We start from the raw sequence: 71,789 nt of genomic DNA, 5'->3' as shown, positions 1-71,789 counted from the left end.
GCAGGGCAAGGACACCAGTAAGGGGTACAAGGCAAAGCACTGCAGGGGGAGGACCCTATCGTCCGCCTCTGAGTCCCCCGTGAAGCAAACCTGATTTGCATGGAGGTTGGTGTCAGCAACAAAAATTGTTTCCCTAGAAACTGTGGCTCTGCCTCCCCTCCCCAAAAAGACACCGAGAGCCTTATAAGATGCGGGAAGGTTGGTTTTGCACCCACTCCGCGGGAGGAATCAGGTCAATACTTCCTTCCTCTGGTTACGCCCACCAAACCTGCTGTTAGGGTCTCTGCTCCTCACCCCCATTGCCTGCCTCAATTTTAAATTATAAAAAGGGAGGATATGCCAGGAGCCATTTCTCTGCTTTATAGATGATAAGCTTTGAGACAACGGAACCCCTCAAGACAAGTGTTAATTCCCCCCTGGGCAGGCCATTTCCCCTCAGGTAAACCATTTATTAGTAATCAAGTGAGTCAACACAAGTGAGTCAACACACAGTTTGGTTCCTTCCATTTGTTGCAAGGAAAATTCCGCTTTGTAGTTTGCTCCCCCTCCTGTTGGGTAGTATACCACCTCCCCCTGGCTTCTGCTTAACCATATGCCTATATAGGGATTTACTGAACCCATTCAAAGCTTTGGTCTATTTACATAAATCACTTTTACATTTACATAAAGCACTCCCTCCAGGGCATTGGTGGTTCAGTGATAGGATTCTTGCCGGCTCTGCCCCCTCCTTGTCACACTCTGATTTTCACCAGTCACTTTTCTCTCCACCCTCTCTATATCACATCCTGTTTCCACCCTACTTGGAGAGTATAAAAACAGCTGCTCTTCTGATTAAAGACACTTGGAAATTGCTTTCCGGCTCCGAGAGTTCCAGAGTGTATCTCCTGCCAAGTTGGTGCGGCACGAGTTCCTGATCCCTCTCCCACGCAGCAGCCTTGATCGGCTCCAGTTGAGTTCTCTCCAACCCAGAGAGCACTAGCTCGGGAAGAAGTACCCTCAGGCTATCCCAGCACCCTCCCCCCTCCTCCAGCATTCCCTTTCCTTCCCCAAAGCCTTATAATGCCTGTATTCACAATAAAATGCAGCTTGATCAGAAACTTGTCTTGCTGTCATTCTTCGTGTCTCATGTTCCATCATTTCAGGTCTCATTGGATTCCTAGCACCTGTTCACCGCCCTGCTGGTTGGGGCACCCATTTCTCCCTGTGTGTCTCTCTCTTTCCTCTTTTTGGGAGACAACTGACAGACTAGATGACAGCGCCTCTTACCTTAAATTGTCGGCAAAAACCCAATTTCTAAGTAAGGTCACTAGGATTAGGGTTTCCACATGCCAGTTAGCTGGATCTAGTTCCTCCGAGGGGTTAGCAGGATGTATCTAGCTATAGTATCACTCTCTAGCAAAAGTAACCCACCTCCATCCTCATTTATGGACTGCTAGGTCATGCCCCGGCACTTTTTATCCCATGTCATCCTCATTTTGAAGTCACTCTGATCATATTCCCAGAGGCTTTATTCACTAAATACAAAAATAAAAACAAAAACATAAGATGCAGACCAGTGCACTTGTATGTATGTGAGTGTCCTGGATCCAACAAGCTCACAAGTGCCCTGTGGAGGGTGATGGTAGGGTAGGCTATGGGTGTGGCGCCAGTGAGAAGACAGGTGTTTTCTGGCCCCACAGAATAAACAGTCTAGTGGGAGGCCATTTGCACTCAAGATGTGGCTTCCTAAATGATAACCTCTAGACAGGCCTGAGGACAGAGCCTGGTGATTAGCATGCCTGGCCTCTGGCGCCCTCTGGTGACTGTGGCTGTGTCTCCCATAGTGGGCTGTTCATCACCATTCATGACAAGGGCCACATTGCCACCATGCTCAACTTCTGCCTGAGGATGACATTAAGGTAGGGTTCTTCTCTTCTGTGCTGTTACTTGGTGGTGCACTGGGTCCTCTCAGCCTGGACCAGAAAGAAAGCCACCGCAGCACCAAGGGAAGAGTCATCCTGTCTTAGCTAAGACAGGCTCACACACCTGATAGGCCTGACAGAGTTAGAGTGGGCCAGAGAAAGGCTTCCAGGGATAGTGGGGGCTGAGGGTTTGAACCCATATCCTGGTGCATGGTAACCTTGGTTTTTCTGAAGGATGATGACAGATGGGTTCCCTCCACTGAGCCTGCAGAAACCACAAATCCTCAGAGGGGAGTCAAGGGGTCAGAGTCCTACGCTGGCTCAAGTAGGCTGGCATCCAGAGGAGGACCACTGCAGAAGCATTCCCCCTGTCTTGCAGGTGTCGTGGTGACAGATGGGGAACGCATCCTTGGCCTGGGGCACCTGGGCTGCTATGGCATGTGCATCCCTGTGGGAAAGCTGGCACTATACACAGCATGTGGGGGCATCAACTTACACCAGTGCCTGCCTGTGATGCTGGATGTGAGCACCAACAACCAGGTAATGCCCCCAACCTGAGTCACAAGGGCAGGGATGCTTCTGCCTCAGGGCACCTCCTCTGCACAGGCCACATCAGAGAAGGAGAGAGAGAGACAGAGCGAGAGAGAGATGCCAGGCCAGGCAACATATGTGTCCAGCAGAGAAGTAGTTACAGAAGCCAGAACTCCTTTGTTGCCCCAAAAAGAATTTTGGTTCTTACTCCCAGAGGGGGAAAATGTTAGGGGAAGATGACCTGAATTCCACTGGGACCTGAAATGTTTGTCACCAAGTATCTTTATTTCTATACCATCACTGAGAGGGAAGAGAATCTCAAAAACCAGAGGAAGTCAGGTACTTTTTTGCTTATCTTGGAGAAAAGGGGAAAAAGGGAGGACATTTGGAAGAAGTAATAGGTGTAGGTGTGACTTAGAAAGGAAGTGAATAAATAATTAAAATGAATAAAAATGGGCAAAAATATAACTACATACACACCTATATATAGACACACACACAGAGAGAGAGAGAGAGAGAGGTAAATATACTCAACCGACACCTATGACCTCAGAACTATAGCAATTTCTGCTGGAGAGGGATGGAAACACAGAACTCTGATGGTAGGGGTAGTATGGTATTAGACCCCTATTATCCTATGATTTTGCAGCACACTATTAAGTCACTAATAAAACATCAAATTAAAAGGAACCAGGAAAAGAAGCCAGACCAAGTAGGACAAGGGCCTGGCCCAGGTGTGAGCCCCCACACCACACAGGGATGCTTGGCACCAGGGGAAATTCAGGTGCTGTGATGACTTTACTCATTCTTCACCACCTCCTCCTTTTCCTTTCTCTCTCTCTCTCTCTCTCTTTCTGAAAAATGTGGTCCTGGGCAATGAAATTACCCATGCCTTAGTCCTGGTTCCAAAAAGCTAAAGTCATGGAGAACATGAAGAGAAGTGGTGAAAGTAGAATAGTGGTTCCCATTCTAGACTCTTTTCTTCAGTCTTTTTTCCACCAAAGCCATCCTTAAGGCCTAAGATGCCTTTTCCCAGCCACCAGAATTCAGCTGTTCTCAAGGTCATGTGTATTCTGAGTTCCCTCCCAAGTTACCTTTTGTCCTACTGTGTCATTGCTTTGTTTGTTTGCTTGTGTCTGTCTGTCTGTTTGTTTGTTTTGCCAGGGCACCAATCAGCTCTGGCTTATTGTTGGTGCTAAGGATTGAACCTGTGACCTTGGAGCCTCAAGCATGGGTTTTTTTTAGTATTACCATTAAGCTGTATCCTTTGCCTCCCTGCTGAAAGGTGTCATTTGATCAGATGCTGGGTGTATCCAGAGTTCCATAAAGAAATTCCCTCCCACAACTGGTTTCTCATCTCCTGGCAAATAGAAACCCAGTTCTAGCACTGAGTATCTACGGATCAGTGTTTGTGTTCCATCCTGATTATCTTCTTAGGATAAATTCTTAGAAACATAAGGCTGGGGGGATAGCACAGGGATTCTACACAAATACTTTCCTGCCTGAGGCTCTGAGGTCACAGGTTCAACCCCCAATCACACCATAAACAAGAGCTAAGCAATGTTGGAGGGGAGGGAGAAAGAGAGAAAGGAAGGAAGGAAGAAAGACAGAGAGAGAGAGAGAGAGAGAGAAAGAAATGAAGGAAGGAAGAAATAAAAGGAGAAAGGAAAAGATGGTCCTGCAGGTGTGGATGGGAGGGAAAAGTTAGGAGCTATGCTCCAGTGTCTCTCTTCTGTCTGTCTGTCTCTACCTCTGAACAAGTAACTAAAAGAAAAACAGTTGGGGAGAGAGGCAGGCAGTGGTGCACCTGGTTTAGCACACACTGCAGTGTGCAAGAATCTTGGTTCAAACCCCTGGTCCCCACCTGCACGGTAAAACTTCACAAGAACTGAAATAAAGCTGCATGTGTGTCTCTGTCTCTTTCCTTCTCTATCTCCCTCTCCTCTCTCAATTTCTGTATCTATCCAGCAATAAATAAATAAAATAAAGTTATAACTTACAAAAAGGAAGAAAAACAAGTGACTGCCAGAACCAGCGGTTTTGTTGTGCAGGCACCAAGCTCCAGGACCAACCCTGTGTCAAAATTTAAACAAAGAAACAATTAACTGAGCTGACCTCACCTCTGAATTCAGAGACAGTAAGGGCCATCAGTGGTGAGTGTGTGTGGGGTGTGGGCTTGGGTGGTTCCTGAGGCACATAGGGGAGGGAACCCAGCATCTAAAGTCCAAAGAGGGAAACCTCCAGGCCCGAGCTGTTCTGACTGGAGGCAGGCTTCAGGATGTTATGAGTGGAGGGGAAATGTGTCCTTCCCACAAAAGGTTCTAGCATTCAGGATGCCTCACCCCTACCTGGGGCCAGGTTGAGTGAGTGAGCAGGTCCTGTGGATACTGGCTGTGAGATTAATGAGGGGACATCTCCTCCCTGGAATGAGGGTGCCCTCACTCTGTGGAGAACTGCCCAGGGGAAGCCCAGCTAAGGCCAGTGAGTTTCTTGCTCTGTCTTGCCCCAAATCACATCGACCAGCTACACACACACACACACACACACACACACACACACACACACACACTTGGAGCCAAAAAGAAAGATCCAGAAAAAGGAGCTGAAAATGTATCTGAAGGGACGAGTATGCTGAGGAGGACACATGAGACTGAGGCTCAAAGGGGCAGGAATGTGGTAGATGTTTGGAGAAGAGCCAGAGGGATGTCATCCAGAAATGCCCAGAGAGGTTGTCCTCTGGCCTAAATAAGCCAGCACCTCCCACAGTGCTCTGGCTTCTCTTGGGGCAGAGCACCCTGACACAGGATGAGGAACTGAATGAACTGCGTGTCTCAGTGGCTCTTCAGGGACTCTTCAAGAAGCTGGGAGTAGCTGCAAGTGCTGGGTTCAAGCCCCAGCACCACGTGAGAGCATCACAACACCAGGGGCACTTTATGCCTGGTGGACCAGTGCTGTTTCTTTCTGTTTCATGCCCCCACCCCAAACAAAAAATAGGGAGCAACAAGGCACTAGGGGGCTTGTCTGGTAGAGTGCACATGTTACGTGGCCAGAGGACCCTGGTTTGAATCCCAGGCCACTGTGTGTGAGCACCTGCAGGGGAGACACTTCCTGTGCAGAGGAGCAGTGCTGTGGAGGTGTCTCCCCTTCACTAGCTCTCTATCCCTTTCAGTATCTCACCCTTTCAACTCATTGCTGGGGTTCAGTGCCTGCACAGCTCCACAGCTCACAGAAGCTTTTTATTTTCTTTCCTCTAGATAAAGGGTGAGTGACAGAGAGATAGAGAGGAGAGACACAGAGAGAAGAGAAACCACAGTGCTGGTCCACTACTTGTGAAGTCCCTCCCCATCCACATTTGCCCACATGTTGTGGCTGAGGTTCAAACCCAGGACCTCTTGCATAGTAGCATATACTCTCACTGACTTCTCCACTCAGATACGGAATCCACTGCCTCATCCAGTTTGAAGACTTGGCCAGTGCCAATGCTTTCCGTCTGCTAAACAAGACTGAGAAAAGTACTGCATGTTCAGTGATGACATCCAAGGTAGGTTCTGCCTTGGGACTGAGTATCTGGGACTGGCTCCCTCACACAGGACCACCTGCTGCCAGCGTGCCACTGTGGCTCCACTGCCTCATGACTCAGGCTTCCCTGTGACCTGGGAGAGAGTGCTGGGGCTTTGCTAAACCACTGCTCCTTGGAGACCATAGCTGCATCCAGGGAGATGAGTATTACATGACTGCATATCTGTGACTGTACAAGGACGCAGGGTCGAGCCTCTGGACACCATTATGGGAGCACCTACAAGAGGGAAGCTTCATGCAATGGAGCAGTGCCATGGTGTCTCTCCTCTTTCTATCTCTCTCACTCTTAATCTATCTCTGTCTCTTGACGTCTATCATACCATATATATATATAATTTAGGCATTGAGCCCTATGAAGAACACTGGTGACCAAAAAAAAGAATGAAACATGTAAAGGGCATTCTAAATAATGCAACCAGCTAGTACAAGCTGGTAGTGAGCTACAGTTTCAGCCTCTCTCCACAGAAGAAGCTAACAAAGACCTGGGGCAGATACAGTAAATGTTTAAAGCACTTAATATATAGGGGTCCTATGGTGGCATGGCTAGTAGATCATACAGGTTATCATGCTCAAGGACCCAAGTTCAAGCCCCCAGTCCTCACCTGCAGCAGGAAGCTTCATGAGTACTGAAGCAGTATGGCAGATGTCCCTCCTCTCTCTCTCTCTCAACCATATGTCTGTCATGTCTGCATTTACAGGGAATGACGAACTATGAGTAGTGTGTCCCCTTTCTGGTGGCCTTGAAGACCCCAGGGGTTGGGAGGGGCTTCTAGTAGACACTGATAAGCACGACCTGGATTGGAAGTGCCAAGGAGGATCCAGAGAGGGGTCCTCAACAGTGGGGACTAGAAAGATGTCCCTAGGGCCTGTGACTGCAGATAGAGGACACTCCACAGGGACAGGACTCTCTGGGGAGCATCCATGCTCACTGCCAGTCCAGTGTCTGGGCATGCTGCACCAGATGTTCCTGCCTTTCTCTCTGGTCCCGGCAGAGCTGCCAGCATGCTGAGTCAGAACAGGCCAAGTAAAGCAGTCCGGGGGTTGAGGTTGGGAAGTAGGGGTGGGGGCCTGTGTCCTTCATCCTTGGGTAGACTCACTGCAGAATTTGGGAGGAAATACGTAGCTCTGACTCTGGGGACTACTGCTGGTCTGTCTGGGACCAGGAATGTCCCAGAAGACACCAAAAAGGGGGTGGTGATAGGAGAGTCCTTGCTGGAGTCCAGTAACTCTGCACTAGGCTGGGGAGAGGGAAGCCCACCTGGTCTTCCCTGGTTTCTCCCTGGTCCCTGTATCTATAGGGGTAGATGGGGGAGGGCACATCAGGTCCCATCACCTTTATGCCTCCCAGTGGCCACTTGTGGCTTCCATTAAGTGACCCAACTCAGCCTCACTGTGACACGGGGCTGACAATGGGCCCACAGGGACAGCTGGCCAGTCACTATGGCTAGCTTCCAACAAGCCCACCTTCTACAATAAATGGTTCAACTGGAGGCCACATTGGCTCCCTATTCAGCCCTCATTCCCTAGTTGATCTGAAGGGTTTGTCAGGTGACCAAGAATCTGGGGATTAGCATCCTGAAAGGACATTGCAGTGGTTTTGCAAAAGGGTTTTCACTCCTGAGCCTCTGAAGTACAGGTACAATCCCAGCAGAACCATAAGTTTGAACTGAGCAGTGCTTTGTTTAAAAAATAAATGGATAAATAATGAAATCCCTCTTGAATATACATATTTGAAATACACACATACAGATATATGAAGTATTGGGGCCTGGGTGGTGGTGCACCTGGTTAAGGGCTTTATTATCATGCGCAAGGACCCAAGTTCAAGTCCTCAATCTGTCGCTACCTGCAAGGGGAAAGCTTCGTAGGTGGTGAAGCAGTGCTGGAGGTTCTCTCTACCTCCCCCCTCTCAGTTTCTCTCTGCTCTATCAGATAAAATAAATAATGTAAATAAATAAATAAATGTTAGCAAGAAAGATAAACTACATATATATGAAATACATATACATATTTGAAAGAAACATGGTTAAGGTGGGAGGCTTTGAAGGAGACAGGCACAACAGCTCATTCAGATAGTGCACTCCTTTCTCCTGTGCACAACTCAGGTTTGAGCCCAGCCCCCACACACTGGAGGTGCTATGGTCTCTCTCTCTCTCTCTCTCTCTCTCTCTCTTTGTCACCAGGGTTATCACTGGGGTTCAGTGTCTGCCTGACTCCACTACTCTCAATGACCATTTTTTTCCTTGAGATGGAGAATGAAAGACTTCAAGGGAAGGAGAGATACCACAGTACTGTTCCACCACTTGAGAAGCCCCCACCCCTCTGCAGAAGCTCCCTTAGGGTGGCTGGGGGACTTGAACCCAGGACCTTATATATGGTAATGTGTACACTCTACAGGGTGAGCCAACTTCTGATCCCCCCTTTCTAAGTCCTTAATATGTCACCCAAGAGCCACCCCCAACCCCCATGAAAGTCAATGTTGGAGAAAAAAACAAACCTTCTGTTGTAGAGCTCAAGACTTGTTGTTCAGCCTTTGAGGTTCTGGGCTGAACTGTGTGTTGTGGGGGGAGTAACTTTTTCCTCCAAAGGCACCCCAGGGAGAACACCCAAAGCCAGCTAGGCAGCCAAGGGGTTGGGGGGCTCAGGAAGCCACATACACTGCTGGATATAGAGAGTACCAATGGTCAAAGGTCAAGGTGCTGCTCAGAAGTCTAGGAAAATTATATTTGGTGACCTGGGGGAGCAAATTGCCTGTCAGTAGAGCAGAGAGCACCTTGGCAGTGGATACTGTCAGGGTTATTCAGATTCCAGCCACCAGAGAGAACATTCCACTCCCAGCACCAAGGCCCTGCCTTGGGGCTGTTCTGCTGATGGTCTTTGAGCCATCTGCTGGTCAGAGCACAATCCCTCCTCCAAGAGGCAGAAGGCTGTGCTGAAATAGGTTCCCAGGCTGAGGAAACCCTGGAATTCTTCTAGGGAAGATTTACAGGCGCTCAAAAATCATCAAGTTGGCAGAAACACATCTTTAGACTCCAAGAGATCAACATTAAAGAGGGCTCTGGGGAAATACCTATCCAAAAAAGGGGACCAGAGACTTCTTTGCTGGATTTCGAGGGCCTATTGTCATTCGGGGAAATATATCTATCTTTTGTGTCATAAGATCTGTGAGTTCAGATTTGTGACTCCCTGACTTGGCTTTGGAAGTTTCTTTGAGTTGAGTATGATTTCATCAGCCCAAGAGACCTACTCCTACTAGGTCCCCAGACAATCTAAATGCTCTGCAAACCAAGCTGTAAATTCATGTTCGAATCTTTTCTCCCCTGTCTGCAGTAGTGTAAGGCCCTGGTGATCCACTGGGATAAAAATGTAGGCCAAAGACTGTGCTTGAGTCCCCACACAGCAAATCAATATAAAGGGCTGGTGTGTGTGTTTGGGGGGCGGGGTTTATTGGGAGAAAGAAAATCAGCATCCCCTGACCCTGATTTCCTACCTCTCCCTAAAGAGCCCCTCTTCTCTTCTGGTTCCCATTCACTGGTTTTAATATCCACAAGATTATCATTATTTGATCTGGTCCATTACTATGTTTGCTTCTGAGTGGGAGGGCTACACAGCAGCTTCTGTCTTTACATAACAGACTGTTAATTAGGTCTTCTTCGGTCTCTCTAGGAGCCAGCTGGACACACGGGGCACCCCCCACCCCCACCAAGTAGCTGAGCCCACTCTGCTCTGTCACAGGCACAGCCTCCATGGCAGTGGCTGGGATACTTGCGGCTCTGTGGGTCACCAGAAGCCGGCTCTCTAGCCATGTGTTCGTCTTCCAAGGAAGCGGGGAGGAGTCGGGGTTGTAGGTGCTGCCAGGAAATGGAGAAGCCTAGAGGCAGCCTGGCACGATGCCTCATCTGGACACTGCGCTCCTTTGCCATGTGCACGGGCACTGCATTGGAGGAACATCCAGACCTATGGGCTTTTAGCACCCTCTCTCATTTGAGGATCCTTGCGTCTCCCAGGTGTGGAGGGAGGAGGGCTGGCTGCTGCCTCCCTGGGTCTGAGCCTGTCCTGTATGGCACCCCCAGGCTGCCCTGGGCATCACTCACCTCCTGGTCATGGCCCTGGAGCAGGAAGGCATCCCTGCGGCTGAGGCCACCAAGAAGATCTGGATGGTGGACTCCAGGGGACTCATTGTCAAGGTGGGTTGGCCTGGGGGCAAGACATGGGGTATCTTACAGTAGCTGGAGATGGGGTGCTCACCTGTGAGGAGGCAAGTCTGGCAGGCAGGAGAGAGAGGAGGAGGATGAGGGCAGGGCCTGCTCTTTATTTGGATTGATGGATTGATTGATTTTGCCACCAGGGTTACCACTGGGGCTCGGTGCCTACACTGCTTCATTAGTCCTGGCTGCCTTTTTTATGTAGAGAGGAAGAGATAGAAATAGAAAGGGGAAAAGGAGAGAGAAAGATAATTACCCTGCAGCACAGAGTGACCCCACTCAGATGTCACTTAGAGCCTGAACTCAAGTCCCAGATTCCACTAGCTTAGAAAACTGGGGAGAGGGACCCACGAGACTGTTCAAAGGTCAGAGATGAAAATGTAAAAACTGGGGCTAGGAGGTGGCACACCTGGTAGAGCACAAAGGTTCCCATTTGTGAGAACCTGAGTTCAAGGTTTCAAGTGCCTGGTCCTGACCTTCAAAGGAAAAGTTTCCCAAATTATAGAACAGGCTGAAGATGTCTCTCCTTACTCCCTTTCTGTCACTCTCTGTCTCCATGAAAGAAAGGGAGAAAAAAGAAAAGAAAAGGAGGAGGGAGGAGGAAGGTAAGAAAGGAACAAGGAAATAGTGACCACCAAGAGTAGTGGAGTTATGTAAGCACTGAGCCTGGGCAATAACACTACTGGCAATAATAATAATACTAAAGTATAAGTACCATGGACACCTGCATCTGAGAGCCATATATTTCAGTGGGCAGGGTGTATGCCTTGCCATGCACTTGAATCACATTCAAACCCTAGCACCACATGGGAGGGTGTCATTACTGGGAGAAGCTCTGATGCTGTGATGGCTACCCGTGTGTGTGTGTGTGTGTGTGTGTGTGTTTGTCTCTCTCTCTCTCTCTATCTCTCTATTTCTCTCTCTCAGAAAGAAGTACAGAGTGCTCTCTGTGGCTCAAATGCAGCAACTCTCCCCAGGTTCCTCACAGCTACACCCTTTCTTTCTGTCTTTGCAGGGGAGGAGCCATCTGAGCCCTGAAAAAGAGACTTTTGCCCAGGACCATGCTGAGATGGGCTCCTTGGAGGAGGTGGTGCAGCAAGTGAAGCCCACAACCATCATAGGTAGGAGGGTTGGCCAGGCTCGGAGGTATTGAGACTCCATGCTGGCAAAGCTCTTTGCTCAGGCCACGTTTTTTGTTGAGCAGCTACTGGGTAAAAGTCTTGGGACTATGGGGACAGCAGGGGCCCTCCTGGCAGAGTGCACACGTGACCAGACTTAAAGGCCTGAGTTCAAGTCCCATGTCACCAAAGGGAGCAGCAGCAGGAGGGGAGATTCCCAAAGTTGGAGTTATTCTGCAATGTCCCCCTTATCTCTGTGTTTCTCTTTGGAGGAAATAGGGGAAAGGGGCCACTGGTGGAGGTGTGCAGACACAGAGTCCCAACAAGAACCCTGATGGCAAAAAATAGAATAAAATAAAATAAAATATCGTAGTATTGTAGGATTGGACTGAGAAGAGAGAGTTTGTGTCAATCACCTGATTATGCTTAGTGAAATAAGTAAGATAAAAGATATCTATCAGATGCTTTCCCTCAGGGACATGGCCTCCTTCCATGAGCGCTCCATAATTTTCGCACTGAGCAACCCCACCAGCAGGGCCGAGTGCACAGCTGAGCAGTGCTACTGCAACATCCAGGTCAGAAGGCCCTTACCAGGCGGGCAGATGAGCCCTCCAGGGGAAGATGACCTGGGGCCTGGGAGCCTGGAGGAGGCATGGACATGACCCAAGAGCTGTGGGGCTGGCAGGCAAGTGGGTGGGTATCCAAGTGGACAGGTGAATGGTCAGGCAGGTGGGCAGCTGGAGGGCAGGTAGGTGGGCAGGCTGAAATAGGCAGGCTCTGGGACCTAGAGCCTGCATAATCACTTCCAGTTCCATCCATGTTGCCCCAAAGATCACAATGTCAAGTTTTTTTGGACGCAGAGTAGTATTCCATGGAATATATATCCTGGTACTTACTCAGCTTATCATTACATTTAGGCTGCTTCCACTCTTAGAAGACTCTGATGTGCTTCATGGATTCTTTCTGGACAACTCTGGGCATTCATAAGAACAGCTATATTTGACTAAATATTTATTTTGATGAGGGGAGAGAGAGAGAGGGAGAGAGAGACTGCTGAGCTCTGGCACATGCAAGGCGTACCCTCGGGCTTGGGGGACCTGTACTCAACTGCTGGTGTCTCCCTGTTGTAGTGAGTGAAGCTGAGTGTTTCTGAGAGTTTAGTCAGTGCCAACCTCCCCCCACCCCCCACCAAGCCAAGGCTCAGACTTTGGCTTTGTTCTGGAAATGGCCAAACTCAACTTCTTTCTCTCTTCCCATTCCCTACTCCCCTCCCCAAGAGAACCCCACCCCACCCCCCCAGCAAAATGTCCAGGAGGTGTCAGAGCAGCACCTGTCACAGGGGAGACAGTACCCGCCCCTCAGCTCCATCAGAGATGTGTCTCTGAGAATCGCCATCAAGATGAGGACATCTGCCCTGTGACACTGGCAGGGAGGCAAGTGGCCTTCTCTGTGGCTTGCGGAGAGGAGGGGAGAATGGTGCAGAGGAAGCTGGAACTGTGCTACCTGGGCTGTCCGCTCCTTGCTTCCTGTCAGCCATGCTCTCACCCAGTGCTCCCACATATGTTTGTGCACACACAGGTATGGAAAGACATAGCTGCACATGTGTGTACATGTGCATCTTATGCATGCACATATGTGTTAATGTACATGTGTATACACAGAAGACTGTATGGAACCAGAAATGGAACCTGAGAGCCCAGGCCATAAGCGTAAATCAGAGTGGCCAGGTGGTAGCTCACCTCGTAGAGAGCACAGGTTACCTAGGTTCAAGCCACGATCCCCATCTGCAAGGGCATCTTCATAAGCAGTGGAGCAGTGCTGCAGGTGGCTCCAATTCTGTCTCTCCCTCTAATTCTGTCTCTCACTTCTATCTATCACTATCTCTGTCTCATTAAAAAATAACAACCACAGGGAAGAGTGGATCCATGCAGGCACTGAACCCCAGAAATGCCCCTGGTGGAAAAAACAAATGTGGAGCAGTGAAGTTATCTTTGATGATTCCAGGAATGCTGAGGACATTATTATATTGTTATTTATATTAATATACATATACATATATACCTTACATCTTTTTTGTTGATTAAACCAAATTTTTACTGTTATGTTGGCTGGATAGTGGTTTACAGGACAGTTGTTGACACATGGGTGCAATCTCTCACCTGCAGAACACTCTCAATCTTAACTTAGGTCCTTCTGTTCCATCATGCAACAGAAATCCTCCCTTCAAGCTCCCCCACGGCCCTTTTCCCACAACCTTCCCCAGAGTCCTTTGCTGTTTTTGTGCAATACATGAAACTCAGTTCAATTTTACTTGTTTTCCCTTGCTGTCCTTGACTGTTAAGATCTGCCTGTGAGTGAGATCATCCAGTATTCATCCTTCTCTTTGGGGCTGATCTTATTTCACATGATTCTTTCAAGTTCCATCCACAATGAGGAAAAGGAGATGACCTTGTCATTTTTCACAGCTGATCAGTGTTCCACCAGTGCTCCACTTTCTTAGCGACTCATCTGTCATTGGGCATCTGGTTGCTTCGAAACTTGGGTTGATACAAATAGTGCTTCTATGAATATACCTGAAGTATTTATTTCCCCAATCATTTTTAATATTTGCAATATTTGTTGGATAGAATCAGAAATTGAAAGGGAAGAGGGAGATAGAGACAGAGAGATGCCTGCAGTACTGCTCAATCACTTGTGCAGCGTCCCTCCTGCAGATGGGGACTGGGAGCCTGAGCCCTTGTCACTGGGCATTGTATCAAATGTGCTCAATCAGATGTGTGATTACCTGGCCCCAATTATTATTTGTGTTTTTTCATTTCCTAGAATTGAGGAGCTTCATAGTATATAGTCCTCCTAACTGTCCCTGCTCCCCTAGCTGGTGCCCTCCTTAGGGGCACACTAACGGCCGTTCATCCCCCACCCCGACCATCTCACAGGTCCTCACATATGCCTACAAGCACAACCTGGCCACTTACTGCCCGGAACCCTTGGACAAGGAGGTGTTTGTTTTCTCCCTGGTCTACACTCCTGACTACGACTCCTTCTCACTGGACAGCTACACCTGGCCTAGGGAAGCCATGAGTGTGCAGATGGTCTGATGCCATTTCTGCAGGGCTGGGGGCAGGGACAAGGGAGGGACACCCACAATACAGATGACCTCTGATGGCTGTCCTTGTCACTGTCTATCCCTAAACTCTCTGCTCAAGAGCAGAAGCCCAGGGACATCTTGTCCCACAGGCCCTAAGTGCCCATCTTTTTAGAACCTACCTCCACATCTGGCTTAAGGATTTCTCCAGACTTTCTGTTGCCAGCTCTGAACCTAAGCTTGTGAGAAATCTAAAAGCCCCACCTGGAGCTCAGCCCTGACAGTGCCCATAGCTGCTGGTGGGGACAGAAGTGTGCCATGTGGGGAGTCACTTGGACGGGAGGAGAGTGGTTCAGGACATGCAGCTGAGAAGTGAGAGAGCAGAGTGGTAGAGCAGTAACTAAAATACACGAGTCACAAGCATGAGATCCTGACTTCAATCCTTGACATCGAGTGTGCCAGTGATGATACTGCATGACACAGGAAGCAGACACTCAGGAAACCCCTGCTGCCTGCTCTGCCTAGAGCCACACTGCCATCTTTCAGCCACAACAGGCCCCTTTCGTGCAGGTCTTAGTCTCTCCATATCTCCCAGTGTGCTGACACTCAGTGTAGTGTCCCCAAAGCATAGCTCTGTCCCATGACTCCTGGATTCGGGCTAAAGATTCATGGGGGTTGGGGGTTGTTCCAGAACATTCATTCCTTCAGAAAAGTCCAGGCTTAGGGAGGCATGATCAGATTCACAAGCAACTTTTCTGGAGGAGAGAGGCAGAAAATAGCTCTTCATACTAAGGCCCTGGGTTCGAGCCCCTGTACCACATGAGAGTACCATGAATGGTAAAAGGGTTGGGGAGCTTCATGGTCAGGGGACCGGTGCTAGGGTAACTTTAGTCTCTCTCCCCCTCTGGACACAGTGGAACATTTAAAGCCAGGAGGCCTCTGAGCAATGGAATTACACAAGCACAGGGCCTTGGGTTCCTTACCATTAGCTACAGAAAGTTGTTACATGCAGGGACCCAGGAGGGAGCTGTGATAAAGCCTTGATGCAGGAGGCCCTGAGTTGGAGACCTACCATTACATGGGAGCACCCTGGATAAAGGCCAGTGGAAGGCTGGCAGAAAAGCTTCCCTGAACAGACCCTGCTTGGCCCTACACTCAACCCTGCTAGAGCCCAACCCCCACCACACTGGAGGAAGCTGCCCTACTGGGGTCTTTCCTGCTCTCCCTCTGTCTGAAAGAATTCCCTGGAGGGCTGAAGCCTTGGATTGGGCTCCATGGATGGTGGGACAGTAGTTTGATCTTGTCTTCTCTCTAAAACATACAGACTTACAGGTTGTCCGAGGAAGGTAGCTCAGTCACAATGAGCAGGCATGAGGCCCCTGGATTCCACCTCGAACAAGGCACCACATTAGACAAAGAACTATGGACTGGAAAAATAGCTCACTAAAACAGTGTGCTGCTTTGTCATGTGCATGACCCTGGTTCAAACCTGGCACCCACAGAATTGAGGGAAATTCAGTGCTGCTTCTGTCTCTCAAAAAGTCAGCCCATAGTGGTTAAGTCTTGATGAGAAAAAAAAAAAAAAAAGATTAAGAGCAAGCAGGCACATAGAAATGCTTTATTATTTTAACATAAATTCCAAGAGGAGGTTGTGCTTTTTTAGAAAAGGACGGGGGTGACACACAAGGAGGGTACATGCACAAGCAGGAATACACCCCAGGCGAGGTGAGGCTGGGTGCCTCTTCCCCAGCTTCTTTGGCAGATGCTCTGGGGAACATGGACTGGGTGCCAAGGGCATGAGAATAAAGACAGCACTGCATAGCTAGGGGGTAAAGCTGGGGTCCCCCTCCCCAGCTGCCCTGGAATTGAGTGATATGGGGTCAAGGGTGAGCCTAGAGGACAGGAGGCTGCACTGGTGGACAAGAAGGGTTGGCTTGGACTGAAGGGAACTGGTGGAGTGGGGGGAAGGAGGTTGGTGGAGTGAGGTGGAATGGAGAAGGTTGGAGTGGGAGGAGAGAGGTGGTTGGGAAGGGAGTGGGTTTGGGGAGTGGTAGACTGGGGGAGAGTGAGGGGAATGGGGGGTGAAGTGGGGAGGGGTGGGTTGGGGGAGGGGTAAAGTGGGGGAGAGGGAATGGAATGGGAGAGGTTTGGAGTGGAGAGGGAGGGGTAATGGGGAGGGGGTAGGTTCAGGGAGGAGTAGAGTGGGAGGTGTGGGATTTGAGGGGGGAGGGGTGGGATGGGGATGGGCTGGAATAGAGGAATGGGGAGGGTTGGGCAAGGGGTTTAGACTGGGAGATAGGGAAGTTTAGTGGGAGGGATGAGAGTGGTCTGGTGCAGGCTGGAGGTTGAGGTCAGATGCATAGTCCAGAGTTAGGCTGGGAGCACTCTCACCAGCTCTCCTGAAATCAGGGCTGTGAGGGAAAGGGATGTGGGGGCGGGCGGGTGTGAGGGCAGCGCACCACAGCTCAGGTGAGGCTGGGTGCCTTCACCCCTGCCACCTTGGCAGCAGGTGCTGTGAGGTTGAGGCTAGATTGATGTTGGTGGTGTGGGTGGAGGACAGCACTACACCCTAGGTTGAGGCTACATAACTCCTCCCCACAGCTGTCACATTATGCTCTGGGGTGCAGGTGGACTAGGGGGAGGCTGGGGGTGATCAGGCACACATGGATTCACAAAAGGTGGGAGGACAGACACAATCTCCTCCGCAAGCTCCCAGATGGCATCCTGCTGGAGTCCCAAGACAACTGAGAGGCGAGGATCGGACTCTGGCATCACAGGAGCATGCGATACCCTGGCAAGTGTTTGTTATAAGGCCAGAAGTGGGTCTTGCCCTTGTTGGACGGGTCTCGCTGACACTGTCTGCAGTGTTTGTAGTCATTACACTGATCCAAAATAAATAGTTTGTCTGGGGCCCTGCAGGGGAGGAAGCACAAGTAATAGTGAGAGGCCTTCCTCAAAGCTGTGAAAAGGAGACAAGGACAGTGACCCCCCCCCCAACTACCTGTTCCCCTTGCCCCCAGCCTGCCCTTCTCCTCTCACTCACTGCCACAAATGACGGCCCTACATGGGAGAGGGGGAGGAAACACCTTCCACTAAAATCAAAACATCTTCTCTAGAACAGATTGTATCCCAGTGGGAAAGCTAGCATGGCAGTTGTGCAAAAGACTTGCATGTCTGAGGCTCTGAGGTCCCAGGTTCAATCCTCTGTATCATCATTAGCCAGAGTGAAGGAGGAGTAGAGAGAGGAAGAAGAGTAGGAGGAGAGGAAGGAGGAGGAGGAGTTATCCATGGGTCACCTAGGATAACAAGTCGCTAATTGGTCATTTAGAATACTTGGGGCTAGGGAGATAACATAGTGGTCTGCAAGTGACTTTCACTTCCTTTTAAGTTTCAGTTTAATTCCCAGCTCCACTATAAGCCTGACCAAAGGTCCAGGAAAAAAAAGTTTGGCATATTGAGGCTTTGCTAATATCTGAAGGGATAGGCTCCATCTGATTCTGCAGGTTTTTCACATTCTCAGTCAGGCACATGTTAACTTTCCCCATTGGCAGATGAAAATAAGACAAAAGATCATCAGACTTTCCCAGGCTAGCTGTCAACCTCCATGGCCCTAGGCTCTGCTCCTGGGTGGTGAGTAGAGAGAGACAGGGCTGAGGAGAGGGGACAGGCACCCTCTGGGAGGATGGTCTTGTTTCCTGTTTCCTGCTGGGTGTCTCACTTAGTATAGCACCCATTACCCATGACTCCATTCCTAACTGACTGCCCATTTACCCATGATTCTTCAGCTCTGCTCTTAACACTCCATAAGCCTGGGTTGGAAAATAACTCACTGCTTGAAACTTGTTATTTCCAAAGAGAAATGCCCCACACTCTGTTCCCCACCGTCCACAAAAGGAAAACAAAGGTCCCTTGAGTAGAGGCAGAGGAAAACACAGTTGGTAGACATTTAGCAGGCAGCACAGCTGTCCCCACACTAAACCCAGACTTCTGTCCTCCATGGAGTTCCCTTGGCAATCCCCACTCATTTGCATGAAGCTCTATAGACCCACAGATCAGAGGAGAGGAAATGGGGAGAGAAGGCAACTTGCAACCCCAGAAGGCAATTACTTGTCAAAGGCCTTGGCATCTTCATCTCGCTGATGCTTCAGCACAACATCTTTATCCCATTCTTTTCTCAGGTGTTGATTGATGGTGTTCCTTCGATCCTCTTCTGCACATCTTTCTGCTAAATGCCTGGAGGGAAGGCAAGAGTCTGACTCCATCCACTGCCACCATCTCCCGCCTAGTCCTCTCTCCTTTGGATTCAGTGGGAAATCTGGTTTTGCTCTCACTCTTTGGAATAAGAGGTAAAGGTGGAGTCCAGATGGTGGGGCACCTAGCTGAAGGCACACATTGTAGTGTGCAAGGACCCACGTTCAAGCCTCAGGTCCCCAACTTCAGGAGGAAAGTGCAACAGGTTTCTCTCTACTTTTCTACCAATCTCAACCCAAAATAAATAAAGTTTTTTCAACAAAAAAAAAAAAAAAAAGAAAAAGAGTCAATAACATGAGCAGATAGAGTGAACCCTAGTTAAGGGGTCCAGAACCGCTTGCTTTCAGCCAAAACCTTGTTTCTGTCAATGAATCCCCACTCAAAAGCTGTTTGTTTCCTTTAACTCATCTAAAAACACATCTCTTGGATCTACCCTATGATCCTGCAATTCCTCTCCCTGGGATATATCCTAAGGAACCCAACATACACATCCAAAAAGATCTGTATACACATATGTTCATAGCAGCACAATTTGTAATAGCTACCAGCAACCCAGGTGTCCAACAGATGAGTGGCTGAGCAAGTTGTGGTCTATATACACTATGGAATACTACTCAGTGATAAAAATGGTGACTTCACCATTTTCAGCCCATCTTGGATGGAGTGTGAAGAAATTAGGTTAAATGAAATAAGTCAGAAACAGGATGAGTATGGGATGATCTCACTCCTAGGCAGAAGTTGAAAAACAAGATCAGAAGAGAAAACACAAGTAGAACCAGAACTGCAGTTGCTGTATTGCACCAAAGTAAAAGACTCTGTGGTGCAGTGGGGGGAGAGTCCATGTCCAAAAATGATTACAGAGCATCTAGTGCAGTTTGTATTGTTATGTGGAAAACTGAGAAATGTTATGCATGTACAAACTATTGTATTTACTGTTGAATGTAAAACATTAATCCCTGGATATATACTCATCCCATAAGGTGGCTTGTGACATGCAACAGCCTCAGAAGTTGACAGGGGAGTAGAGATGAGAAGCAGGCTGGGGCGAGCTAGGGTCATTCATGACTCTCCACCTGTCCACACATGTTTCTACTAAGGTCGGTGTCAAGGGGTGGGGGAGGAGAGGGAGAGAAAGGAGGAGAGGATTATGGTGGGGAAGGAAGGGCCAGGCCCCTTACTTTTCTTGGTTTTTCTGGAGCATTTCTTTTTCTTGCTGCAGATTTTTTATGTGGCTGAGGATAAGCTGTCTTTTGTGGCCTGCAGCGGCTTCCACCTGCTGCTTCATGTATTCAATATTTCTCTGCCGCTTCTCGGCCTCCAGGGTCTTCTCATTCTGCCCAAAGTTGGTGAAGGTGCCCATGGGCTCATAGATGGGCAGTCTGGAAGGCCTGTGTTTCAGCTGGAACAGAGAGAGCCAGTGTGAAGGCTGCAGCATTGGGGTACACTGACAGACCCACTGTTTATAGGAAGGAGCCAGGGCACCCAAACTCACATGAGGAAACCTGCTAGGTGGGTGGGGGCCCAGTATTCTACCCTCCACACACCTATGTTCAGAGTGCTAGGAAGCAGTGTACAGTTCTCAAAATAGCAACCCGTCCACTTACCTGGTATTCCAGTGCTTTCTTATACATTTCTCTCTGCTCAAATTGATGTTTCTTCAGTTCAGCTTTTTGTTCATCAATCCTGATAATTGGAAGAGGAGGAGGTGAGACCACAGTTTATTCTAATGGAGACCAACATCATCAAAACACACCCAACAAGTTACAGTGGGAATAAGTTCCAAGGAATTAACAGCTGGCACTTCCTTCTGGAAACCTCCATTATACCTGATTGAGACGGGCCTTGGAGCCTGGTGGTGTCTTATCTGGGAGAGCACACATGCTGCCATGTGTAAAGACCTGAGAGCTCAAGGTCCTCACCTGGAAAGAAGATGCTTCACAAACAGTGAAACAGTGCTGCAGGTGTCTCTCCTGTTCTCTCTCTCTCTCTCTCTCTCTCTCTCTCTCTCTCTCAGTCTATCAAAGAAAGGACTGTCAGGTTTATGGCCATACCACCCTGAACACACCCGATGTCATCTGATCTCAGAATCTAAGCAGGGTCAGACCTGGTTAGTACTTGGATGGGAGAAAGGACTGTCAAAAATAGTGAAGTGTCAGGGCACCAGGCCCCAAATAACCATAGTGGCAAATAAGGAAGGAATGGAGGGAAGGAGGGAGGAAGGGAGAGAGAGAGAGAGAGAGAGAGAGAGAGAGAGAGAGAGAGAGAGTCTAGCTTTATGGAGGCAGGAATTACCTCCATTTGGGGGAGTATTTCCCACAGCAGTTTCCTTCACTTCTCTCCTAACCTCCTCCCTGACTCAAATGTTCAGCCTCAAGCCATGTGCAACAAAACACTCTCTTTCCTCAGAAGTGGGAAATGAGAGAAATGTTCATCCCTGTCTGAGCTACAGGAGAATGGCAGGTATGAGTATGTTGAATGCTTTCCATGATGGCCTGAACCCTGCTTCCAGTCTGGGCCCCCACACTCCTGACCTTGGCTCCAGGGCCCCCAAGAGACTGATGATAAACCTACACTGGGAAGGGTCCCTGCCTCAGACTGGCCCCTTCTTCCTCTACTAACACCACTGACCACAAAGCCAAAGGCCATGGTGCTGACTGACAACTGTGCCTGGCCACTAAGGCTGTCCTGACACTAAGCATGGTGGCGATGACGGGCTGCATGGGGATCCTGGTTGGCTGCCTGAGATGTGCTGAAGCACTAGCTGTGCTGCCCAACCCTTCCCCACCGGAGTCTCCCTGCAAGTCCACCAAAACTCACTCTTGTTTGAGTTGCAGCAGTTCTAGCTGCTCCAAGACTTCCTGGCTTTCTTGTTTTTTCTTGGCCAGTTTACTATTGGCATCTATTTGTTTAAGAAGGTTCTTAGTATACTCATTTTTCTTTTCAGTGACAATAGCAGCACTTTCTGGTCGGTTCTCAAAGATGTATGGATTCTAGGATGAAAGAGGAGCAGTTCATTTCTTTGAGCTGAGCAAGAAAGCAACTGATGGGCTAGGAAACTAGCTGGCTTATACAGTGACTGCTTTGTCGTTGGTAAGACCTGGGTTTCAGCCCTGCGCTACCACACTGAAGGAGCCTCAGTGCTGTGGTTGCTTTCTACATCTATCTAAAAGAAAGAAAAGTCATTTTTCAAAGTGCTGATGAAGCAGCTACATGTTGAACTCACCTGCTCCAAGGTGACTCTGAGCAGAACTGACCAGAGGTCACAGGTCTTTTTTTTCTTCCCCATGGTATGTGTATGTATGTATGTATATGTGTGTGATGTGAATATGTGTGTGTGTGTGTGTGTGTGTGTGTGTGTGTGTGTCTGTGAACAATCTAACCCCAGGGCCAAAGGTGTGCAATCATAGGTTCTTCTACTAAGCTCTACCCTAGGCCCAAAGCCCTGCATGGTGAACAAAGGCAATACAGTGGACTATCTATCATGTCCAAGAGTTCTCAGGTTAACTAGATAATGGTGTGAAAAAAGGATGATTTAGGTAGATAAAAAAAGAAGCCAAAGTGACTAAAAACATGAAAATGGTGGTGAAGCATATTCACTACCATCTGTAATGAGGTTTCTCGAAACTTCTGCACCTAAAGCTCACCTGAGGGTCTTACACCTGTGGAGACCTCAGTTCTGGGGGTGTGGGGAGGGGCCCAAGATTCTATGGATTCTATGAGCTCCCACTCAGAAAGTAAGTGTCACTCTTGTAAAGCCCACTGGAATACCTTTAATCTGCCCTCCAGAGGGTGGGTTCAAACATTCCCAGACAGGGTTATATGCAAGTGAGAGGCAGAAACAATTCTTACAGAAAAGTGGCATTTCTGATTCCTCTGTGATTTTATAGCATCTGCGACACCAAGGTTATATGCAGCATTCTTCATGCATTCTTCTTTTTCTGATTTTAGTCTCAACTTTGCAAGGAAAAAGAAAATAAATAAATAAAACCAACAGACACTGAAAATGTCATTCTGTTTCTGTGGCTACTAACCTTTCTCTCTACAAAGACTGTGTTTCAAATGAGTCCAAACTGATTGGGCTTTTCTATGTTTGTTTTGCTCCCTGACAAAATGTTTCCCAGTCAAGACCTTTCTTTTTCAAACCCAAGGCCTGATGGGTCAAGCAAGCCAAGCAGAATGGCAGCTGAAAATGGTGGCTATCTATGTTCTTCCCTGCACTCATGCAGCAGAGAAGAGTAAAGGCATTAATCCTCCAAACCCCTCCCCAGGGCATTTATATAAGCTGTGAAGAGATCAAAAATTAGCTTCAGCTCCTAAACATAGTGCACCAAACAAGACTTTAGTCTGTTCCTGGAAACCTGGACATGACCCAAACTTTATTCTCACATGAAATGCCTGATTTGGCACACTGCCAGGGAGACATGCGCAGGACATCTGCAGTGGCCTTGTCTTGTCTGCTGCCCCCACTGCACCACCTCTCAATCAATGCATAACACTACCTGGTCTTTGAATGCAGTGTCCTTGTTGTTCATTATCTGGTATTGATGTAGAAATTGCTCGTCCTGTTCTTCTTCTTTGTTCTCGACTTTAGAATACAGTGTACTGTTGGCCTTAGTGCGCTGCATACACACGTAACAAAGTTCCTACAATGACACCAAGGGTCTGTTCCTATCTTTTGCTTTCTTATCTTCACACTTCTTCCTGTGCCTCCCCCATGACTGGATTTCTCCAGTCTCAGGAGTGTGTTTGATAAAAGGACATTTAACAGCGATTGGCATAATGGGTTTGATAGGCTGAGTCCTCGGGTTGCAGGAGTGGCCACAATCCCACTTGATGTGCAGGGTCTATGTTCACTCAGAACCCTTGTTCTCCCAGCCCTGTTTGTGTTCAGTGGCACCCACCCCCATCATTTGCTTGTCTGAGGAGACTGGTACCTGTCCTGCTTTCTCATGATCCCTACAAGTTGTAGTCTCAGAGGTCTTAGGTTCTGTTTTGGTGTTCTTTGATGGACTGGGTGGATGTGGCACACTATAAGAAAACAACAACAGGGAGTCGGGCAGTAGCACAGCGGGTTAAGTGCACATGGCGCAAACAAAAGGAGCGGCCTAAGAATCCCAGTTTGAGTTCCTGGCTCCCCACTTGCAGGGTAGTCGCTTCACAAGAAGTGAAGCAGAACTGCAAGTATCTATCTTTCTCTCCCCTCTCTCTGTCTTCCCCTTCTCTCTCCATCTCTCTATGACCTATCCAACAATAAAGACAACAATAACTACAACAATAAAACAACAATGTCAGAAAAAAGGAATAAATAAATAAATAATTAAAAAACAACAACACATTTTCACATCTAGAGTGAAATTAGAGGCAAATATAGCCAATGGAAGACAGCTGAGTGGTTCTCTTCTGAGCTCTGCATTGTATAGGTTAGTGACCTATGTGTCTGATAACCCTGGATTTCAATCTCAGCATGCTTGTTTACACTTGACTTTTGAGCATTACTGACTGCACTTTCTCAGGCATGGGAGGTACAGTGAACACGCACACACACACACACACACACACACACACACACACACCTTCTGCCTGTGGAATTAACATTCTAAAGCAAAGTTAAACAAGGTAAGTGAGGTCTCCAGTGTGTTTGGCACTGCTGACGACCATGCACACCTAGCTTCCCTCTGATAGACTGTGAGCCCTGGACATCCCTGCAGTCCTCACCATGGAGCACAAATGCAGGGACACCATGTGAAGGCATGGATGGAAACATCTAATATCCCTGAATCAAGATAAGACTCAAACTACACTTAGTACAGTGTAATCCCCACACTCCACAAAAGACCAGCATGTTACCTTTTGGTCCCTGTTTTTGTAAAGACAGTCTTATTAGGCTCCACTGAGATAGGCAATATTATGGGAACAATATTTCCAGTTGCTGGAATGGGTTTTTGACCTGGAGGTCTAGGTAGAAAGTTGTCTGCGGAATAAGAGATAGAGTTAAGTTTCCTTTCAGTCGTTTCCTTTGAGGCTTTAATGGTCATAGATACAATGAAGAGAGAAAATTACAATAGGAACATATAACACATTCTTACTCTACACCAACTGTGCTAAGTGCTTAATATAATGCATAATGGGCCAGGGAGATCGCATAGTGGTTATGCCAAAGACTTTTTTGTGTCTGATGCTCTGAAATCACAGGTTCAATCCCTGGCAGAGAGACACAGAGACAGATACAGAGAGAGAGAGAAAGGAAGAAAATGAAAGGAAAAGATTGCATAAATAACAACTTAAGATAACAAATAGTATCTCTTTATGAAAGGAACAGTCCTCAAAACATTGTCTGGCAACTTCTAGCTATCTCTAGTAACTTAGAAAAAATAAATAAAACCTTTGTTATTTCTACATATGTTTCAACCAAAGTCACATCAGCTACAGACATGAGAATCCTACTATTTTCTATTAAGCCATATAAGACAGTTGTAAAACTCATACTCAGAATATATATATGGAACATGTTACATGCAGCTCACTTGATGTATTTCTGTTACCTACCTAGGCCACTCCACTCCCCCGGTAGCCATATGAACTTGAGTCTTTTAAGTTGTATAGAGACAGCAAAGAGTCTTAGTTGAGAATCTCATGGATTTTAGTTAAGGTGTGATAGAAAATTCTAGAAGAGCTCTTCTTTTTTTGTTTTTATTGTTGTAGTTGTTGTTGATCCCATTGTTGTTGGACAGGACAGAGAGAAATGGAGAGAGGAGGGGAAGACCAAGAAGGGGAGAGAAAGATAGACACCTGCAGTCCAGTTTCACCGTTTGTGAAGCAATTCCCCTGCAGGTGGGGAGCCGGGGGCTCGAACCGGGATCCTTACACTAGTCCTTGTGCTTAGCCACCTGCGCTTAACCCGCTGTGCTACCGCCTGACTCCCTAGAAGAGCTGTTTCTTAGAAGAGCATATTTCTTGGGAGTCGGGCAATAGCGCAGCCGGTTAAATGCAGATTGCACAAAACACAAGGACGGGTATAAGTATCCTGGTTCAAGCCCCTGGCTCCCCACTTGCAGAGGAGTCCCTTCACAAGCAGTGAAGTAGGTTTGCAGGTGTCTGCCTTTCTCTCCCCCTCTCTGTCTTCCCCTCCTTTCTCCATTTCTCTGTCCTATCCAAGAAGGACATCAATGACAATAACAACTACAACAACAATAAAAAACAGGCAACAAAAGGGAAAATAAATAATTATAAAATTTAAAAAAAAAAGAAAATTCTAGAAGACCAGTTTCTTAGAAGAACACATTTCTTATAACTCTAATGGTACTGATTTTCGGCACAGGAGTTGCTCAGCAACAATGCCCTGCTGCTTAGCAGAAAAGAGAAGACAGCTAAAATCTTTGGCTTACCTTGCACATCATCTTTGTCTGACTTCATTCTTAACACGGATTTCCTCAGTTTAGGTTGTTCAATTTTTTCCAGTGTTTCATTATTTCCTTTTAATTCAAATTCAATTCTAGGAATGGACCAAAATGTTTGCCTGCTCACTGGATCTGAATAAGATACTAGGAGAATTCTCAGTTCTGAGCAGCACCCCAGCCAGCATGATAATACTGAAATAAACCTACTTCTCTTCCATGAGTGAGTGCCTGGACTTTGTTATGCAGAAGTCACAGACTGAAGACTCTTTTCTTTTTTAGCCTGAGTCTGACTGTGACCTGCCTCTTCTAAACTGAGGTCTCAAAAGTACTCCGGGGGGCGGGGGGGGAAGGAGGGGATGCCTCTGGGTTTTGGTTTCAGTTTGAATGTGTCTTTTCTAGTTCTGTCACCAGATTCAGTACAGGGCTGTCAGAGTGGTATGTGGTTGGCAGAGAGTTTGGGAGGCCAGAGTTGATAGGTCCATGGAACCTATGGGGCAAGGCACTCACCTGGGGAAGGAAAGAACACAGTTTGGATTTCTCTTCGAAGTTTTGATGTTTGCTATAGTTGAATTGACATTTTGAGTTTTCTGGAAAATAGGGAGAGAGGAGATTTATACCTGGTCTACATTCCAGGACATAGATGACTCAAAGGCTCCCTGGAAGCAATGCTACTGGAAGGCTGGCTTGTTGGGTGCTCAGTGACTAAAGCCTCAAGCTTACCGTCCATTTAATAACGATCTCCCTACTCTTCTCCCAGATCCAGCTTTCTAGTCCCTTTTCCAACTATTACACCATTTCCCCAGACAATAACCTGTGTCCACCTGCATATTACCTGTTAGGTTCAGGCAAAAATGAACCCCTTGGATAAACCTAAAATAGACCTGCTTTTTCCAAAATAGAGACCCCAAATCTTCATCTGCAATATCCTTGCCTTTAGGTTCATGATTAGTCAAGAATATGTTCAGCTTTCTATATTAACTCTTTTTCAGCCACCAGGTTCCAGATGATACCATGATGCCAACCGACTTCCCTGGACAGACGACTCTACCTGGAGCCACACCTATCTCAGATCTCTGCCCCACTAGGGAAAGAGAGAGACAGGCTGGGAATATGGATTGACCAGCCAATGCCAATGTTCAGTGGGGAAGCAATTACAGAAGCCAGACCTTCCACTTTCTGTACCTCATAATGATCCTGAGTCCATACTCTCAGAGGGATAAAGAATAGGGAAGTTCGTTCCCTATTTCCTATTATACTTACTGCCAAGATATCCTTATCAAAGCAAGGACTGCAAAAGCTCAATAAGGGCAAGAGACTAGCATACTTTAACAATGACTCTTTGTCACTATCAGGCCACCCCAGCATGCTTCACTTCAGACTGTGTCCAGAGACTTCAGGTGTGGGACAACAACCCTTCAGCTTCATCACTCAGGTAAGACCTTTCCTTTCATAGTATTCTCTAATTCCATTCCAGGTGGTCCACTCCCCAATAAAGTCCCCAATCCTAGATATAGACCAGATCCCCTGAGATAAAGCACATGTTCACATGTGTCCATAAACCAGGGAAAAATATACACCTGAAAGCAGAAGTACACAAGAGTCTGCAGTGAGTACCCCCCCAACACCTCATCTGCACTATTCCAGCCTTTAAGTCCATGATTGTTCAACAATTTGTTCGGCTTTGTATGTTAACTCTCTTTTTAGTTACCAGGTTCCAGATGCCAGAATGATGCCGACCAGACTTCCCTGGACTGAAGTCTCCACCAATGTGACCTGAATCCCACTTCCCCAGAGACCAACCCTACTAGGGAAAGAGAGAGGCAGACTGGGAGTATGGATCGACCAGTCAGCACCCATGGTCAGCAGGGAAGCAATTACAGAAGCCAGACCTTCCACCTTCTGCAACCCACAATGACCCTGGGTCCATACTCCCAGAGGGATAGAGAATAGGAAAGCTATCAGGGGAGGAGATGGGTTATGGAGATCGGGTGGTGGGAATTGTGCGCAGTTGTACCTCTATTATCCTACAGTTCTGTTAATGTCTCCTTTCATAAATAAAAAAATAAAGCTAGAAAAATGAATATAACTAAAATATGCCCATTAGATATCCACAGAATGGAGACCAACCCCAACTCTTCATCTGTACCACTCAAGCCTTTAGGTTCATAATCAGTCAACAACATGTTTGTCTTTATATGTTAACTCTCTTTTCAGCCACCAGGATGCAGATGCTAGCATGATGCCACCAGACTTCCCTGGACAGATAACCCCACCAATGTGTCCTGGAGCTCTGATCCCTCAGAATCCCACAGCCAAAATCATAGTCAATGGTGAAAAACTGTAAGCATTTCCACACATATCAGGTATTAGACAGGGCTGCCTACTATCACCATTACTATTCAACATAGTGTTGGAAGTTTTTGCCCTAGCATTCAAGCAGGAGCAAGGAATTAAAGGCATACAGATTGGAAGAGAAGACATCAAACTCTCCCTATTTGCAGATGACATGATAGTATACATAGATAAGCCTAGGAAATCCAGCAAGAAGCTTTAGGAAATCATCAAGCAATACAGTAAGGTGTCAGGCTGCAAAATTAACATTCAAATTCAGTGGCATTCTTCTATGCAAACACTACGTTAGAAGAAGAAAAATTGAGAAATCAGTTCTTTTTACTACAACAACAACAAACAATAAAATGTCTAGGAATAAACCTAACCAAAGAAGTGAAAGGCTTGTATACTAAAAAGTATGAGTCACTAATCAAGGAAATTGAAAAAAGGCACAAAGAAGTGGAAAGATAATTCCATGTTTATGGGTTGGAAGAATTATCATTATTAAAGTGAATATACTACCCAAGGCCATATACAAATTTAATGCTATCCCCATCAAGAATTCAAACACATTTTGTAGGAGAATAGAACAAATTCTACAAATGTTTATCTGGAACCAGAAAAGACCTAGAATTGTCAACAATAATCTTAAGATAGAACAGAACTGGAGGGATCATACTCCCTGATCTCAAATTCTTTTATGGTGCCATTGTAATCAAACATGCTTGGTAATGGAACATGAATAGACACACTACCCAGTGGAATAGAACCAAGAACCCAGAAGAAAGCCCCTACACATTGGACATCTAATTTTTGACAAAGGTGCCCAGACTATTAAAGGGGAAAGCAGAGTCTCTTCAACAAATGGTGTTGGAAAAATGGGTTGAAACATGCAGAGGAATGAATGTGAATCACAAAACACAAAAGTAAATTCTAAATGGATCAGGGACTTAGATGTTAGAGCAGAACCTATCAGATACTCAGAGGAAAATATTGGCAGAACTCTTTTCCATATAAATATTAAAGACATCTTCAATGAAATGAATCCAGTTACAAAGTAGACTAAGGCAAATATACACCTATCGGACTTCATCAAATTAAAAAGCTTCTGCACAGCAAAAGAAACCAATACCCAAACCAAGAGATCCCTCACAGAATGGGAGAAGATCGTCACATGCCATGCATCAAACAAGAGGCTAATAACCAAAATATATAAAGAGCTTACCAGCCTCAACCACAAGAAAACAAATGACGCCATCCAAAAATGGGGAGAAGACATAGACAGAATATTCACCACAGAAGAGATCCAAAAGACCAAGAAACAAATTAAAAAATGCTCCAAGTTTTTGACTGTCAGAGAAATGCAAATAAAGACAACCGTTAGATACCACTTCGCTCCTATGAAAATGTCATACATCAGAAAAGGTAGCAGCAACAAATGCTACAAGGTTGTGGGGTCAAAAGAACCCCCCTGCGCTGCTGTTCCTTGGTGCAACCTCTATGGAGAACAGTCTGGAGAACTTCCAGAAGGCTAGAAATGGACCTACCCTATGATCCTGCAATTCCTCTCCTGGAGATATATCCTAAGGAACCCAACATGCCCATCCAAAAAAGATGTGTGTATACCTATGTTCTTGGCAGCACAATTTGTAATAGCCAAAACCTGGAAGCAACAAAGGTGTCCAATAACAGTTGAGTGGCTGAGCAAGTTGTGGTCTATAAACACAATGGAGTACTACTCAGGTTTTAAAAATGGTGATTTTACCGTTTTCAGCCCATATTGGATGGATCTTGAAGAAACCATGTTAAGTGAAATAAGTCAAAAACAGAAGGATGAATATGGATGATCCCACTCTCAGGCAGAAGCTTAAAAACAAGATCAGAAAACACAAGTAGAAATTGAACTGGAGTTGGTATATTGCATTGGATCAACCTTCTCATGGTGCATCCCGTGAGTACCCATTTATTGGGGAAACTGACGATCCTTCCTAGCCGACTGAATCCACATTGGATCCCAGTCACTTTCAAAGCCAGCAACAAGCAGACATCAGGCTCAACCTGACGCTGTTGACTGGCTACGGAAGAAGGGCAAACGCTAGAAGAAGAATGTAAAAGATTCCGTGGTGCAGTGGTGGTTGAGTACAGGTCCAAAAAGGATGACAGAGAACCAGGTGGGGATTTTATTGTTATGTGGAAAACTGAGAAATGTTATGCATGTACAAACTATTGTATTTACTGTTGAATGTAAAACATTAATTCCCCAAGAAAAATAATCAAAAAGAAATTATGTGTGTGAGATACTTTTATCTATTTTTATATTTATTTATTCTCTTTTTTATTGCCCCTGTTGTTTTATTGTTGTAGTTATTGTAGTTATTGAAGTCTTTGTTTTTGGGTAGGACAGAGAAAAATGGAGAGAGGAGGGGAAGATGGAGAGGGGGAGAGAATCATAGACACCTGCAGACCTGCTTCACTGCTTGTGAATCGACTCTCCTACAGGTGGGGAGCCAGGGGCTGAAACCAGGATCCTTATGCCAGTTCTTGTGCTTTGGGTCAACTGTACTCAGCCTGCTGCACAACTTCCCAACTCCCAATAAGATACTTTTAAACCATATTTTTCCCCTGGCCTTGGCTCAGACCTTCAGATTGTTTTGTCCTTCTGACTATTTTATCTGAGTAAGACACTTAGAATCAAGCACTTCTTTGCCCATGGGGCACTTGTCATCTAAGACAGACCAACAACTGAAGGATGACACCTCTGTAGACAACAGAGAACTGTAAGAAACAGAAACAATTAGAAGGTCAATATTACCTTTGCAATATCTTTCTCCAGATTGCCACTTGTATTCACTGCAGACAAGAAGTCCTGAAAAAATTTCATTTTTACTTTGTCATTTTCAATTGTAAGGATACCGATTCCTTGGAAAGTAAATTCAACTTTCTTTCGTGTGCAGATTGATCGAGATAAGAGCTGCAGAGTTTCTTTAATGCATCCTTCGACTGTGTCCCTGCTATAATGCCCCGCTATGGCAACCATGATAAAATTCAGTGGTACAACGGGGATATCCCCTGGAAGAGAAAAGGACAGTTGTGTGCGGGAAAGACAGTGAGCGGATGGCAGATACTCAGAAGTAACTGTCTCTCTTTTAATGGGAAGGCTTAGCCAGTAAAGGGACTTACCAGGTGTGTGGATTTTAGTTTGTCGTAGTCCGTGTAGCTGCAATAGCTTCTCTGACATGATAAAGATCGGTATCTGGATAGAGCTAAACCTGTTCCCAGCATCTAGTTTTTGCCACATAAAAGTAAATGTCCCAAAAGCAGGTATGTAGATCCCCTAGAAATGCAGCAAAAAGAAGGTGGGAAGAAAAGATGCTGACTTCTCTGAAGGGATAATAAAGAAGAATCCTGAGAGAATTTTAGACTCAAAGTTTTCACATGATTCTTGCATAAAATATAACCAATTAGAAGGCTATGATATATTTTTTCTTTTTAAAAAAATTATTGGGGAATTAATGTTTCACATTCAACAGTAAATATAATAGTTTGTACATGCATAACATTTCCCATTTTTCCATATAATAATACAACCCCCATTAAGTCCTCTGTCATCCTTCTTGGATCTGTATTCTCCCCATCCACCCACTCTAGAGTCTTTTACTTTTGTGCAATGCACCCATTCCAGTTCAGGTTCTACTTGTGTTTTCCTTTCTAATCTTGATTTTTAACTTCTTCCTGAGAGTGCAATCAACCCACATTCATCCTTCTGTTTCTGACTTACTTCACTTAACATGAATTTTTCAAGGTCCATCCAAGATCAGCTGAAAAAGGTGAAGTCACCATTTTTATAGCTAAGTAGTATTATATATATATATATATATATATATATATATATATATATATATATATATATGCCACAGCTTGCTCAGCCACTAATCTATTGTTGGACACCTGGGTTGCTTCCAGGTTTTGGCTATTACAAATTGTTCTGCCAAAAACATATGTGTACACAGATATTTTAGATGGGTATGTTGGGTTCCTTAGAATATATCCCCAGGAGAGGAATTGCAAGATCATAGAGTAGGTCCATTTCTAGCTCAAAGGCTATAATATTAAGAGAAGCTATAGGGATGCCATAGTTGCATATATATATATATATATATATATATATATATATATATATATATATATATGGAGAGAGAGAGAGACAGAGACAGAGAGAGGTGAGAGAGCATGATACCAGAGCACCACACCAGCACAGTCAGTGCCAGGCTTCACACTCAAGATCTCAGGCATGTGTGCAGGGTCTGTGCTCTACTGCCTTGTCACCTTCCTAAGTCCTACCTTTTGCAGCCTCAGCTGTCGTAGAATAAAGTCACAAACATAGCTCCATATCACAGAGACTTCTGAAATTCAAAGAAAACAAAAACATAATTTTATTTATGTAAGTGCCCCTGTCACTATCCAAATTCAAATGGAAAACACTCTGTCAAATAGCAAGTCATTCTCAGCTAGGAACAGACAGAAAATAAGGTCCTTCCTGAAAGTCTGTTTCCCTGATTGTTTAACTTTACCCCTGCTAAGCTCTGTAAATATGTAAGAAATAGCACATCATGATGTGTGCTCGAAGAAAGTCTTTCTGGAATAAAGCAAACTCTCACTCAATTCATTGGAATATTTCCTCCACCCCCAAACCACTACCCGAGACAGAGATACCATAGTCTTTCACTTCCAGTATGTGGAGGTTATACACAGTCTTTCTGATGTCCGAGGAAGGAAGCACAGGTTGTTCAAGGAGAACTAGTAATTGCTCTTATGGACATTGGAGACAAACTTGGTGGTGGAAACCTACCCCAAAACATATGCTATGATAAGCCAAGTACTAAAGGTAAGTAAGTCAAATACTAAGATTTTTGCCCTATCCTCTAAAACATGGTCTAAATCATAGCTAATCAATGTATTAAAACTAATCAGGGCATGTGAGGGCAATCTGGCTGTGACATCTGTCACCCCATTGATTGTCAGGTTGATTTGGCTGATCTGGCTGGCTAGGCGGGTGTCACCTTCCTCCCTCACCACTCCATGTGTGATCCTCCCAATGTCCTGCACTCGGTCGAGGAGGATGGCCTTCCCTAAGTAGAAGTGACTGGTCTTTGGTTGAGGGCAGAAGAGTAGCTGTGCTCCCCTGCTAGAACCTCCAAACAAGCTCTGAATCTGATCATTTATTTCCTCTATCCTGTCATATTTTCATCACCAAAGAATTCTCCTCCTAGAAGCTAAGCACAAAAGAGATCCTCCAACCTATTCCAACTTGTACCCACCAAGTTAAAATTTTCATCATGATCAAATATACATAGGAATAAAACAGAATCTCACTATTTGGATCTAAGGGAGCCCTTTCCAAGTTAGTGCGTCAAAATCACTGTCTTTCACATAGATTTGTGGCAGGCAGCTCAGATTTCAGGAAACACATCTATTCAAAAAGAAAATGACCTAGTTGGGACCCAGAGAAACAGTATTTCTTGCAACCAAATGCGAGTAGAAAGGCTTGTGAGAGCTAAATTGGAAATGTAAGAGTCATGTTTCTTCATCTGGATACTATACAAATCCACTGTGTGGTTTTGCTTTTAAGAATCTAGTAGATGTTCTAATAAGAGCAACATTAAATTCCTTTGACCTGATATTTCCTACTTCTCATTGAAGACAGAGAACACATGCACAGTATTCACTCTCAGAAGTTTTTCTTTTTCTTTTTTTTTCCTCCAGGGCTGTTGGAGCTTAGTACCTACACTATGAACCCATTGCCCCTGGACACCTTTTTTTTCTTTTCTTGGATAGGACAGAGAGAAACTGAGAGGAGAAAATACTGCAGAGAGGAGAAAGGTAGGCACCTGCAGACCTGCTTCACCACTTGTGAATAGACTCCCCTGCTCATGGGGAACCAAGGGGTTGAAATGGTATGATTGTGCAGCTCCTTGCAGTTTGCACTATGTGCACATAAGCCGGTGAGCTACCGCTTGCCCCCCTCTAGAATAGTTTCAGGCCTCTGCAATTCAGTTGGTATAGATTTAGAAACCTTACAGACTTGATTTCGAACTAGTTTTTCTGATGACCCAATATGTCAGTGTGTCAGAGAATTGGAATATGACTTTTATATTTAAAAATACTTCTCTACCCTTCAACCAATGAGGCTTTTGCAGCAGTCACTGACACTGTTACCTTGCCAACAAGCTCACCGAGCCTGCATCCACTGTGCCCTGGAGATGAGGGCTTGTGGCATCAAAGGCTGGCTTTGTGGCATCATTCTCTCTTGGGATTCCCTATGTCTCTCTGCCATTTCTTTTCAGTTCCCTCAGCAGGTTCACTTGCTCAGTTTTGACATCAGTGCTGGAGCTTGTTGAGGTCTAGCCCCACATTCTCTTTTTTCCCTCCATGCCCTCTGCTTACATCATGCCCAGGACCTTGCCAACCATCACTATGCAGATCTCTGCCAAAGGCAAATTCAGAAGCCTAGGTTCCCTCCTGTCAACCCCCTACCACCAACATACACACAATCACCTTTTGACTTCCTACCTGAATATCCCACAATCGATATGCTTCGATTGGAGAAATAAATAGCACAATGGTTATACAAAAAGACTCAAGCCTGAAGCTCTGAGGTGCAAGGGTCAATTCCCAGCACAACCATAAGCCTGCAAAGGTCAGTGCTCTGGGAAAAACCACACACAACTCACTCAAAACTAGAATCGGGCTTCCATTAAATCTTGTTTTCGATTCAGGTTTTTGCTCTCGACGAATAGCATCATCACTTGATTCACTTGCATAGACCCGAGCTCAAAAGCTGCTTGGAAAGTTCCTCTCTGCTTTATCCTGTCGTGTACTCCATCAACGTAACCAATAGATTTTCATGTCCCACTGGACTTTGAGTCTGTCCACGTTCTACACTTCATTCTACCAATTCATGCCAGTTGCCATCCTTTCTCTCTTAGATAACTCTGAAAGGAAACAATTGTTCCACGTTAGGTCATCCATTGTTGCCTAAGTGGCGCACATGCTTCACTAGTGCGTGGCCTTTTCATTTTCCTGATTAAAGTTTAAAACACAAGGAGGGGTGGGGAGGGGGAACCCTATGAGGAACAGAATAAGTAGAGAGAAAGAGACAGAACCAGAGAACCATTCTGGCACATAGGATGCCTTGGCATTATTCTCAAGACCTCAAGCTTGAAAATCCAACAAATTGAGTTAGCAAAATGCTTCCTTGGACAATGAAGTACTTTGCATGTGTGCTATCCAGGTCCAAGCCCAGCCTCTAACTCCTTAAATGAAATTTTGTTCTTGTGAGCTTTTGCACTCTCTATGCAAAAGTATAACAAATACACGAGAGTTCAACATCTTATCCACTGTGCCACCACCTGAGCTGTCACTTAGATCACTCTTAAAGGCACTCCCGACCTCCACTTAATTCTCCACACTACCACCTGAGCCAGTGTTTCCCAGCACAGATCTTGGGGGTTCATTCCTCTTCTACCCCCTCATTAGGATTATCCTCAATGCCAACCTATGTGATGTGACTGACAGTGCCCCAAATAACATGACTTTTCCCTCTCATTAAACAGACACTTTGGCTGCGTGTCATGCACCCAGTTAAGTGCACATAGTTTTTTGTGCAAGGACCTGTGCAAGGACCTGAGTTTGAGTCCTGGCTCTCCACCAGCAGTGCGGATGTTTTACAAACAATGAAACAGGACTACAGGTGACTATCTTTCTCTCTCCCTACTCTCTAAATTCTGCTGTCTTAAAAGGAAAATATGGCTGCCAAGAGTGCTGACTTTGTATTACCAACACGACACCCCAACTATAACCTTGGTGGGAAAAAAATCACATACTTCCATGCCCAGTCAGACAGCAGCCATAGTGTTGTCATTCACCTCCTTTCACACACTGTCCACCCACCCTCAGTCAAGTGTGTTTGTTCTCCTTGTTCCCTCTACCAAAGAAAATCCTCCCCTCCTGCTCCACTGATCCTGATTCTCACTTCACATCTCCCCCTTCTCTAGTCAACATTGAAACATACCCCACCCTCACCCTCTGTAAAAGTCTTCCTTGTAGTTCAGATCCTGGAACATGATGGCAGAGTACCTAGTGGGGGTTGTATTGTTATGTGGAAAAATTGAGAAATGTTATTCATCTACAAACTATTGTATTTACTGTTAACTGGAAAACATTAATCCCCCAATAAGGAAATTTTAAAAAATAGCATTCCTAGTAACCATACAAATTACAGCTCACACTCACTGTACATGTGTGTTTATATCTGTGCTTACTGGGTTTTGTGTATCTCCCCCTACTAGGTTATAAATTAAAAAAAAAAAAGTTTGACTTTGATCAGTTCCCCAGTACCCAGCACACAGCCATACACTTGGAGGTGCTGGGAAATGTCCACCTTTATGACCTGGGACCTGGCATCCAGGCTGACCTTTGTCACATACTGGTCTCCCCAACAGTGCCCACGTTTTTTTTTTTTTCACAGTTCACAAATGTCATTTTTTTTCTTTATTGGGGAATTAGTGTTTTACATTCAACAGTAAATACAATCGTTTTTACATGCATAACATTGCCCAGCTTCCCATATAACAATACAAGCCTTTATGACCTGGGGACTGGCAGTCAGGGTGGCCTTTGTGACATAATCATCTCCCAGGCAACCTGACCTCTAGCCAAATGGCTTGGTGGAAGGAATACTAGCAGAAATCAGAAAGAAATCAAGAAAAAAAATGAGAAATTTGCCCAGGCATAGATTTCTTAAGACACATAACATCGGGAGTCGGACTGTAGCGCAGTGGCTTAAAGGGGTGTAGCAGGTCAGCTGCAGCTATCTATCTTTCTCCTCTCTCAATTTCTCTGTGTCCTATCCAACAACTATGACATTAATAGCAACAACAATAACAATAAAACAAGAACAACAAAAGGAAATAAGTAAATAAATATTTTTAAAATAATTTTTAAAAAGAAGACCCATAAAACCATTACCTGTTATGTTTCATTTCAGAATTTGTTTGGGGGGAAAAAATAACAGATGTTTAGTAAGAAATGTTTTAACTATAATTTAATGGAAATATGAAAACTGGGAAAGTAATTAAATGTCCAACAGAGGAAGATGACTTCCAGTGAACCAAAACACCATAGCTCTCCTGTTCCTGACAGCAGAATAAAGTTCTTATAAAAATATGGAAGTCGAATAGATGCCAAGGAAGGGAAAGAAGAGATGCCTCTTCCTGGTTTATCTCACATCATTTAGTGAGAGTCTGGGCAAGAGCCCAGTGACTTAATGGTAATGGTGGTGCCATTCATGAGGCACCTGTTTTGCCAAGAGCTCAGCACCCCCCTGGGGTTCACTTTCAAACAAGCCTAGAAAGTCTTCTAGGAGATGCTGCTCTGGTCCTCTCCCAAACATTAAGCAGCTCTTTTTACGTTCACCCCCACTTACTTTCCAACAGAGGGGGAAAACAGAGAGAAAGTGCAAGAGAAACTGAAGAGATAACCTGCAGCACTGCTCCACTGCTCCTAAAAATCTCCACCCTCTGAAGGTGGGAACTGGGGCCTTGAACCTGGGCCCTCCTCACCCCAGTTTCTTAACACAAGCCCAGGATTCAGGGATGCCACCGGCCGTCTTTTCCTGGCCAGGAAGCTTGGAGGTGGCTGTGGTGAGTGGCATTTATTGGGCACAGACTTGTTGCCAGTATACAGATCATATCAGATTTTGGGGCACCCCAGGCTGTCAGAGTGTGGGTTCCCCCTACCCGCCCCCCAGCCCCACCAGCCTGCCCATGGAGAGGAACACAGAGGGGTGGGTGGTGTCCTTACCATCCCGGCTCAGCCGAGCTAGGGTGTGCAGCTTGTTCTTATTCATGTGCTGTCGCCAGATGGTCAACTCTTCTGCAGTGGCACCCATGGCGGCAGAAGGGCCGAGGCCTGTCTTGTCCGCAGGGCGCATGGTTTCCACCCTCCCCACGGAGGTGGGCGGTGGGGCTCGCCCACCAAGGCAGGCACTGGGGTTGTCTGACTTCTGGCTGTGCCTCCAAATTACACTAAAACTGAATGGGCAATTTGATTTTTTTTTTTTTAATATAGGGCAAAGGCTCTTCCTAGACTCCCCTCCACACCCTCTGGGCTCAGTATTTAGGGCAAGAGTGCCAGAAGGGCAGTGCTACAATGGAGCTGGGTTCCTGCCCTCCTACACTCTCAGGATTCAGAGAGAAAATGTGGGCAACCTGCCGAAGGGGCGTGGCCAGGCAAGCAAGCAACAAAGAACAAAGGCTCAGAGGTCATCACCTGGGCCCCCAGCCCCCACCCCGTTGCTAGAATGCTGCTGTCAGATCTGCTCCACAGGTTGTCATTCTGGCTTTCTCTGTTGAAGGTTTTTCCCCCTTTCATACTTTTTTATTTCATTTTAATTTTTATGTTTTCACTTATTGGGGGATTAATGTTTTACATTCCATAGTAAATACAATAGCTTGTACATGCATAACATTTCTCAGTTACATTTCTCAGTTTTACACATTACAATACAACCCCCACTAGGTCCTCTGTCATCCTTTTCCAGGACCTGTACTCTACCACTCACCCACCCCATAATCTTTTACTTTGGTGCAATACACAAACTCCAGTTTAGGTTGACTTTTTTTTTAATGTTCTGTTCTTAACCTAAAAAATGAGTTTATAGCTGGGATGAACCTTTTTCAGTATTATCATCATCAGTGATCTGATAGTGGCTGACAAGATGATAAGATTACAAGGGTATAGTTGCACATTACACCCACCACCAGAGTTATGTGACACCCTACCCCCACCACAAAATAACCATAGTTCTCACAAAGTTTTTTTTGTTTTGTTTTGTTTCTGGTGTTATTGCTGGGGCTTGGTGCCTCCACCAGTCCTAGAGGTTTTTGTGCCCCCCCCCTTTTTGTTGCCCTTGTTGTTTTATCATCCTTGTGGTTATTATTGTTGTTATTGACATCGTTGTTGCTGGATAGGAAAGAGAGAAATGGAGAGAGGAGGGGAAGACAGAGAGGAAGAGAGAAAGGTAGACACCTGCAGACCTGCTTCACCACTTGTCAAGCAGCCCCCTGTAGGTGAATACCATGGGGTTAAAACCAGGATGCTTACACTGGTCCTTGTGCTTCAGGTCATGTGTGCTGCCACCTGACCCACCTCACAAAGTCTTAGAGACAATTTGGTTCCTCTTACCACCCACCCCCTTCACCTGTCTTCTCCTTTCTTCATTCTCCTTCATTATTTATCATTTCTCCTCCTCTTTTCCCCCTCCCTTCCATCCCTTACCCCCTCCTTTGCTAAGTTTGTGTTTCAACCCTCTATATTCCACACATGAGCAAAACCAAATGGTAGCTGCCTTTCACTCCCTTATTTCACTCAGCATCATCACCTCCAATGGTCTTTTTTTAAATTACAAAGCAGTATTTGTCTCATCGCACTTGACACTTCTTTATCCAGTTGCCCCTCCATTCCCTTACCTGCCCCACCATCCTGCACTGTTGTTTTTCACACTCTTCACTGCTAGCTATGACTTCTCACACCTTAAACACAGTCATGTATACCTTGTTGTTGGTATGCATGAGACCCCTTATGTTTCATTTGGTTTAAATCCCCCCTGCTTAACACTATTCTATTTACATAACCACTTCATTCTATTTACATAACCACTGTTAACAAGTACCACCCTCCCTCCAGGGCATTTGTGGTTCAGTGATAGGATTCTCGCCTGCTCCACCCCCTCCTTGTCACACTCTGATTTTCGCCAGTCACTTTTCTCTCCACCCTCTCTATGTCACATCCTGTTTCCACACTACTTGGCAAGTATATATAAAGACAGCATTGTGAGTTGTACTGTACTGTACTTTGAGTTTAACTTAGCTCGTCTTAGTGCTGCGTCCTGCATGAATAAAGAGATACTGCCTACAGCTCAACCATGAGTCCCTGGTCGTCTGTTACCCGCCCGTGAAGCCAGCCTGGCGAAAACAACATAACCCGTCGAAAACAACACCTTGCCGAAGGCAAGAACTAGAACTTCATCAGTAATAGAAACAGCTGCTCCGGGGAGCTGGGCAGTAGTGCAGCAGTTTAAATGCACATGGCGCAAAACCCAAGGGCCAGAGTAAGGATCCTGATTCAAGCCCTAGCTCCCCACCTGCTGGAGGTAATTTCCTAAGTGTTGAATCAGGTCTCCAGGTGTCTATCTTTCTCTCCCACTCTCTGTATTCCCCTCCTCCCTCCATTTCTCTCTATCCTATGCAACAACATCAACAACAACAGCTATGCCAACAAAAACAACTACAACAAGCACAACAATAAGGGAAACAAAATGGGGAAAATAGCCTCCCGTGGATTCGTAATGCAGGCAGTAACTCTGGAGGAAAAAAAAAAGAAAGAAACAACTGTTCCATCCTGCTCCCCAGTCTGTCCCAACAGAGACTAGAGACTAGTTGGACTCTACTCGGGGTGCAGAACACACAGGCTTCAGTCCACAGCAAAGCTAGGGCACCCAGGCTATTTCCCTGCCAACAATCTGCTCTGCAAAAAACAGGAGAAAAGTTCAGTGGGAACAATGCCAAACTTATATGCCAGGTGGTACAAAGTTAACTATGAAGTTTGTTCCCTGGCATAAGTATACTGTGCAAGCCTGTATAAGTCTTTGAGGAAAGATACACTAAAGTGTTGGCTGTGATTGTTTGGGAACCATGTGACATCGTATGTGAAGGGGGAGGAAGAGTTCAGGGAATTATTTTGCTTATTTTTCTCTCTTATTTATGTTAGCGAGCATAAATCAAACCACCATCCACTGTAAGGAAGCAAAGATGTTTATTGACGAATTGCAATCCGGGCCGAGATGGTGACTGGTGTTAGTCTACCAAGCTCGACCCCGAACAGGGCTCAAACCATACAATTTATAGGAATTCAGACTACACTCAGGGAGGGGGAGCACATCACCTTATCAACCTACATCCAATAACAGGCTATAGCAAACACAAGATCCAATCATTTCAAACTTAGCAAAAGCATGATCCATTCAAAGCAAAGCGCGGGCTATTTTCAAATATAGTAAGATCACACAACCAATAGAATTCAACCAGGCAGGGTTGCCACATCCTCCTGCCATGGGCTATGACCACCCATCCGGTAGACAGCACACCACAAAGTCTGTGCAAAGGTCCTGATAAGGCTTGTCCCCATGCAGGGTCCTTCGAACAACTTACAAGACAATGGGTGGCCTTCACTGATTAGGTCCTGATAAGGCTTGTCCCCAGGCAGGGTCCTTCGAACAATGGGTGGCCTTCACTGATTAGGTCCTGCTTATTCAAGGGGGAAGGGGCAAGGAATTTTCCACCTCATACTACAAGCAACTCATACTAAAAGCACTTAACAAACAACTGCATAAAAAGGGAATTTCAAGGCTACTGCCTTTTACATTCCCCACTTGTCTTAGCCGAGAATCAAATCTTTGATTCATCTTCATCTTTTTTTCTTTTGGGTCAGTGGGATCAGCAACTGTCCTCTTCAAAGGAGTGTGATGAATCTAGTGGCACTTTCCGGCAACCTTTGCAGCAGTTGGTGTACTCAGGATCACAATATAAGGTCTTTCTCACTGGGTGTGCCTTGTGGAGCAGGCAGCAGGTGACAGGGTCCTTCCCAAAGGCTTGTAGCACAGCACTCTAATTGTCCTGCAATATAGTCTGGAGATCTGTAAGAACTTGGTAACAGTTGTGGGATAGATCAGAGACAAGAGCATCACAGATCATGACAGCAGCAGTCTGCCAAAAAACATTTCAAAGGGAGACAGTTTGTTTACAATGGGAGACAGTGTACTCTCAGAAGGGCCTGAGCCAGGAGTGATACCCATCCCCTGCCAGTTTCAAGGGTTAATTTAGTTAAAGTCTCCTTTAAGGTCTAATTTATCTCTCTACCTGCCCAGGGATATGGGGCTCGTTAGCATAATGAAATTTCCAATTTGTTCCCATTTCTCGGGCCACTAACTGAGACACAAAAACAGTGAATGTCTGCTTACCAGAACCAATGGTGAGAGGGAACTCTCCACCTGGGCACTGTTTTATCTAAAATTTTCTTGCTCACCATCTATGCCCCCTCAGACTTTATTGGTTAAACCTCTACCCAACTTGAAAATGTGTCTATAAATATCAGCAAGTACTTATACCCAAAAGTCTCTGATTTTACTTCTGTAAAATCTATTTAGTCTCTAGTCCTAATCTCTTGCCCATCTTATTTCTCCTTACTGTATCCAGGGTCCTTTGGAAGCAGGGAGCCTAGTAGAATCAATGTCAAGGCTGGCCCTGCTTGTTGTGTAGCTGCACAAGTGGCTTCATCTGCCCTCTAGTTTCTTTTCTGATGTCCGGAACAATGGGTCACGGCTGCTTCTTGCAGGGTCCATGCGGCCTCCAGTAGGTTCTTTTGCTGGATCATCTTCCCGATGGGAGTCAGGAATCTTCTCTCCCCACATGCTCCATGCACACGCCATGTAGCAAAGGCATACCTCTTGGCAGTCATGCTTTTGTAGGGAGCCTCAGGATCCGTCTCCAACATCAGGGTGGCAGGGTTCAGGCTGGTGGCAGCACTGAATTTCACCCATGGCTGGTCTAGGAACAGAACTTGGTAGCAGGTTAGGTGGGCATTGGACTTGCCCCAGTGATGGCTTGTCTGCTTTCCTTACCAGCTGTGCCACAGGTGCTATTGTCCTCAGGCATTTTGTCCATCCAGCAGCCACAGGGTCCAATATTTGACAAATAGGCAATGGGTCTGTGCCATGGCCTAAGTTTTTGGGTCAGCACTCCCCGGCTTATGCCTTTAAGTTCATCCACCAGCAGTCTAAATGGCTTGTTGATAAAACAGCCTTTCTTCCAGTGTCCTTTTTCTTTGCAGTAACATCACTGATCTTTCTCTACCCTTAGCCCCTATTTTCTGACTTTCCTTTTCCCTCTGGGCACTGCCCCAACTTTATCTTTCTTTCTTTCTTCCTTTCTTTCTTTCCAAAGTCTAATGTCAAAACATTTACCAACTTCTTAAAAACCCTCTGAGCAATCTCTCAGCTTTTCTTTAAAATCTTTCTGTCTTCTGTAACTTTTTTCTAACACCTGGGGCAGATTTGAGCAACAAAAGGCCCAGTTTAGTGTCATTCTATTTACCTTAGAGAAATTTGTGGGCCATTTTACTGCCTCTTGGAGACCCCCTAAGAGAACCTGGCAGTATGATTGAAAGGGTATCACTGCCGTACTCGTACATTTGTAACCAGTAAGACATACACAAAACCAGATTAAGAGCTTACCAAAACTGACAATCTAATGACCAGAATTTGCCTATACATCTCTATGTAATTTTAGAAGGTCTTTTTAACAAACAGATATACCAGTATAGTATATAAAGTCAATATCTAATGTGTTGACATAATAAAATGATCACCATTTTTTAGCATTATTTTAAACTGCTTGGACAATTTAAGCACAATATCAAAACAGTTTTTGTTAAGATCTTTACTCATCACAAAGCTATCATGAATAAGTGTAGATATAAAACTCTTAATAGATTTTACCCCTTAGAACTCTAATATGGCAACTTAAAGGGCTAAAATAAACCTCATAACTTAAATATTTAAAATAATAATTTTGTTAAATCAGGATTTGCCAAAACAAATCTATCAGACCAAAAATACCATTTGTCAAGAATAAATCTCTGACAGTGTCTTAAAACAAACCAGATAATTTTTAAAAGCAGAAAGATATAAAACCAGAGCAAAAGCCTCAGGCTAGAAAATCATTAATATAACCACTGTGTTATTTTTCACTCACCTAAGCCAGTTCTACTTCTTTAGTTGAGAAGGTATTTTAAAACGTTTACATGTCAATAACCTTCCTGCCATTTTTCACACAAGAGATAGAGACACATCTTCAGTGTGTGATACCTAACTTGAGAGACTCTGTTTGAATTTTAAAGAGCATACATTTAAAAGTTATTTTTTTAACCTCCTGTAGCAATTTCCATAACCAGGATCTCTAAACCAAATTCAGTTTAACTAAATTTTTCTTTAAACTTTAAACAAACTCTAATTACTTAGAGAGTTAACACATACTAGTGACTTCTCAAAGCATTTTCAATGTCAGACAAATGCCAAATTTGCTGTGGACCAATATCTATAAAATAGATAATTTGCATATCAATTTGGAGAAGATGAATTGTCACATTAAATACTCAAGACTTTAAATCTTTAGCTGTCTTAGCAAATGAATTTTTTACCCTTATATTACCACATAAGAACTGTATTGAAAACTCTTTTTTTTAAGAACTTTGATAAGAATGCAGCTTTAAAGTTACTTACACTTTTAACCTTAAGATTAACATTTTTAGGCCACAAAAACAAACCTAAAACACACATATAAACATGTAAGACATCTCATAGCCACCTTTTTATCATTTATATATCTGGGCTGATTGTTTAAGGGAAAAGAGCAGCTTTTAACCAGTACAGACACATCTTAGCAACATACCTGGTCAAACACAAATTTAGATCTGCACTCACACAATTTTTCAAGATGAAACATCTCACATTTATATACTAAGATTTTTCTTTTTATCCAATAGCTCCTAGGACAACCTTAACTAGCCCTAAAAAAACAAGGAAGAAGAAACAAATTCTTTCAGCTTCTCTCCACGAGGAGCCCAAGAGGACCAAGGACAGTTTTCAGACAGCTCCAGTCAGCTCCGGGGGCATGGGTAAAGCCACACACATGCTAGCACTATCACCCATCTGCACCCATGGGCCAGTCCCAGGTCACAGCCACACCGAGGCAGGGCGGGGTGTCGCCCCTGCACTAGAGCTGCTGCCTGGCCTGGCTCCAGGCCCCTGCTGTGACCAGCCAGCCTGACTCCTGTGAGGGCAGGGCGGGGTGGCACCCTCAGGGTCCTGCCTGGACTAGCCTGAGGACATGATTCTGCTACTCAGGCTTAAAAGAGAGACAAAGACAAGGCAAAATTCAGCTGGCAACTTCAGGCCGGAACCAAATCTGGTCCCGTCGCTCTGAGATGATTTCTTAATGTTGACCAAAAAGACACAGGGACACAAAAAAGCACAGAAACACATCTTACATTGAAGGTGAGCCTCTCTGAGGAACAAAAAGTCATGAGTTTATATTTATGCACTCCTACCCCCAAACTATGAGTAACCAGGTCCAGTGGGGTAGATGCCGCCTGGCCCATTCCTGCAAAGTGAAAGTAAGTGAACACGAAACACAGACTGACAAACAGACAAGACACACACAGACAGACAAGCGCGCTTAACAAATGTCCAGACAATATCTAACACCCCAGATTTCACGGGTTCTTTTTATACTTTTTCTTACAGCCAGCTGGCACACCATTTTCTCATTCTCACACACTTTTTCCCTATCAACCCAAAGGGTGTCCACTTGGGACCTTCTTCCCTTTTTAGGTTGCAAGTAGTTTTTATTAATGGAGACTCCAGTTTTTCTAAAATTTTTTAACCTTTAACCTCCTGTGGTACCGTAACACAAAATAAGGGAAGGAGACAAACAAAAAGACAAACCGCAAATGCTGCGAGACCAACAAGGCAGATTGTAAGTGGGGAAAAGGAACTGACATCTGACGGATGTCAGGCACACAACGATGCTCGCCTGGCCGGGCCCCTCGCGGGACCTTAAGGGGTCTTAGCTTAGGGGTGACCGTATGATCCCCAGTCTAGGTCTCAACTACATTGAGAACCCCCACTTAGCTGAAACGACCCCACGGACACGCAGGTTAGAGCCCACTCAAGCCCCGTAGCTTTTCAGGCCGTGAGGCACATAACATTCACACACACGCAGCAGACCATCCATTCAGTCAAGATTGGGCAATTACCATTCCAGCCACCGCTACTAAGGAATATTGCCAGTTAGGCCTTCGGGAATCACCAGAGAGTAGCTCTGGCCAGACCCCCTCAGCTGCACTATCAAGCTCAGCCTTTTCGCGAATTGCCAAAGGGTGAGAGAAAGAAAAAAGACAGACAGAGAGTGGCCACACAAGACAAATCGCGGTCAGGGAGTGAACTATCTCTCAAGTCCTATTACCACCCTGCCTAACCGGGGCTGTCGGATCTTCTTCCAGATCCCTAGGGTGTCGATCCTCTTTCAGATTCGTCACCAGTCTGACCTGCCCCAACGGCCTGGAAGTCGTCACTTCTCAGCACCGCGGTCTGGGATTACACCGCGGCGTCCCGCAATCCACAGACCCTCAGGCCCCGCGGGGACGTGCACCAAAAATCAGGCCTGATCTACCAGTCCTCCGGAGGCACAAAACTGAAAACAAAATGGTACCGCACAAAATTTAGGCCTAACTTACCGGCGCCGGGCAGGGCTTCCAAGGCCTCTGAGGGTCCGGACCCGGGATGGGGTGTCCTCAGGAATTCCCATCTGAGGGATCTCGCTGGAGCCTCCAAATGTTAGCGAGCATAAATCAAACCACCATCCACTGTAAGGAAGCAAAGATGTTTATTGACGAATTGCAATCCGGGCCGAGATGGTGACTGGTGTTAGTCTACCAAGCTCGACCCCGAACAGGGCTCAAACCATACAATTTATAGGAATTCAGACTACACTCAGGGAGGGGGAGCACATCACCTTATCAACCTACATCCAATAACAGGCTATAGCAAACACAAGATCCAATCATTTCAAACTTAGCAAAAGCATGATCCATTCAAAGCAAAGCGCGGGCTATTTTCAAATATAGTAAGATCACACAACCAATAGAATTCAACCAGGCAGGGTTGCCACATCCTCCTGCCATGGGCTATGACCACCCATCCGGTAGACAGCACACCACAAAGTCTGTGCAAAGGTCCTGATAAGGCTTGTCCCCATGCAGGGTCCTTCAAACAACTTACAAGACAATGGGTGGCCTTCACTGATTAGGTCCTGATAAGGCTTGTCCCCAGGCAGGGTCCTTCGAACAATGGGTGGCCTTCACTGATTAGGTCCTGCTTATTCAAGGGGGAAGGGGCAAGGAATTTTCCACCTCATACTACAAGCAACTCATACTAAAAGCACTTAACAAACAACTGCATAAAAAGGGAATTTCAAGGCTACTGCCTTTTACAATTTACTGATCACCAAGAGTATGGGTTACTTTTCAAGTAGTCCAAGAGTTGGTCAAGGTAAGAAACACACAGAGTAAAGTGCAGGGAGAGTATAGGGATTTAAGCAAACAGACAGAAATGAACTGGGTCAGAGTTTTCTAAGCTGCCTCAATGCACATATGCTTTTCTGCAAGCTCTGACTTGCATTGCAAAACCCACATGACAGTCACTTTTTCATTCAGATCCCTCAGCAGCCACACAACCCAAAGACTCACACTCTGAATAAAGACAGTCTGGGGATGTATCTGAAAGAGAAGACATTTACAATGCGCTCACTTTTGTAATATTCAAAACCTGCCAGAAAGTTAACCCATGTCTACTGAGCATATATTAGCTTTTACCAGGCACTTGGCTGGTTGCTAAGATACAAGAGGCAAGATGGTGAGGCAGAGACAAAACCCTCCATGCAAGAGGTAGACAATTCATTTATTCCCCACTTGACACATATTTATTGAAGAAAAAATAATATAGTGAAGGAAAAAACGGGAGCACTTAATATCTCAAGGAGTGGTGGGTAAAGCAGGGGAGCACAGGGCCTGCAAACATGAGGTCCTGAGGTCAATTACTCAGAACAGTGATCTTTCTCTCTCATTAATAAATAAATCTTTTAAAAAAAGTTGAGGAATGTGGGAGAAAGGCATTGGCACATACAGTAGAATGCACACATTAATATGCACAAGAACCCAAGTTCAAGCCCCAGTCCTTACCTGCAGGAGAATGTAAAACTTTTTTAAAAAAAACTCTTGGGTGGGGCAAATAGCATAATTGTTATGCAAACAGACTCTCAAGAGAGAGGCTCCAAAGTCCCAGGTTCATTCTCCACACCACCATAAACCAGAGCTGAGCAGTGCTCTGGTGAAATATATATATATATATATAAAAAAATTCTCTTCAATATTAGCTATTTTAACTTAAATTTCTTGTCATTCTTTCCTGTTAAAATATTTCCAGGATCAATAAATATATTTTCTGTAGCATGTATTTATTAATGAACATCAAATAATATAACTTTATGAACTTCTGCATTATATTAATCCTTGCATATTAAATCAGTGTATATAGTACACAGAAAATACATTTAATTATCATATATGGCATAGAACTTGCTTTCAAACCACTCATTAGGAAGTAACTCTTATAACTACCCTTTAGTTTGGTTTTCTTCATGGTCTGGTCTTCTTCTTCTTCTAGCGTTTGCCCTTCTTTCGAAGCCAGTCAACAGCGTCAGGTTGCGCCTGATGTAAAGTTTCGAGACCTCCTTTGAATCTGGAGAGGTGGCAGTTGTTGACTATGTGGGTCATAGTCTGTCTGGAGCCGCAGGGGCAGTTCGGGTCTCTGGCTCCCCAGCGATGGAACATAGCGGCGCACCGGCCATGGCCTGTTCAATAGCAATTAAGGAGGGCCCAATCATAACGTGCTAGGTCAAAGCCGGGTTGACGCTTGCAGGGGTCTGTGATGAGGTGTTTGGTATTTACCTCAGCTGACTGCCAACTCTGTTTCCAAGAGTCTGGAACAGAGAAGTTCAGTGTAGGTGGAGGGGACCAGATTGGGTGACCAGACTTCAAGCTTTGGACAGGGTGGGTGAAGATATCCACGTATATTGGCAGGTCTGGTCGAGCGAAGACGTGGGAAATGAACTTAGATGATGGCACATCCCGACGAATATCTGTTGGGGCAATGTTGCTAAGAACTGGCAGCCATGGAACTGGGGTGGAACGGATGGTTCCAGAAATTAACCTCATGGAGGAATATAATCTGGAATCAACCAAGTGGACATGGGGGCTACAGAAGCATACTGGGGCACAGTATTCTGCAGTGGAATAGCATAATGCCAGAGATGATGATCGTAGTGTGAAAGCGCTCGTGCCCCATGAGGAGCTGGCCAGTCTTGCAATGATGTTATTCCTTGCGCCCACCTTTGTTGCAGTTTTTATGAGATGTTCGTGAAATGACAGAGTGCGATCGAGAGTAATGCCAAGATAGACTGGCTGGGCTTCATGACGGATTCTCGTATCGGCAAGCTGCACATTAAGCTCACGCGAGGCCGAGGCATGGTGTAAATGGAAAACAGATGATACCGTTTTTGCAGTGCTAGGATTAGTCGCCATTTTTTACAGTAATCAGATATCAGAGAAATGTCTTTCATGAGTGTTTCCTCGAGGATGTCAAACTTGGATTCCTGAGTTGCACAGCAGATGTCATCGGCGTAGATGAACTTCCTTGAAGAAGTTTCTGGGAGGTCATTGATGTAAATATTAAATAGCGTAGGAGCCAGAACAGAGCCCTGGGGGAGGCCACTTGAGACAAGTCTCCATCTGCTAGACTTGTCACCCAGATGCACCCGGAATCTTCTGTTTTGGAGAAGAAACGATATAGTGTTGGCCACCCATGGAGGCAGGCATCTTGAGATCTTGACTAGGAGACCACGGTGCCAGACCGTGTCATAGGCTGCTGTGAGATCAACAAAGACAGCCCCCGTCTTTAACTTCTTCTAGAATCCAATTTCAATGTAAGTTGAGAGGGCCAGGGCTTGTTGGCAGGTAGATCTTCTGGGCGGAAACCAGCTTGGGCGGGTGATAGGAATTTCTCTGTAAGAGGAGAAATACGTGACAGAAGCAGCCTCTCAAGGAGTTTGTAACACACGGAGAGGAGAGAAATTGGTCTATAGCTGGCGGTCAGTGTTGGGTCTTTCTTTGGTTTCAAAACTGCTATTATCTTGGTACGACGCCAAATTTTGGGCATAGATTCGGATTCCAAGATGTGGGACAGGAATGTAGTGAGCCACTTCTTTGCCGCGGGGCCCAAGTTAAGAATGAGTTCTGGGGTTATGTTATCATAGCCAGCAGCTGTTCCTGGTTTAACCCTCTTCAAAGCATCTTCCAGTTCAGACAGTGTAAAGGGAGAGAGTTTTGGACATAGACAAGACAACCGGAAGTGGGATGACCACTCATGGGAAATTTCTCTTTTCCAGACTGGGTCGATCTTAGCACGTCCAACTTGAGTTAGGTGACTGGCCACTGAGTTTGGAGATACGGGAGGATGGGAGACTGGAGGGGGTTGGCTACCGGCACCCAGTCTGTGAAGAAGCTTCCAGGCCTTCCATGAGTTGTTGCCAGCGGGCTTGGCGTGCTGCATCCAGGGAGGCAATGAGATGGTCAGCCACATCTGGGTCACCCGACTCATCATACTGCTTTAGTAGTTGCTCGCATTCAGCATCAAGACAAGGTGTATAGTTAGCACGTCTCCCACGAGGAATAGCTTGGGAAGCTGCTTTGAAGATGGCTTGGTGGAAGCGCCTGTAGGAATCTTCAGAGGGGATAGAGTTAATTGGAATTGCAGGAATAGATTTGTTGGTAAGATCACTGAACAGACGCCAGTTTGCTTTCCGAAAGTTCCATCTTAGTTTCTCCGAGCACAGTGGGAGCTGGAGACCAATGTGGATGATAGCTGGATAGTGATGACTGTGAAAGAAGATGTTGAGAACGAACGTGTCTCGTAGAGGGAAAGGCTTGGCCGTTGACTGTGCTAATCCAGCACAGGTCGGGTGACGCATCTTTATTCCATCTAGCACTGTGAAAAGAGTCTTTATTCCATCTAGCACTGGCTGTTTGGGATCGTATAATAGGGAGAGGTCATTTGCTGAAGACCAGTCGGCTAAGATAGAGCCGTCAGCACGAGTGGAGGAATATCCCCAGTCTTGGTGATGACTATTAAAGTCTCCAACGTAAATGGCTGGGTGATTCGGGCTAGGCAGGACCTCATTATCCCATGAGGCACTGGGAGGCTTATATACATTGACGAGCTGAATAGTTCCAATAGTAATGGAGTCATAGAAGGTCGAAGAGGCCTTATGGTAAACGTCCGCAAGACACGATTTGGCGTAGATGGCTCGGCCGTGTTTACGATGGAGATTATAGCATATTAAATCAAATCCACTGATGGTGAATCAAGCAGCTTCATCAACTGCTATATGTGTTTCTTGTAGGCAAATAACATCTGCCTGATGCTGTATCACCAATTGACCAATAAGAACGCGTTCGGCAAAGGACAGCCCCTCAACATTAAGTTGGAGGACTCGAAGAGCAGGACCAACAGCTTGAAAGTTGTCAAGAGCTACTTGTTGCTGGCTTTGAAAGTGACTGGGATCCATGTGGATTCAGTCGGCTAGGAAGGATCGTCAGTTTCCCCAATGAATGGGTACTCACGGGATGCACCATGGGAAGGTCGATCCAATGCATCCCATCTGGTGTTCTAGTAAAGATCTATTCTAAGCATAATGCTTATGCAAAGAGACTCTCATGCCTGATGCTTTGAAGTCCCAGGTTCAGTCCCCCATACCACCATAAACTAGAGCTGAGCAGGGCTCGGTTAAATGAATATGTGAAGAAAACAACAACAACAAAAAAAAAAAGCAAAAAGATCTCTTCTAAATTTGTTTCAACTGCATTTGTTTCAGCTGATCAGGTGATAAGAATATATATGTTGAGAAACATCTTTGGTGCATTGGTATTCCTTTCTCACTCTCTCAAGTCATTGAATATTTTAAATAGATAACATCTTAGAGATGAGTTATCAAGACTAAATCAATGGTAGTATATTTATAGGACTTCAGAATGAGACATACCTTTCAAAACCCAGAAATTTCTTGCTTTGTTTTACCTAGTAAATAAAGTACAACATTGTCAATAAAAACAGTATGTTCTGAATCACTTTGTAAAACAATAACAGTAAGAACAAAAACGCCACCACCAACAAGCAATGGATTTAAGCAACCTGTATTTTGAGTTTCCAAAAATGTTATGACTTTCTATATTAAAATACAATGATATATATTCTTTATTCTAAACTACTAACTCTATTAGGGATGAAATCTCTTCTGTCTTCATTAAGAGTAAATGCAAATTATAAGAACATGATTTACATTTAATGACAGCAGAAATTGAGAGGGGAGACTGAGTTAGAAAGGAGAGACAGAGAGACAACTGCTGCCATGCTTCGCCACTCGTGAAGCATTCCCCCTGCAGGGGGGAACAGGGGCTTGAACCCAGGTCCTTTTGCACTATACTGTGTGTTGTTATCTAGGTGCACCACCTAGCCCTAAGATTCACACTTGTTGCTTAATTGGTAGGACAATAGTCACCAATCAAGAGGAGATAAGTGGCTATGTGTATGTGCTCAAATAAAATCCCGTGTGTGTGTGTGTGTGTGTGTGTGTGTGTGTGTGCGTTTTTTTTAAATAGAGGCATAGAGAGAGAGAGAGACAAATAGACAGACACACCACAGCACCAAATCTTAATTCAAATCATTGAGGGCCAGGCTTGAATATGGGTGCACACGTGGCAAAGCAGCACATTACCCATTAGCTATTTTTGAAAAATCAATAACTAAATAAAAATGACTTGTTTTATTGGGTAGAGCTAGAGAGGTTTACAGACAGAGACACCCACAGCCCTGCATCACCACCCATGGAAGTTTTCCTCCTGCAGTTGGGAACTGGAGGCCGTGGCTCGATTCCCCACAACATACAGCAGAAGGCCAGCTCCTTTGGGCTGGCGTCGGGGGGCTCCTGCAGGATGGTGTCGGGGGGCTCCTGCAGGCGGGTGGGGGGGGCTCCTGTGGGTTGGCGTCAGCCTCCTGCGGGCTGTGGGGCTGCGGGCGTGGTATGTGGGGTTGTCTGGGTGCGGCCAGCTGGCTGGCTGGCTGCTCCACCAAGTGGAAATGGCAGCTCCACGCCTCGCCCCCCGCCTGCTGGCTTCTCCCGACTCTGCTGGCTGTTCTGAGTGCGCCTGAGGAAGTGGAAACCACAGAGTGGTCCAGAGATAAATGTTCCAGAAACAGCAAAACAGCCTTGTGAAGAAAGGGCAGAGGCGTTTGGAGATCTCTTGACAAGCAGAGGAGAAGGCCATAGTACATAGGTAGTCAAAATCTTCACTTATCTGGGAGTTGCGCAGGTCCGGTCCCATGGTGTAGGCGCCATATGTTGTTTTCGACAGGCTGGCTTCAGCAGGCTGGGCTAGCTTCACGGGCGGGTAACAGAGACGACCAGAGACACACGGCTGGGCCTGGAAGCTGTATTTCTTTATTTAAGATCAGCGATTTATAAACTAAACCAAACTAATCACCAAACAGAACTCTCCTGCCTCCTTCTCATGCGGTGGCACCAATTACCACTCAACTCTGGAACTCTGTTGGGGTTTCTTCCTAGGGCGGGGACAAGCGGCCCCACCAAAACTAGCAAGACTAAACCACAATCAACTAGAGATGGGGGGAGGGGGACCGAAGCAATACCAACACTGGAGTGCTTGAATTCCTGTACATTTTAATGCACATACTTGGGCAGGTGCATCACCACTTGGACCCTCAACTTTACTACTTCACCACCCACCTTCCTACTTTTAAAAAAACAATTACTGGGGTAGGGATGGGTGGTAGCACAGCGGGTTAGGCACACATGGTGTGAAGCACAAGGACCAGCATTAAGGATCCCAGTTCAAGTCCCTGGTTCCCCACCTGAAGGATGGGGTTGTTTCACATGTGGTGAAGCAGGTATGCAGGTGTCTCTCTCTCCCTTTCTTCCCCTCCTCTCTGATTTCTCTTATCCTATCCAACAATAATAACAGCAATAACAATAAGGGCAACAAAATGGGAAAATTGGAAAAATGGCTCCCAGGAGCAGTGGATTCACAGTGCAGGCACCGAGCCTCAGTGATAACCATGGAGGCAAAAAAAAAAAAAAAAAAAAAAAACTTACTTATTAACATGAGAGAGAAGGGGAAATAATCAGAGCGTCACTCTGGCACAAGTGATGCTGGACACTGAACCCAGAATCTCATGCTTTGGAGTCGAGTATTCTAGCCATTGCCCAACTTCAGGGCCATAAAAATTTATTTTCAGAAAAGGAAGAAAGAGACAGAACTAGAGTTCTGGCACTTTAAAGTTAGGAATCAAACTTCTTTATTTTTTACTTTATATTTTATTTGTTATTGATTGTATAAAGACAGAGAATATAGAGAGGGAAGGGAGGAGGGAGAGAGAGAAAGAAGAGAGACCCGAGATACTGCTTTACTACCCCTCAAGCTTCCCTGCTGCATGTGTGGATGGGGGGCTTGAACTGGAGTCCTAGCACATGGTAACATGCATACTGAACCAGGTGCTCCACCGCCCAGCCCCCCAGGAAGCAGACTTCTTAAGTCCAGAGTTAGAGCACAGTGCCACATTGTGAGCTGTGAAGCCCCCTTAAATGAGTCTTGTTCGGCTCTCCTGAGACTTGAATTGATACACATATTCAGTGTATCAGCTGCAAGCTAAGTGAAGGAGCTTCTGAAAGGTGGGAAGATGGTGTGCCAGGAAGATGTGAAGGGAAATTACATCTAGCTGAGATGACCCACCGGAATGCTAAGTCAGTCACTTCAGACTTCATTTAAAAGGTGTAGTGATTCCTGATAGTCCTGGGATAAGAGGATGGCCTTAACACTCACAGACAATTTCTTCAATTGTTTAGCATAGCACTAAAATAGACTTTGCATTTCATGGCATGGCACAAATATATGACAGGGACAGCCAGAGGAATTTCTGAGATAAAGTGGCATGAAACACCTGAAAGATTAAGTATTCTTTTTTTTTCATTCTTTTTTTTTATTTCAGAAAGGATTAATTAACAAAACCATAGGATAGGAGGGGTACAACTCCACACAATTCCCACCACCCAATCTCCATATCCCTCTCCCTCCTCTGATAGCTTTCCCATTGTCTATCCCTCTGGGAGCATGGACCATTGTGTGTTGCAGAAGGTAGAAAATCTGGCTTCTGTAATTGCTTCCCCATTGAACATGCGCGTTGACTGGTTGGTTCATACTCCCAGTCTGCCTCTCTCTTTCCCTAGTACGGTGTGACTCCGGGGAAGCTGAGCTCCGGGACACATTGGTGGGGTCTTCAATCCAGGGAAGCCTGGTCAACATCCTGATGGCATCTGGAACCTGGTGACTGAAAAGAGAGTTAACAAATGAAGCCAAACAAATTGTTGAGCAATCATGGACCCAAAGCTTGGATTAGTGGAGAGGAAGTGTTAGGGAGGTACTCACTGCAAACTCTAATGTACTTCTGCTTTCAGTTATATATTTTGCAGTAGTTTATGTATATGTGTGAACATATGGTCTCCCTCACAGAAACTGGTGCAATATTATTTGATATGGATTGGGAGAGGCATACGGGAAAGTGGGCCCTATCCAAGGGTTCCAGGACTGGGGGAAGTAGGGGCTCTATAGTGGAGATGTGAGGTTCCTGCTGTCTCAGGGTTCACAAAGACAATCGATAGTTAATGTTATCATCACATTATTTGGTAATTGGGTTAACTTTGAAAAGTCCTTTTGTTATGGTTTGCTGTAGAGTACCCAGTATCTTGTATATAGCTGTGCTATTAGATGCTTCTGATCTACTTGGTCTCGGCTTTTGAGAGAGTTCGCATATCAAATACACAGCCTATGTATTAAAAGGATTCAGGTTGTGTTTTGAAAAACTTTGAGACATACAATTGATTTCCCCCTCTCATATTAATTAACTAGTGATTTATATGTCTACATTTTGCTAGGAGTGTACATAAACACCATTCCCACCACCAAAAGACTGTGACCCATCCCTCCCACCCACTGGCCTGGGAAGCTGCATGTCTACCCCTCAGCACAAGGTTTTTACTTTGGTGCCCTACTTACAATTTGATCAGGTCCTGCTTTTAGTTTCCCTTTCAGATCTTCTTACTCAACTTCTGTTGATGAATGGGATCATCCCATACTCATCTTTATCTTTCTGACTTAGCTCACTTAACATAATTCCTTCTAGCTCTGTCCAAGATGGGTCAGAGAAGGTGGGTTCATTGTTCTTGATAGCTGCATAGTATTCCATTATGTATATATACCACAGCTTTCTCAGCCACTCATCTGGTGTTGGGCACCTGGGTTGCTTCCAGGTTTTAGCTATTATGAATTGTGCTGCTATGAGCATAGGAGTACACACCTCTTTTTGGTTGGGTGTTATGGAGTCCTTGGGGTATAACCCCAGGAGAGGAATTACTGGATCATATGGAAGATCCATGTCTAGCCTTCTGAGAGTTTTCCAGACTGCTCTCCACAGAGGCTGTACCAATATACATTCCCACCAGCAATGTAAAAGGGTTTCTCTGTCCCCACAACCTCTCCAGCATTTGTTGCTGCTGTCCTTTTTGATGTATGCCATTCTTACAGGAGTGAGGTGGTATCTTAGTGTTTTCTTAATTTGCATTTCTCTGACAATCAATGACCTAGAGCAGTTTTTCATATGTTTGTTAGCCTTTTGGATCTCCTCTGTAGTGAATGTTTTGTTCATATCATCTGCCCATTTTTGGATGGGGTCATTTGATTTTTTGGTGCTAAGTTTGCTGAGCTCTTTGTATATTTTGGTGATTAGTTTCTTGTCTGATGTATGGCATGTGAAGATCTTCTCCCATTCTGTGAGGGGTCTCTTTGTTTGTGTGATAGTTTCTTTGGATGTGCAGAAGCTTTTCAATTTGATGTAGTCCCATTGGTTTGTTTCTGCTTTAGTCTTCCTTGCAATTGGGTTTGATTCATCAAAGATGTCCTTGAGGTGTAGGTGGGAAACTGTTTTACCAATGTTTTCCTCTAAGCATTTGATTGTTTCTGGTCTGACATCTAGGTCTTTGATCCATTTGGAGTTGATTTTTGTTTCTGGTGAGATAAAGTGGTTCAATTTCATTCTTCTGCATGTTACAACCCAGTTTTCCCAGCACCATTAACTGAAGAGAGCCTCCTTTTTCCATTTAATCCTTTGGGCCCTCTTATCAAAGATTAGATGTCCATAGGTGTGGGGATTTATTTCTGGGCTTTCAATTCTGTTCCACTGGTTTGTGTGCCTATTTTTGTTCCAGTACCATGCTTTTTTGATGATGATGGCTTTATAATATAATTTAAGGTTTGGGAGTGTGATGCCTCCATTTCTGTTTATTTTCCTCAAGATGGTTTTGGCAATTCTAGGTGTTTTTAGGTTCCAGATAAATGAGTGTAGTGTTTGTTCTATTCTCTTCAAGATGCCTTTGTGGAAATTTGATGGGTATTGTAAGGATTAAGTATTCTAAGTATTGCTATGGTGACAACTGATTGTGGCTTTTTGTTTTTCCTTTTTGTCATCAGGGTTAGCACCAAGGCTCAGTGCCTGCAAGTCTCCACCATTTCCAGAGTCCATTCTTTTTATTATTATTATTTTAAATTTTTCTTTATTTATTTTATAGAGACAGTCAGAAATCACAAGCGAAGGGGGAAATAGAGAAGAAAAGAGAAAAAAATACCTGCAGCACTATTTCACTACTTGCAAAGCTTTCTCTGTGCAGATGGGGACAAAGGGCTCCAACCTGGGTCCTTGTAGGTTGTAACATGTGCACTCAACCAGGTGAATCACCCCCTGGCCCCAGAGACCTATATTTTTTTTCTTTGGTTAGATAAAGTCTGGGGGTGGGGGGAGAAACAGAAAAGGGAAGACACTACAGCACTGTCCACCACTGATGAAGCTTCCCTGGGTCCTCTAGATGCTCCCATGTGGGACCTAGGACTTGAATGTGAGTCCTCCTGCATGGTAATGTGTGCACTCAGAGGAACCCACCTGCCAGCCCCTTATTAGCTTTTGGTGGATAAAACACAAGGATGTGATTCAAGTAAAGAAGGGTCAGTTATATAATGTGACCAATGAGGGTGCTGTGAGATGAAGATTTGGTTAGGGTTTGGGCTCTGGAGCTGTGGCATCCATAGACACTAATTAGTGTTTGAAAATTTAGATGTCATCAGCCTTACAGGGTAGTTAGGCCATGGGTTGTGAAAACCTGAGGCAGCTACAAACCTGGCATGCTAAGATGCTGTACTTCTTGTGGGGAGGCCTCTTCTTGGGCACAGACTCCCGGCTTACCTGCCCTGCTGTACACCAGATGCTGGGGCCTAGGAGAATGTTCGGTGGCAGCAGGAGTGAGCCTACAGGACTAACTCAGTGTCCGGTGCTAGTGCAGTGACAAGAGATGACCCAGGGACTTGTGTCTGATAACAATCCATTTATTGAACAGCACATCAGGGATTATAAGGGGTCATAGGAGGAAGTAAGTTATCCATTCCATATATGGTTTGGGAGAACAGGGGCAAAGAGAGGTAATGGGTTGGGAAAAGAGCAGAGCATTTCTATCAAATGTTGAGCAAGGGGTTTAATTGATCAAAGGAACGAGGAAAGTAAGGTTATCAATAACTAACATACAGAAAGGGTCTGAAGGGCAGAGAGAAGATAGATCATGTAAAATTAAAGGGACTGGAAGGGGTGGATGAGTAAGGAAAATGCTCCTAGTTATTGTTTGACGGAGCCGAACAATAATATATGGGTCATATGTGATCAAGGAAGATGAACTTCCATTTACTTCTGAGTAAGTAAACCATCTGGTTTGGGAACAAGGAAATTGACTGCATTCAGAGTCTTTGTGACGCAGAGAGACTGACAGAGGGGACATTTCCTGGTTGTTGTTTTCCTCCATGCTCAATCTCAGGTAGAGAGAGACTAATAGGAAGGTCGTGCCATGCAGGCCCCCGTTTTTCAATGGGAGGTCCCACACCATGCTCAGCCATATCCTTACAATTTCCCTACACTAAGATATATACATTTACTCCTACACTGGATCATCAGGTAATTTCATTTTTATTAAAGGATCCTCCAGTCTTCCAAAGGAACTGCAGAGTTTACATTCCCACAAGCAATATAATAAAGTCCCGTTGTCTCCACAACTTTACCCACATTTGTCATCTCCTGTTTTGTTGATGTAGGTCATTCTCCAGGTTTAATGTGGAATCTCAGTGTAGATTTTAGTTTGTGTGTGATCAATACTGGGTCACAAGAAATTATAGGACATAGTTCTACACCACACCTACCACCAAAGTTCTGTGTTTCAATCTCAACTCTGCTCACACAGTATGGGTTTTTACCTTTTCTTTTCTTTTCTTTTCTTTTCTCTTATTCATGAGTATCAGTTCTCTGGATTCCACAGGAGTGAAACTATCTGGTAGTTTTCTTTCATCTCTTTATTTATTGCTGAATTATAAGGTAATGGAATTTCAGTGGTAAGGTAAGTGGAATCTCAGTGTAGTTTCAATTTGCACTTCTCTAATGTTAAGTATTTCTTCAGGTGTCTGTGCGCCATGTGAACCTCTTCTTTCAACAACTGTTCAGTTATTTGGCCACATTTTTGTGTTTGTTTTTTTCCTCCAGAGTTATTGCTGTGGCTCAGTGCCTGCACCATGAATCCACTGCTCCTATAGGTTATTTTTTCCCCTTTTGTTGCCCTTGTTGTTTTATCATTGTTGGGGTTATTGTTGTTGTTATTGATGTTGTTGTTGTTGGATAGAACAAGGAGAAATGGCTAAAGGAGGGGAATCCAGAGATGGGGAGGGAAAGATAGACACCTGCATACCTGCATCACCTCCTGTGAAGCGACTCCCCTGCAGGTGAGGAGCTAGGGGCTCGAACTGGGATCTGTGAGCCCTGCCAAGTGCGCTTAACCCACTGTGCCATCGCCCGGTCCCCTTGGCCACAATTTAAAAAAAAGTCTTATTAGAGATTTAATCACGATTAACAAAACTACCAAATAATAGGGCAACAACACCATACTTGCCACCACCAGAGTTCCAAATCCCATACCCTCTGTTTGAAGATTGCCTATTCTTTATCCCTCTGGGAGTATGGACCAAAATTCTTTACAAGCTACAAAAAAGGGAAGGTCTGGCTTCTGCAATTGCTTCTCCTCTGAAAATGGTCATAAGCAGGTCGATCTATAACCCCAGGCTGTTCCTATCTTTACCTAATGGGGTAAGGCTCTGGGGAGGTGAGGTTCCAGGACACATTAGTGATTCTGTCTGCCCATGGAAATCAGCATGGCATCATGGTAGCATCTGCAACGTGGGGGGGAAAGGCAGTAAGATATAAAGTGGGACAAATTGTTTAATGAACAGGAACGTAAAAGTAAGAAGAGAACAGATAGCAGTCCGGGAGATGAAGCAGAGATAAAACTTTGCACACTCAAGCATGGGATCCCGAGTTCTATCCCCAGCAGCACATGTGCCAGAATGATGTCTGGTTCTTTCTCTCTCTTCCTTTCTCATAAATAAATAAAATCCTTTCAAAAAAAAAACAATAGAACTGATAAAACTAGGTGTCCTCATATGGAAAGAAACTAGGAAAGTCTATTTTAGGTTGTATCCAAGGGTTGGGACATATTTTTATTGCTGTTTTGTTCCCCTTGTAATTTGTACCAGTTCCCTATAGATATTTAGTATCAGTCACTTCTACAAGTAGGAAGTGCAAATATCTTCTCCTAGTTACTGTGTCACCTGGTTATCCTTGGATAGCTTTTTCTTTTTCTTTTCTTTTTTCTTTTTTTTTTTTTTTACAATGGGAGGTACATACTTCAGGGGGAGATGTCATAATCAGTGGCTGTGGTAGTCATCCAGGTAAGAGTTGAGATGAACCAGAATAAGGCAGTAGCAGTGATGGTACAGAAGAGACTGAGGTATTTTGAGGCATAATCTAAACAGACTAGCCCCTGTCACAGGTGAGGAGGAATTAGGAGACAACTTGGAGGCATTTCTATTTTAGAGAATGGTGATAGTTGGTGGTAAAAAAAAGACTGACCAATTTATTTTGGAGGAAAGGTGTAGGGGGGTTCAATGCTTAACTTAATAGAGACAAAAAGCCTAGTTGGCTGAGATTTTGAACTGGCCACCCTAATGATATGTAAGGATCTGTCTGTCTTGTCTTTATTTTTTTAATTTATTTCTTTATTGGGGAATTAATGTTTTACATTCAACAGTAAATACAATAGTTTGTACATGCCCAGTTTCCCATTTAACAATACAACCCACACTATATCATTTATCATCCTTCATGGACCTATATTCTCCCCACCTACCCACTCCAGAGTCTTTTACTTTGGTGCGTTATACCAATTAGATTTCAGGTTCTACTTGTGTTTTCATTTCTGATCTTGTTTTTCAACTACTGCCTGAGAGTGAGATCATCCCATATTCATCCTTCTGTTTCTGACTTATTTCACATAAGATGAATTTTTCAAGGTCCATCCAAGATCGGCTGAAAATGGTGAAGTCACCATTTTTTTTACATCTGAGAAGTATTCCATTGTGTATATAGATCACAACTTACTCAGCCACTCATCTGTTGTTGGACACCTGGGTTGCTTCCAGGTTTTGGCTATTACAATTGTGCTGCCAAGAACATATGTGTACACAGATCTTTTTGGATGGATGTGTTGGGTTCCTTAGGATATATCCCCAGGAGAGGAATTGCAGGGTCATAGGGTAGGTCCATTTTTAGCCTTCTGAGAGTTCCCATAGAGGTTGGACCAACTGACATTCTCACCAGCAGTGTAGGATGGTTCCTTTGACCCCACACCCTCTCCAGCATTTGCTGCTGTTACCTTTTCTGATGTATGTCATTCTCACAGGAGGGAAGTGGTATCTTGTTGTTATCTTTATTTGCATTTCTCTGACAATCAGAGACTTGGAGCATTTTTTCATGTGCTTCTTGGCCTTTTGTATCTCTTCTGTGGTGAATATTCTGTCCAAGTTCTCCCCCCATTTTTGGATGGGGTTATTTGTTGTCTTGTTGTTGAGTTGGGCAAGCTCTTTATATATGTTGGTTATTAAGCTCTTATCTGATGTATGGCGTGTAAAGATCTTCCCCATTCTGTGAGGGGTCTCTTGGTTTGTGTAGTGGTTTCTTTTGCTATGAAGAAGCTTTTTAATTTGATGTAGTTCCATAGGTTTATAATTGCCTTAGTCTTCTTTGTAATTGGATTCCTTTCATTGAAACTGCCTTTAAAATTTCTGCGGAAAAGAGCTCTGCCAATATTTTCCTCTAAGTATCTGATAGTTTGTGGTCTAACATCCAAGTCCTTGATCTACTTGGAATTTACTTTTGTATTTGGTGAAATACAGTGATTCAGTTTCATTCTTCTGCATGTTTCAAACCATTGTCTCCAACATCATTTGTTGAAGAGACTCTGCTTTCCGCATTTAATAGTCTGGGCACCTTTGTCAAAGATTAGATATCCATAGGTGTGGGGCCTCATTTATGGGCTCTCAATTCTATTAAACTGTTCAGTGTGTCTATTCATGTTCCAGTACCAACCAGTTTTTATGACAATGGCCCTAAAATACAGTTTGAAATCTGGGAGTGTGATGCCTCCAGTTCTGTTCTTTTTTCTCAAGATTGTTTTGGCAATTCTATATCTTTTCTGGTCCCAGATAAACATTTGTAGCATTTGTTCTGTTCTCCTAAAAAATGTGCTTAGGATCTTGATGGGATAGCATTAAATTTGTAGATGGCTCTGGATAATATATTCATTTTGATAATGTTAATTTTTCCAACCCATGAACATGGAATATCATTCCACTTCTTTGTGTCTTTTTCAATTTCCTTAAGTAGTGGCTCATAATTTTCAGTATGCAAGTCTTTCACTTCTTTGGTTAGATTTACTCCTAGATATTTTATTGTTTTTGTTGCTATAGTAAAAGGAATTGATTTCTGGATTTCAATTTCTTCGAACTTAGTGTTTGCATAGAGGAATGACACAGAATTTTGAATGTTAATTTTATAGCCTGACACCGTTTCTGTATTGCCTGATGATTTCCAAGCGCTTCTTGCTGGATTCCTTGGGTTTTTCTATGTATACTATCACGTCATCTGCAAATAAAGAAAGTTTGACTTCTTCTACTACAATCTGTATGCCTTTAATTCCTTGCTCCTGCCTGATTGCTATAGCAAAAACTTCCAACACTATGTGGAATAGTAATGGTGATAGTGGGCATCCTTGTCTAGTACCTGATCTGAGTGGTAATGCTTCCCTTCCAGTTTTTCACCACTGAGTATGATGTTGGCTGTAGGTTTGCTATATATAGACTCCACATATATCTTTTTGATATACTGCTGTATCCGGTTGGCTAGAATTTTGTTCAATATTTTCACATCTATGTTCATCAGAGATATTGGTCTGTAGTTTTCGTTTTTGTTGTTTCCCTGTCTGATTTTGGTATCAGAGTGATGTTGGTTTCATAGAAGCTGACAGGGAGTATTCCAGTGTCTTCAATCTTCTGGAAGACTTTTACAAGTAGAGGTATTAGCTCTTCTCTGAAGGTTTTGTAGAATTCATTTGTAAAACCATCTGGTCCAGGACTTTTATTTTTGGGAAGATTTTGATAACTGTTTCAATTTCATTAGCTGTGATGGGCCTGTTCATGTTATACACTTTCTCTTTACTTAGTTTTGGAAGTTGGTAGGTATCTAGGAAATCGTCCATTTCCTCCAGGTTCTCTATCTTGGTGGCATTTAGTTGTTCATAGAAACCTCACCTGATATGCTGAGTTTCTGCAGTGTTTGTTGTGGTATCTCCTCTTTCATTTACTATCTGATTTATTTGGGTCTTCTCCCTTTTTTGTTTTGTGAGTCTGGCTAAAGGTTTGTCGATTTTGTTTACTGTTTCAAAGAACCAACATTTACTTTCGCTGATCTTTTGTAAGGTTTTCTTATTCTCAATGTTATTTATTTCTGCCCTAACTTTAGTGATTTCTGTCCATCTGGTTGCTTTTGGGTTCCTTTACTGTTCTTCTTCTAGGTCATTAAGATGTGCAATCAGGCTGTTTATTTGTGCTTTTTCTTGTTTCCTAATGTGTGCTTGTATAGCTATGAACTTCCCTCTTAGTACTGCTTTAGCTGTGTCCCAAATATTTGGATAGCTTGTGTCTTCATTTTCATTGAAGTCTTGAAACATTTTGATTTCTTCCTTTATTTCCTCTTTGACCCATAAGTTGTTAAGAAGTATACTGTTGAGCTTCCATATTTTGGGAATGTTACTAGTCTTTTGATGATTGTTAAGTATTAGTTTAATTCCACTGTGGTCTGAGAAGATGTTTGGGATGATTGCAATGCTCTTGAATTGGCAGATGGTGTCTTTGTGGCCTTGAGAATGACCCAATGGATTTGAGTAAAATGTGTATTCCAGTTTCTTGGGATGAATGACTCTGAAAATGTCCAATAGTTCTAGTTTATCTATCTCTTCATTTAGCTTCCTTATGTCTTTATTGATCTTCTGCCTGGATGATCCTTCAAGTTGAGAGACTGGGGTGTTGAAGTCCTCTACTATGGTTGTGTTGCTGTTTTAATATTGCTGTAGCTCTTTCAGTTTGATGTATTTAGATGGCTTCTCATTGGGTGCATAGATGTTAATAATTGTTAAGTCCTCTTGATTGACTGATCCTCTAAGCATTAAGTAGTGTCCATTCCTATCTTTTTTAATCTTATCTATTTTAAAGTCTATCGTGTCAGATATGAGAATAGCTCTTCCTGCCCTTTTTGTGGGCCATTGGCTTATATGATAGTTTTCCATCCTTTCGCTTTAAGTCTGTATTTGTCTTGTTGAGTTAGGTGGGTTTCCTGTAGACAGCATACTGTTGGGTTGTGTTTTCTGATCCATCTTCCTACTCTGTGTCTTTTAATAGGTGAATTCAGGCCATTGACATTTATTGATATCAAAGATTGAAGATATTTTAACGCCATTGTTGTAGAGTTTTAGAGTGTTTTGATATATGTCCTATTTGTGGTCGTCTGATTGTTTAAAGGAGACCTTTCAGAACTTCTTTCAGGGCAGACTTGTTGATAGTTGATTCCTTCAACTGTTGCATGTCTGAGAAGGTTTTGATGCCTCCATCTAGTCTGAATGACAGTGTATCAGGATATAGTATTCTTGGTTGAAAGCCTTTCTCATTGAGCACTCGATAGATATCTTACCATTCTCTTCTGGCCTGTAGTGTTTGTATGGAGAAGACTGCTGCTAATCTTATGGGTTTTCCTTTGTAGGTGTCTCTTTGTTTTTCTCTTGCAGCCTTCATGATCCTTTCTTTATCCTTATTCCTTTCCATTCTAAGTATGATATGTCTTGGTGTGTTTGGGTGTGGGTTAATTCTGTTTGGGACCCTCTGGGCTTCTTGAATCTTTATGTCTTTGATGTTGTCTAGACTAGAGAAGTTTTCAGCTATTATGGCTTGGAAAACACTTTCTTCCTCTCCTTCTTTCTTCCTTTGGTATGCCAATAATGCATATATTCTTTATTTTGAAGTCATCCCATAGGACTCTGTTGTTGTTTTCAGAATCTATTAATCTCTTTTTGAGATCTCTTACTTCTTTTTTTAGTTATCTCTAATTCATCATCAATATTGCTAATTCTGTCTTCAGCCTCATTGATTCTATTCTCTCTGCCCTCTACTGTTTTCTGGAGTTCATCTATTTTGTTGCCCTGTTCTGACACTGTTTTAGCTTGTTAAGCTAGTTGTGCTCTTAGCTCAGTGATTTCAGCTTTCAGCTCTCTAATAACATGAGTTAATTAGTAATTTCTTCCATAGTCTCATTTGTTGTTCCTGTATTTCTGATTACAATTTTTTTCAAATTCTTTACTCACTCCTGTTATTATTTCCTTAGCTAATGTTAGGAGGTTGAACGCATTATGTTATGCTTCACCCTTTGGTGGGCTTTTAGCTGGACTCTTGTCCTAGTTCAATTCTCCAATATTTCTTCTTGTTATTTTAACCATTTTATATATTATTTTATGAGTTCCCATTATCAGTACTTTTCAAATTACTGATCACTATTTCCTGGATTGACTTGTGTCTAAGTAAGTCAATTAAAGGGTTCACAGTGGTGGAAGTTAACAGTTGTTTCAACAGTATTTTAATGCCTGAGTTGGGTCTCAGAGATTTAAAAGCCTCTTTTTTTTCTTCCTTGTAGGCTATGGGAGTGTGAGTGCCTTTAAACTAACATTAGGCTTCAGCTTAATCACTGACTCCTGACCAATAGATAAAGCAGGGTGTGGCAGAGATTATCCAGTGGTTATGAAAAGAGACTTTCACAGCCCCTCAGCTATGCCACCGAGGTATGGGTCTTCTACTGAGTTTCCTGGTTAGATCTCTCTCCCCTGGTGTCCCTCCCTGTCGCTGCTCCAGATTCTGAGGGCAGTAGCAATGGAGACTCAGAGTTGCACTTGGTGAGTCTCTGGGGATTCGTCTCCTCCCTTGTTGGTGGAGCAGACTAGAGGTGGTGTCTCAACTGAAAAACTGCTGGACTGTTAGCAGTCACTTAATATCTCCTTATGCTCCTCTCTCCTCTCTGTCACCAGCCACACGTGTTTGTACTCACCAGTGAGTAAGTGGGTTATTCTAGTATCCTGTGGTTATTCTAGTATCCTGTGGTTATTCTAGTCCTGTCTTGTTTCAGTCCCGGGTGGTCTCCTTTGGTATTCCTAGTTGATCCGGTAGAGGAGAGATGAGGAGAGGAGAGGAGAGGGGAGGAGAGAAGAGGAGAAGAGAGGAGAGGAGAGAAAGTGATTTGCTGCTGCTTATAGCTCTGCCTCCCCTTGGATAGCTTTTTCAATGTGTAGAAGACTTTTAGCTTGATGCAGTACAGTTTATTTACTCGTTTTCATTCATGTCCATAGAGCTGAGTCTCCAAATACATCTTGATCTGAAGATCCTACAAAATGTTACCAATAAAGGTGACTGTGACAGAACCTTCAGCTCACAACTCTGGCTACTTGCCTTTGTTTATAGAATACATTCTTGACATTAAAGAAAAAAATATTCAGTTGGAGAAGAAAGAACTTGAGAGTAGATAGAGATGCAGAGAGAAAGAGACATCTGCAGCACTGCTTCACCTTTTGTGATACTTTCCCCCTGCAGGTAGGAGCAGAAGGCAAGCACTTAGGGCTTGAAGTGAGTCTTTGTGTATTGTCATTTCTGCCCCACCAACTGCGCCACTGCATGGTCCCCATTCTTGACATCTGTAGATCAACACATCTCTCTTTTCTTTTCCTTTTTCTGGTTTCTTCTTTTTCATAATGGCATATATAGCCTACTGGGAACAATAATGACTATGAAAAAAAGGAAAAATCTTGAAAATGTTGGCACCTATATGGGAGGCTTGCAGGGGGTTTGTTTAAAAGATACACTATATATTTATGATTTTCATTCAAAGTTTATATTAGGGTTGATTGGTAGTGAAGTAGGTTGAGCATACATATTTCTAGGACCTTTTTTCTTATCCTTTAATTTTTATTAATGGATAGAGAGAGACACCTGCAGTCCTGCTTCACCACTCATGAAGCTTTGCTCCTACAGGTGGGGACACACAGGGTTTGAACCTGGGTCCTTGTATACGGTGATGTGTGTGTTTAACCATGCGAGCCACTACCTGGCCCCTTGTACCTTTTTTCTTTTTTTGTATCCATCAGGGGTATCGCTGGAGATCAGTGCTATGAATCCATCATGCTCGATGGCTATTTTGTCTTTTTTTCTTTTCTTTCTATTTTCCCTGTTTTATTTGATATGAAAGAGTAAAATTGAGAGGGAGTGGGAAGATTCAGAGAGAGAGAGAAAGAGGCACAGGGACCTGGTTCAAGTCCCTGGTACTCAACTGCAGGAGGAGCTTCACAAGTTGTGGCACAGTGCTGCAGGTATCTCTCTTCCTCTCTCCTTCTCTATCTCTCCCTCTCCTCTCAATTTCTCTCTGGCCATTTTTCAGGGAGGCCTTATCAAGACTGGCATAGAATGAGTATCTACTGGTCTGTTGTCCTTTTCTTTTCCATTAGAGGATGTTCACTAGGTAGAAACCACAGGCTTGCATTAACTGGAGCAAGGGAGCACCAGTCCAAAGACAGTCTGCACTAGATGTACCCGTGAAGGGTTTTCAGATCTAGTCTCTGGATTCCAGTCCAGAGGTCTGGGATTTGGCAGCTCTGTTATCATTTTCAAGACTACTGCATGCTAAATATGCAGTGCATGCTAAATATGCAGTGAACAAGGGTGTACGAAGACAGCTTCAGGGGCCTAGACATGAGTGTCTATTTGGAAGTAGTTCTATTTCTCCTTTTGTGAGCAACATATAGTCTGTTTCCACAGGGGCTTCTCCACTTTATCTACCCACAAACAGTACACCCAGGGCTCTGATTTCTTCTCCTCCCTGTCAGAACTCGTTTCTGTTTGAATAATATCCACCCTAGCAGGTATCGAGGTTTTGGCTTGCATTTCTCTGGTGAGTACTCAACTTTTCCCACAATCCTGTCGTAGATCTTCTTTGGAGGAATATCTGGTCAGTGGTTTTGCCTATTTATAAACTTGAGTTGTTTGGTGTTTGATGCTTTGAGTTCCAGGAGTTCCTTTAAGTTATCATTTTGAATATTAAACCCACATTAGATATTTGATTTGCACAGATTTTATCCTATTACATGCGTAGCCTCTGAAGGAGTCATAGATTCTAACTCAACTTAAAAATTTAAGAAGAGTAAACATTTCCTTCCTTTCCCTGCTACTCATTTGCCACCTTTCACTTTTTTAATTTCCATTTAACCAGAGTACTGCTCAGCTCCGGCTTGTAGTAGTGTAAGGTACTGAAGCTGGATGAGAGTCTCTGCATAACTATCAAGCTATCTCTCCATCACTCAATTACCATATCTGTAAATCATAAGTCTTTTTTTTTTAACCAGAGCACTGCTCAGCTCTGGCTTGTGGTAGTGTGAGAGTTGAACCTGGAACTCTGGATCCTCAGGCATGAGAGTCTCTCTGCATAACCATTATGCTATTTACCCCACCCTATACCTCATATTGTAAAATACTTTAATTATCATTATTGAATAGAGACTAAAAGAAGTGGAGAGGGAAGAGGGAGAGAAGAGGAGACACCTGCAGAACAACTTCACCACTTGTGAAATTTACCACTGCAGGTGGGGAGCAGGGGCTTGAATATAGGTCCTTGTACATTGTAACATGTGGACTCAACCAGGTGCATCACAGCCAAGACCCTGTAGTTATAATTCTAACTAATTAATTACCTTGTTAGTAGTCATAACTTGTTATTAGTCAAAATGTTCTGTGTCAGTTCTGGGATGTGGTGTAATAGATAAAGTGTTGGACTCTCAAGCATTAGGCCTTGAGAGTGATCCCTGGCAGCACATGCACCAGAGTGACAGCTGGTTCTCTCTCCTTCCTATCCCTCTCACCAAAAAAAAAAAAAAAAAAAAAAAAAGTTTTGTACCATATACTTAAATTGCCGATGTACTGCATACCATAATCACAGTTGTACTTGCCTGGCTGAGAGTTTAGCTTTCTCCTGAAATAAGATGATGGAGAAAAGTTTTTGTAAGGTTAGGTAATTGGGGAATGTTCATAATATCACTTCTTTTAAAAATATCATGACCACAGAATGTGAGCTCAGATCTACAGGGACGCTGAGGTCACACAGGATCCTAATCCAAATATGGGCCCCACATCAGGTGAAATTAATGGGGTTTACAGACAACAATATTTATACTGTTTCTCATATTTGGGAGTACTTTCCTCCCTGATCCAGCTTTCTGGTTCTTTTTACAGCCAGGACAACATCTCCCCACACAATAACATGGGCCCACCTGCATGTCAGATGTCAGGCTCAGAAAAACAATAAATAAGTAAGTAAATAAATAAATAAAAATAAAAAACAGGAATATAGTCACAGACCTTTTGGATATAACTAAAATAGGGCTATAATCTACAAAACTAAGACCCTCATATCTTCATCTTCACTATTCCAGCCTAGGTTCATGATTAGTCAACAATTTATTTGGCTTATATGTTAGCTCTTCTTTCAGCCACAAGGTTCCAGATGCTACCATGGTGCCAACTTGACTTCCCTGGACAGATGACCCCACCAATACACTCTGGAGCCCTGCTTCACAAGAATCCCGCCCCACTAGGGAAAAAGAAAGACGGTATGGGAATATAGACTGACCTGTCAATGCCCATGTTTGGGGGGGAAGCAATTACAGAAGCCAGACCTTCAACCTTCTGCATGACATAATGATGCAGCAGCCAGATTCCCAGAGGGATAAAGAATAGGGGAGCCACAGCAGATATCTTTCTCTCCTCCTCTCCTCTCCTCTCTCCTCCTCTCCTCTCTTCTCCTCTCCCGGATCAACTAAGAATATCAAAGGAGACAACCTGGGACCGAAACAAGACAGGACTAGAATGACTACAGAAACCCATAAAAATCACTGGGGAGTACAAACACTTGTGGCTGGTTACAGAGAGGAGCCTAGGGAGAGACTAAGTCGCTGGTAACAGTCTGACAGTTTATCAGTTGAGACACCACCTAGAGACTGTCCCACCAACAAGGGGACAGCTGAAGGGAGGAGAAGACTTCCCAGAGACTCACCAAGTGCAACTCTGAGTCTTCATTGCTACTGCCCTCAGAATCTGGAGCAGTGGCAGGGAGGGACACCAGGGAACAGAGATCTAACCAGGAAACTCAGGAGAAGAGCTATACCTCGGTGGCATAGATGTCCGGCGGTGAAAGTCTTTTTGCATAATCATTGGAGTATCTCTGCCACACCCTGCTTTATCTCTTGGTCAAGAGTCAATGAATAAGCTAAGAAGCCTACTTATAGTTTAAAAGCCCTCAGGCTCCCATAGTCTACAGGGAAGAAAGAGAAATAGAGGCTTTTAAATCACTGAGCTCCAACTGAGAGATTAAAAACTATTGAAACAACTGTTAACTTCCACCACTGTGAACCCTTTAATTGACTTACTTAGACACAAGTCAATCCAGGAAATAGTGATCAACAATTTGAAAAGTATTGAGAGAGGGAACTCATAACATAATATATAAAATGGTTAAACCAACAAGAAGAAATAATGGAGAAACAAACCAGGAAAATGGTCCAGCTAAAAACCCCCAAAGGGTGAAGTACAAAATAATGAGTTCAACACCCAAAGATTAGCTAAGGAAATATTCACAGGAGTGAGTAAAGAGTTTGAAAGAATTGTAATCAGAAATACAGGAACAACAAATGAGACTATGGAATAAAACACTAATTATGTCAAGGTTATTAGAGAACTGAAAGTTGAAGTAGCTGAGCTAAGAACACAACTAGCTGAACAAGCTCAAACAGTATCAGAACAGGGCAACAAAATAGATGAACTCCAGAAAACAGAGAATAGAATCAATGAGGCTGAAGACAGAATTAGAAAGATCAAGGACGAATTAGAGACAATTAAAAAAGAAGTAAGAGATCTCAAAAAGAGAT

The 71,789-nt window shown here is 44.4% G+C and overlaps 1 protein-coding gene, 1 long non-coding RNA gene and 1 pseudogene across 4 annotated transcripts; 1 reads left to right on the top strand and 2 right to left on the bottom strand.

The window, feature by feature from the left end:
• Positions 1-2,111: 2,111 nt before the first annotated feature.
• LOC132533764 (NADP-dependent malic enzyme, mitochondrial-like) lies at positions 2,112-14,432 on the top strand (annotated as a pseudogene).
• A 4,058-nt stretch (positions 14,433-18,490) lies between these two features.
• LOC132533872 (coiled-coil domain-containing protein 81-like) lies at positions 18,491-23,370 on the bottom strand. Of its 3 annotated transcripts, none has more exons than XM_060176733.1 (4): positions 22,520-22,817; positions 20,275-20,353; positions 19,849-20,069; positions 18,491-18,644 (listed from the first exon to the last, which is right to left on the bottom strand). In XM_060176733.1, exons 2-4 carry the CDS (start codon positions 20,299-20,301, stop codon positions 18,578-18,580), a joined length of 315 nt encoding a protein of 104 aa, XP_060032716.1. In that variant the 5' UTR covers positions 20,302-20,353; positions 22,520-22,817; the 3' UTR covers positions 18,491-18,577. The 3 variants fall into 3 exon arrangements, with proteins under 3 accessions (XP_060032716.1, XP_060032715.1, XP_060032714.1); XM_060176732.1 differs by having other exon boundaries at positions 18,493-18,652; XM_060176731.1 differs by lacking the exons at positions 18,491-18,644; positions 19,849-20,069; positions 20,275-20,353 and adding exons at positions 21,261-21,660; positions 23,170-23,370 and having other exon boundaries at positions 22,520-22,624.
• A 1,979-nt stretch (positions 23,371-25,349) lies between these two features.
• Positions 25,350-31,248, bottom strand: LOC132534061 (uncharacterized). Its single transcript, XR_009545765.1, has 3 exons — positions 31,211-31,248; positions 26,575-26,654; positions 25,350-26,162 (listed from the first exon to the last, which is right to left on the bottom strand). It is a non-coding gene; the product is annotated as an uncharacterized LOC132534061 (long non-coding RNA).
• Between the last annotated feature and the right edge of the window lie 40,541 nt (positions 31,249-71,789).

The sequence above is a fragment of the Erinaceus europaeus genome, chromosome 17 (assembly GCF_950295315.1).
Source record: "Erinaceus europaeus chromosome 17, mEriEur2.1, whole genome shotgun sequence".
Taxonomy (NCBI): domain Eukaryota; kingdom Metazoa; phylum Chordata; class Mammalia; order Eulipotyphla; family Erinaceidae; genus Erinaceus; species Erinaceus europaeus.
Note: the sequence above shows the minus strand (reverse complement) of the source record. Positions and strands in the feature narration are given on the sequence as shown.

Excerpts from the sequence above, each read along its gene's own strand:
- LOC132533872 (XM_060176731.1), bottom strand. The coding sequence starts at position 23,295 with ATGCAGCGCACTAAGGCCAACAGTACACTGTATTCTAAAGTCGAGAAC. Across the intron at positions 22,625-23,169 it reads ACACTGCATTCAAAGACCAG|TTGAGACTAAAATCAGAAAA; the intron begins GTAGTGTTATGC and ends TTCCTTGCAAAG. Across the intron at positions 21,661-22,519 it reads ATCAGAAATGCCACTTTTCT|AATCCATACATCTTTGAGAA; the intron begins GTAAGAATTGTT and ends CTTTCATCCTAG.